Source organism: Megascapheus bottae, chromosome 6 (genome assembly GCF_031878675.1).
Source record: "Megascapheus bottae isolate mThoBot1 chromosome 6, mThoBot2.hap1, whole genome shotgun sequence".
Lineage (NCBI taxonomy): Eukaryota > Metazoa > Chordata > Mammalia > Rodentia > Geomyidae > Megascapheus > Megascapheus bottae.
Window position 1 is genome coordinate 62,327,899 of NC_143514.1, and position 56,802 is coordinate 62,384,700.

General features: G+C 43.6%; 1 protein-coding gene across 2 annotated transcripts; it reads right to left on the reverse strand.

Moving 5' to 3' along the window:
• Window positions 1-451: 451 nt before the first annotated feature.
• On the reverse strand, window positions 452-39,691 carry LOC150062108 (protein argonaute-1). 2 transcript variants are annotated; one of them, XM_090335240.1, is made up of 19 exons: window positions 39,534-39,691; window positions 31,614-31,797; window positions 28,446-28,566; window positions 27,857-28,038; window positions 27,346-27,482; window positions 26,990-27,124; window positions 26,767-26,854; window positions 25,471-25,618; window positions 22,598-22,717; window positions 22,121-22,243; window positions 21,860-21,993; window positions 17,787-17,971; window positions 13,963-14,122; window positions 13,691-13,781; window positions 12,359-12,553; window positions 8,762-8,896; window positions 7,981-8,082; window positions 5,458-5,657; window positions 452-5,238 (listed from the first exon to the last, which is right to left on the reverse strand). In XM_090335240.1, exons 1-19 carry the CDS (start codon window positions 39,556-39,558, stop codon window positions 5,130-5,132), a joined length of 2,574 nt encoding a protein of 857 aa, XP_090191366.1. In that variant the 5' UTR covers window positions 39,559-39,691; the 3' UTR covers window positions 452-5,129. The 2 variants fall into 2 exon arrangements, with proteins under 2 accessions (XP_090191366.1, XP_090191365.1); XM_090335239.1 differs by having other exon boundaries at window positions 22,112-22,243.
• Window positions 39,692-56,802: the final 17,111 nt, after the last annotated feature.

Genomic DNA, 56,802 nt, shown 5'->3' on the forward strand with positions numbered 1-56,802 from the left:
CTGGGCACTGCTCCTGAGCTTTTTTGCTTAAGGCTAGCACTCTACCACTTGAGCCGCAGCTCCATGTCCATTTTTTTGTAGTTAGCTAAAGAAAATAGCCTCATAGACTGTATTACCCTGGCTGGTTTTGGACTGGAATCTTCAAATCACAGCCTCCTGAGTAGCTAGGAATATAAGCATGAGCCATTGTCGCCCAGCTACCCTTTTTCCTCTACATCTTTGGTACAGCCTTATGCCAATCCCTTGCTACATTTTCCTTGCTACAAGTGGGTAATTAATAGCCCCTACCAAACTTGAAGCTTAGACACCATTTTCCTCATTTCTGAACTGTGTTCTACCTTCTCTCACATTACTGCTGGCACAGTGCTTTGCATGTTTATGGAATGAAGAATACACAGAGGCCCTGTGCAGTACGATTGCATGACAATCTATTATTCCACTCTAAAACCTATCAGAGAAATAATTAATCCCAATAGTTTATTTTGCCGGTAGGGAGAAAGAGAAAGAGAGGGAGAAAGAGAAAGAGAGAGAGAGAGAGACCGCACTTTTGAAATAGAAGCCACTGTTGTCTTTATAAAACAGAATTGTGCTGCTGCTGTTGCTTGCTTCAGAAGGAACTGTACATTACAGCTGCTGGAATAATTTCACAATGGACTGGACAAGTTACAGCTCAAAGCAGGACACAAATACAAATCTCAAAAGGAAACAAATGCAAACAAGTACACAGCTGTTGGGCTCCAGGGACACTTCCCCATCCATGCTGGACTTGAGAGGGATAAAAGGTTTAGAAACCAAAGCGAAACCCAGAGTAGTCACACATGCCCGCCACATGGCTAAGTGCAATATCAAACACCAGTCAGGTTGGACTGTGTGCACAGGAAAGTCATTTCATTTTACCTTATTGCTACTACACTAGGGGACTCAGTGCATTGGGACAAACTGTCTTTACTTGCACAATTCTTGGAGAGTTTCCTATTTTCTTTTTCAAAGAAAAAAAAATCTGCCTTCCCTATATTATTCTGTTTTAAGCCCATTCCTTTCACTCCTTTTCTTGGGCTTCCCAACAGCAGGTTCAAAGTCAGTAGGAGTAGAGTAAGGGGAGAGCACCAACCCAGCCTCTCTCCCAGCCCAGGGAGAAGGCAAGTCCTAGTGAGTGGGAGAAAAAAAAACCAGAGAATCCCTCTTTTCCAGTCCGCTTAAAAGGCCATGTAGGAAAGAATGCCCTGCCATATCCCTGTCATGATCAGACTTCAAGAAGGAAGGCATCTTAGCTACCATCCTAAGTTGGTGTAAGCCCAGTAAATAAATAAAAAAACTTTCCTCAACAATAGTTTCTAAAACTGCTTTTTGGCTTACGATGACTTTTCTGCCCCCAGAAAAGAAGAAATTCCCATTCTTCTCTGTAACACATGATGTCAAGTCTGAAATACAGTCCTATCAACCTTGCAGTTATCTCATGAGTCAACTAAGAAGTGTCCTCTTTGCTGCCCATCATGTGTACTGGCATTATTCATATAATTCTGGACAGAAAAAGCACTGCTGTGCTCAGCCAAACAAGAGGCCACAAAGGAGATATCTAGCAGGTAGAAACTAGCAGACTTTTAGGAAGGTTTTAAACTTATAGGCATCTTCTTCAGCCTTATTCTAAGTATAAGTTCCCAGCCAACAATAACTTCAAGGCTATTGTAGCCAGCAGTAGCACCTCAACCATTGGGTCATGCTGGACTAGGAAAAACAAAAAGCAGTGTTCTCCTTTCCCATGTGTTGCCCAACTCTACCCCCACCCCCTTTTTTGTTCTATTTCCATTTTCTAACCCCCAATTCAGAATGCTAAAAAAGTTTGACCCTGGGTCATCCTTTAGCAAAAGGAGGCCCTAGGGCAGAGAGAAAAGAAAGCAGAAAAAGCAATGAAACCTAGCTCCATGGAATGGATAGTTATGGAAACTCTCAGAAGCCAGGGAGGTCTGTGACTCTGCCTCAGTGTAAGCTTGAGGCAAGTTCAACTCAGTATTAACACTTCTGTGCATGGGGGAAACAGGTTCTTGGTCTTATGCAGTCAAAGTGCTTTAGTCTGACCTTGCCAGTTAACAGTGAGATCACTGCAGGTCATGCAGAGAATTTACCACATGGGCAGGCAGGCAGGCAGAAAGACCAGCCAGCAACCAAGCTAAGTGAACTGGGCAGACAGGCAGGTGGGGGAAGGGGGGAAAGAGTCAGCCAAGGAAAGAAGAAAGGGATGTTAAAAACAGTAAGAAAAAAGAGACCTATGAGGATAAGGCTGGGGTCCTCCCAGTACTTCCTCAGATCTAAGAAGCACTGCTGCAGGAAAGGAAAAAAAAAAAAATCCAAGCAAGCTTCTTGCTACCCAACACCATGTGCATGTACCACCTTTCAAATAAGAATAAATAACATGACAGATTTGTTAAGCCTCTTTTTTTTCCCTAAAAAATAAGAACAAAATATTTTCTCATCATTACCCAAGCTCATTCTCTTGCTTTTATTTCTTAAATGGCACATATAATGCCATTATAGGATTAGAAATGCCTTTCAAGCCCCAGCTCAAAGCCCACTGGAGAGAGTGAGGCAAAGAGAAGAAAGGAAAGAACACAAACTAGTTGCTGAGAATAGTGACTTTCATCTGTTCCCTATGGGCATTTGCAAATGCTGGTGAATGACTGGACCCTCCAGGAATAATGCCCTTGTTCTAGCCCCAAAATGTACCCAATGTAGTAGATTACATGCAAGCCCATTGTCCTAGGAGAGCTTTCTCCTCAAAGGGTGACGGAACATGAAGTAGACTGTATATGAAGGCGATGGACAGGGCAGATGGAGTGTTGGCATCACTCTCTTTAGGCACTTGTGTAAGGAATGTAGGCTCTCCAGTGAGCTGCCTCCTCCCAGGACCTTCTATTCTGTTTTTCACTGGGCTTGAACACCCCATACTATGGCCAGCAGAAAAATGTACAGGAGAGTTACTCAACAGTCCTGTTGCTTTCTTCATATGGAATATTTGTGTTACCTTTTTGTGAAGTTACTGAACAATGTAGCCAACTAGAACAGAACCTAGAATAGATTGTTTTGCATAGCAAATCTGGGTCTGTACAAAGGCTGCTGGGAAGAGAAAAAGGGTAGCTTTAACTCTACAGACCAGGATTCAGACCTTTCTTCCTACAGCTGACTGCCAAGCCTGGGTTAGATGTAAAGTCTCATGGCTTCCTCACCAAAGTAGGGTAAAAACAAGCCCAGGCTCCTCAGAAAGAAAAATTGGCACACTGAAGCTGAACCTTCTCATCCCAAGCAGTAGTACAGGGGAAAGAGGGAGGCTTCTCTCAATTGACAGCAGAGGCTAAGCAATAATTTCCCTCTTCTCCAGTCCTGCAAGCCAGTCAAACCCTTTATCGAAAGGGGGAAAGGGGGAAGCCCATGCCACCCACTTACATGCCCTAGTGGGGAACCAGGAAAAATTCATTTGTGTAAACAGAAGCAAAGGGAGCAGCAAAATTCCCCAGCCTGTCCACAGGACATGCTAGAATCTGGGATGAATCAAAGGGTCAAAGAACAGTCCAGTCCAGAGGAAGGGAAGATACACTTGCAGGAAAGAGTGCAGGACAGTGCAGAGGAGGAAGCTTATAGCATGGAAAAGGTATTATTTGCAGAGGAAGAACAGAGCCTGAGCCTCATTTTGGGGAAAATAACCACCCCTACGTAGCCAGGCCAGAGAACAAGTCAGATACATAGTTCCTTCTGATGGCTCAATGTTTCCAGGATGTAAACTCATCAGACATGGGAGGGATTTTCCAGATTTTGGCAATAGACTCAAGTTATGGTATAAAAATAACATTTCATTTTCTTTTTTTTTTCTTTCGCATTTTAGACCTAAAGATCTTCTGTTATAAGACACCCCAGTTAAGAAATATTGAAACATAAGAGATCTGACCATTAGGGGAAATAAAGCCAAGAATGAGAAATGCTATATGAAAGTAACTCCAGACCAGGCAGGGTGGAAGGGACGGGGATATGGAAAAGAGGGAAGTGTAAGTGAAAAGGCCAGGGGCCAGTCATCTCAGCAGCTCCGAGACTTGTCATGTCTGAAAGTGCAAATGTCAATGGAGTCTAACCATTTTGAGGTTGCGATCTTTTTAAAAGCTCAATGAGTATGGAAGTTAATTCCTTCAAATGGAAAATAGCTGGCATTCTGGCTGGAGATTTATGGGGTTGGGATATTTGTTCCCCACCTACCTCCTTCTCCCACCCCCACCACCCAGTCCCACAAAGAAAGGTACAAAAAGGTTGCAGATCTGCAGCATTACCATTACAGGGAAGGCACTGGTTACCCACCAGCAGGCGGAAGGAAGACAGGGTCGTGTCACTTCAGAGCTAAGTGCCATAGTGCCTTAAATGTTACTAGGGGGCTGGGATCTGTCAGGGAGGAAGTGTAAGTGGGGTAGGAAATGTGACAGAATAAGGGCAAAAGGCAGTGGGCAGTGGGCAGTGGGCAGTGGGGTGGGTAGCTGAGGGAGAAACAACCAAAACCATTAGCATTAAAAATCTTCCTACAAACTGGATTCTGAACCCATGAAAACATCTAGTATCCTAAAATATTGATCTGGGTCTGATTTCATTTTTCTTCTTAAACAAATCTAGACCTTTTTCTGATTAAGGCTCCTAAAAAAATCCTTCCCTCCTCCCACCCACTTTCTCAAGCCCCTCACTTTCCCATCTAAAGTACTGAACCCAGACCTACCAGCTTCTGTCCACAGGGGTTCAGAGCTGACCATAACAAGCTGTTAAGCATGAGTCTTTAGCACTGTGAGTCACATGAGACACCTGTGTGTATGGTGGGCATCACTGCTGCCCATCTTGGTCCAGTGGGGCCAGGCAGGGCCAGAGTGACAAAAATAGAGTGAGGGATGGAGGAGGATATGAGGTTGATATCAAGAGATTCCTCGCTGGTGGTCTCTTGCTGGCCCTGTTCCCTTCCCCTACACCCTTTCTGTAGAGAAAAACAAGGCCTCTTACACTCTTCCCTACCCCACCTCCCTTCTCCTTGCTTCCTCTTGATTTGGGCAGCACAGCTCCTGGGGCTTGGAAAGCTTTCTTCTATCCAGTGAGGTAACCGCGTTCTGCCTTCAAGCGAAGTACATGGTGCGCAGAGTATCCTGGTGGACCTGCACAGCTTTGGCCAGGGCCTGGGGATCCCGCCCATTGCTCTGTCCAGATATGTGGCTCCCCTCTCCACTGAAAAGAAAACAATGAAAAAAAGTCGTACCTGGTGAACTGAGTTAATAATTCCCTCACCCATCCCTGGGTGCTATTCTTATACCAACTTAAGAGAAAACTTCAACTCAGGTTTGGGCAGGTAAACCCAAGGATACCAAATTGTGCAGCACTCATGTCCTTCTACTTAAGGAAACTTAAGAGTGCAAAAATAGAACCTTGCCAGAGTCCAGGCCTTACCTATCATGCTCCTTGTCCACCAAGTGGTATCGTGCCCGGAAAGCCACCAGGCGGGCATAGTAGGCAGGTGCTGGGATAGAAACAGAACGTGTGCATCGAACGTAAGTGTGGCACAGCTGGTATGTCAGGATCTGGAGCTCATCTGCTGTGAAACGGTTATCATCCCAAAGGACATAGTAATGGGATGGTCGGCTGGTGCCCTGGAAAAAAAAGAAGTTGAGTGGCTCCAGGAGTATATGGGGGATGACAAGGAAAAGGATCACTACTGAGACATTACTGTAAACAGACACACAAAAATAATGTCATAAAATTCTCTTCTCATGGGCAATCTGCAAGCACACTTTGGGCCTATTAAGAGAGCAATCCTGCCAGGAACTGGTGGTTCCCACCTGTAATCCTAGCTACTCAGTAGGCTGAGATCTGAAGATCAAAAGTTCAAAGCCAACCAGGCCAGGAAAATCTTTGAGAGTCTTATCTCCAACAACAAACTATGCAGAAAAAGCTGTAAGTTAAGCTGTGGCTCTCAAGTGGCAGAGCACTAGCCTTGCACTCAACAAGGCTCAGGAACAGCTCCCTGGCTCTGACTTTAAGCCCTAGGACAAGTTCGTTCGTTCGTTCTTTCTTTCTTTCTTTTTTTTTTTTGTGGGTCATGGGGCTTGATCTCTCTACCTGGGCATTGTCCCTGAGCTCTTCAGCTCAAGGCTACCACCCTACCCTTGAGCTAAGCCCCACTTCTCATTTTCTAGAGGTTGTTGGAGAAAAGAGTCTCAGGTCGGGCCGGGAGTTTGGCCTAGTGGTTAAAGTGCTTGCCTAGCATGCACGAAGACCCGGGTTCGATTCCTTGGTACCACATACCTAGAAAAAAAAGCCAGAAGTGGTGCTGAGGCTCAAGTGGTAGAGCTCTAGCCTTGAGAAAGTCCAAGGACAGTGCTCAGGCCCTGAGCTCAAGCCCAGGAATGGTAAAAAAAAAAAAGTCTCAGGTCCTTTTGTGCCCAGGCTGGCTTTAAACCTTGATCCTCAGATCTCAGCCTCCTGAGTAGCTAGGATTACAGGTGTGAGCTACTGTGCCCAGCTAATAACCCTAAGATACCACCTTACCCCAACAAGAATGGCCAAGGTTTTGAACTCAGACAATGACAGTTGCTGGCAGAGTTGTGGAGAAAAAGGAACCCTACTACACTGCTGGTGGGATTGTAAACTAGTTCAGCCACTCTGGAAAGCAGTGTGAAGATTTCTTAAAGAACTGAAAATTGACCTTCCCTATAATCCTGCCATACCACTTCTGGGCATCTACCCTGAACATCATAACTCAAGATATGATAAGGACACCTGCTCAGCTATGTTCATCTCTGCACAATTCACAATAGCCACGAGATGGAAACAATCCAGATGCCCTACTGCAGATGAATGGATACAGAAAATAATGTGGTATATATATACAATGGAATTCTACATAGCCAACAGACAAAATAAAATAATGGCATTTGGGGGCCTGGGAGTTTGGCCTGGTGGTAGAGTGCTTGCCTAGCATGCACAAAGACTCGGGTTCGATTCCTCGGTACCACATACATAGCAAAAAGCCAGAAGTGTTGCTGTGGCTCACGTGGTAGAGCTCTAGCCTTGAGAAAATCCAAGGACAGTGCTCAGGCCCTGAGCCCAAGCCTAGGACTGGCAAAAAAAAAAAAAAAAAAAAATGGCATTTGCAGGAAAGTGGATGAATCTAGAATGAATTATGTTGAGTGAGACAAGTCAAGACCAAAGGAACAAAAGGTGCATGGTATCCTTAATATGTGGCTATTAGATCCAAACAGTACAAGAGCGAGGACTCAATATTTGCATACCCAATGCTATGGACATGGTATTGGAAACATAACTACATAGACATAAAAACCTATGACTCTATAGACATAATGTTTTCATAAATTAATATGTATCTATGATATACAAACCCTTAGCCTAATTTTGATTATGTTCTAAAAACTAAGTGCCAATGATTGTATATAGAGATTCCCTTCTTGAACATTTGTTTAACATGTCATTTGAAATATGATGTAAAAATGAGTGTTAATAAATTCTTTTAAAAAAAAAAAGGCCCCAGGTCTCAAGGGTGGTAGCCTTGAGCTGAAGAGCTCAGGGACAACACTCAGGCCCAGAGTTCAAGCCCCAGGACCAGTTAAAAAAAAGAGTGAGAGGGAAGAGAACACAATCCTGATGTGAATACCACTCAAGGATCACTGATATATTCTAGGTGCAATGGGAATAACCAACTAATTCTTTTTTTTTTTTTTTTTTTTTTGCTAGTCCTAGATCTTAAACTTAGGGCCTGGATACTGTCCTTGGGCTTTCTCAAGGCTAGACTTGGGACACAGCACCACTTCTGGCTTTTTCTATATATGTAGTACCAAGGAATCAAACCCAGGGCTTCCTGCATGCTAGGCAAGCACTCCACCACCAAGCTATGTTCCTGGCCCCAAACCAACTAATTCTTAACCCAACAGAAACCCCAGGACATAGCCCAGCTACCTGAATGCCTGCATGGCTGCACAGGTAGAAGTCAAACTCAAATGGGTGGGTGATGTTGGTATCCACAGTGGTCCCAGCTGGGATGTTACCACTCTTCCCAATCTGCAGAAACAAACATAAATGATATCTCCAGATTTCCTAGCTCCAACTAGGGCCTTGGCTGAATTATACTCCACGAAATTCCAAGAACAAAGATATAAACTCCCATGCTTATATCTTCAAGAACTAGATGGTTTTAGGTCTCGAAATAATAGGTTTCTAAAGTCAAACAGATCTACATTTAATTTATGATTGTCATTTACTAGCTGTGGATCTTGACAAATCACTTAACCTTTCTGAGATCGTTAAAATACCTATCACAAGGATCCTGTGAGGAAGGCACATGTGGAACAACGTCTGGTATAATGTCTGGCACACAGGAAAAGTTCAATATACTAAACTTCTCTTCTCTGGGAGCTAGTCTATATACAGCGTCTAGGCCAAGGAGCTAGGAGGAGGAGAATAAATGTAAGAGAAGAAGAGAAGTGGACACTAAGGGAAAGAAGTAGTAGGGAATGGACAACAAGAGCTAAAAGAAAAGAAGCCATAGAGTATGCCATAGAAAGACTAAATCCTAAGACCTTATCTTTTCTTGTTTGCTTTCTTTTTTTAAAAAAAGGTCCCATAGGCTCTTCCCCCAGCTTAGAGTGGGGAGGCACGAGTAACAGACTTTATCTTAAGGACTTCTCTGTAGAGATAAAGGAAACATGGCATGAGGGTACCTCAGTAATCTCTCACTCACTCGCTCATTCTTGTCAGCACAAAAAAGTCGGGTATGATGGCGTTTCTGCACCACAATGTAAGTGATCCCAGGCTGGTAGTCCTTTTCCAGTTTGATGCAGGCATCACGAATGGCCAGCAGCTCATAGTGGAGGATCTAGGCACAATGTGAAGAGGGAGACAAAGACACAGTTCTTCTTGAGGTCACACACTATACTAAACAAAAAAAGTTTAACAAATTCAATACACCTTTTGCATAACCTCCTTTCAAAGCTGATGCTCAACAATGATGATAGGGTCTTCCTGCCAAAAATGAACCTTGTACTCTGTTCACTTTGTATGTTCCTATACAATCTTGGCTTGAGGGCCTGGAGTGTGGCTTAGTGGTAGAGGGCTTGCCTCGCATGCATGAAGAAGCCCTGAGTTTAATTCCTCAGTACCAAGCCAGAAGTGGTGCTGTGGCTCAAGTGACAGAATGCTAGCCTTGAGCAAAAAGTGTCCAAGAACAGTTCCCAGGCCCTGAGTTCAAGCCACATGACTGTTTAAAAAATTTTTTTGTCTTAAAAGCTTGGCATCAAAGAAGAGCTTCCAGTTGGCTTTCATGCATAAAGATCAGGTACTAGTGGCTCATGTGGGTAAATCCTAACAACTTGGGAGGCTTAAACTAGAAGGATAGTTTAAGGGCAGCCTGAGCCAAAAAATTTGCAAGACTTCTTAATAGAGAGCTAGATGTAGTGAGGTCCACTTGTTACCCTAGCTACAATGGAAAGCCTATTAGGTAGACTGTGCCCAAGAACCAATCTAGGCAAGAAGCAAAACTTTAGAGCTGGACATAAGTGTTTCATACCTATAATCCTAAATATTCAGGAGGCTGAAATCTAAGGATCAATATTCAAAACCAGCCGCGACTCTTATCTCCAATTAATCACCAGAAAACTGGAAGTGATACTATGGCTCAAAGTGGTAGAGTACTAGCCTTGAGTGAAAAGCTTACGGACAGTGCCTAGGCCCTAAATTCAAGCCCCAATCTGATAAAAAAAAAAAAAGAGGGGAGGCTCAAGTGGCTCAGCGGTAAAAGTGCCAGAGTTCAAACAATCAAGAAAAGGGAAATTTTAAGTCAATTTAAAAATCAATAAGATAATAGGAAGCCAGGCACTGATGGCTCTCGCCGCCTATAATCCTAACTACTCAGGAGGCTGAGGTCTGAAGATTAAAGTTTAAAGCCAACCGGGCAGGAAAAGTCTGTGAGACTCTAACTTCCAATTGACCACAAAAAGCTGGACATGGAGCTGTGTTTTAAGTGGTAATGCTAGCCTTGAGCAAAAAAAAATCAAAGGAAGAGAGTGCAAGTCCAGATTTCAAGTACACATACATACAAAAAAGATAAGCTAAGGAAGCTACCATAGGCAAATAATCATAGGCAACAGTCAACTGTGGCCATGAATATCAGATATAGAAAGACAAAACTGCAGGGTAGGGACAGAGGATACTGCTCAGGGGTAGACCATGTGCTTAATATTCACAAAGCCTTCAATTCTCAGCAGCATTCTCTTGCCAAAAAGCACTGTATGGTAGAAAATGATGTATCTTATTTGAAGCCCGGCACTGGTGGCTCATGACTGTAATCCTAGCAGTTCAAAGCCAGCCCAGGCACTAAAGTCCTTGAGATTCTTATCTCCAAATTAGCCACCGGAAAACAGGAAGTAACACTGTGGCTCAGGTGGTTAAAGCGCTAGTCTTGAGTTGAAGAGCTCAAGAACAATACCCAAGCCCAGAATTCAAGCCCAACAACCGACCAAAAAAATTATTTGAAATCAAATGGAAAGTCTTTAAAAAAAAAAAAATTGGGGGGGGGGGGGCAGGCCATAGGGCTTGAACTCTGGCCTAGGCACTGCCCCTGAGCTCTTTGGCTCAAGGCTACCGCCCTACCCTTGAGCCACAGACCCACTCCCTATTTTCCAGTGATTAATTGGAGATAAGTTTCTGGCTTTGTATTGCCCTGGGCTGGCTTTGAACCTTGATCCTCAGATCTTAAGTCTCCTGAGTAGCTAGGATTACAACGTGAGCCACCAAGTGGTTTTTCTTTTTATTTGCCAGACCTAGGGATTGAATTCGGGGGCTAGGTACTGTTCCTGAGCCTTTTCCCTCAAGGCAGTATACTACCACTTGAGCCACAGCTCTTTTCTGACATTTTTGGTGCTTAATTGGAGATAAGAGTTTCACAGCCTTTCTTGCCTGGGCTAGCTTTGAACCATGATCCTTAGATTCTCAGGCTCCTGAGCAATTGGATTAGAGGCATGAGCCACTATGCCTGTAATTTTTTAAATTGTTATTATAAAGATGATGTACAGAGGGGTTACTATTATGTATGTCCGGTAGAGAGTAAATTTCTTTTTGAATAATGTCCTCCTTTCCCTTCCCTATGTTTTATTAAGCTCAAATTTTTAAATCCCTCTAGATCTTCTTTCATCTCCTCCTCCATTAATGTTATTAACAAGATCTGCCTTATAAAGCTATAGCAAAAATTATGACAGGAAATTAAGTAAGGGTACAAAAAGCCTGGTAAGGCTTAGTAACTGCTGAGTGTTTTGTTAAGCAGTAGAATTTGAAAGCAAGAATTTGTTAAGCCACTAGACATTTTTTGAAAAGAAGTGATAAGATACATCTATCTGGCATTTTAGGTAATATGGATAACTTAGAAAAAAACAGCATAATGATTACGAACATGGACTTGGGAATAAGACCATGGGTCTGAATCTCAGTTTCATCACTCATTAGCTTGAATGACAATGAAGAATCATTTAACATTTCCCAACCTCAGTTCATAACATAAAATGTACCCAATAAGCAGTATTTAATGGTAGTTAAGACTTATTCATACACTAGTCTAATCAGGATATGAAGGCTTAGCAACGAGAACAGATAGGAAGAACATCACAAAAGAAAGTCGAGGGCTGGGAATTTGGCCTAGTGGTAGAGTGCTTGCCTAGCATGCACGAAGACCAGGGGTCAATTCCTTAGTACTACATACATAGAAAAAAGCTGGAAGTGGTGCTGAGGCTCAAGTGGTAGCGTTCTAGCCTTGAAAAAGCCCAAGGACAGTGCTCAGGCCCTGAGTTCAGCCCAGGACTGGCAAATAAATAAATAAATAAAGAAAGAAAGAAAGAAAGAAAGAAAGAAAGAAAGAAAGAAAGAAAGAAAGAAAGAAAGTTGACAGCATTTGTTCTCAAACTGGAGGTCCTAGACTATCTGCATTATCTGGGAACTTGATAGACTTACCAATTCTAAGGCTTACATCCTAGGCTTGTTGAAATGGAAATTAATGTACACAAAGCCCTCTTGTTGAGGCTGAGTTGAGAATGACTTGTGTAAACAGTCTTTAACATAAACCAATTAATGTAAGTACACTCAGGGCTTTCAGTTAGAATATCTGTAGAAGATAGGTAAACACCTCACTCCTCAATTGTAATCCTTGACCCCAATCCTATCTCACTTAACAAAACTTCCTAAGTAGTGGCACCTTCCAGTACCAATAACTTAAAAAACAACAAAAAAGTAAGAACAACTAGTCTTCTACCCTCAATATGAACATTTCTTTTCTACCTACTATAGGACCTACCTGGGGGAGTTGGCCTTCAGGGACCCCATCTCGATAGAAGATGATGCGGGTAGGCTTGAAGCGTGTGGACTTGTAGAACTGAATGAGCAGCTCACGCACCATATAGGATAAGTCTTCAATAATTTCCTGTCGTGGTCGCTGCACCCGTACAGTAGCACAGTATCGGCTGGGGTGGGCATCCATGCTGCCTACCACCTGACAAACAAAGAGAAACAATCAGCCTTCAGTCAGACTGTGGGTTTGGAGAAAGACTTCCTAACAAGAAAACTAATTAAAGGAGTGGGGCTTATGATCCGTAGTTTCAATTTGTTCTACCATGGTAAGTTTTACTTAATCTGATAGGAATATTTGCTTTCATTGCCCTTTAAGTACATATACTACCTTGTGCAAGGCCTACCCCTATCTCTTGCAGACTAGTATTTAAAGATATAATACTACTAATTCAAACACTGGCCTGATGTGGTGGTGTTAATGGCACAAAATCTGATATTAATCTTGAGGTAGACGTTGGACAAAACCTATAATCTCAGTCTCCAGATAAAGCAAGAGTTTGAGGCCAGCCTGGTCTATCTCAAGGAGAGAGAGAGAGGAGGGAGGGAAGGAGGAAGGGAAGGAGGAAGGGAAGGAGGGAGGGAGGGAGGGAGGGAGGGAGAGAGCATACACGCACAGTGGAATTAAGAGGCATGGCTTGGATGAGCACTAGCCAAAAGCATCAGATAATGAGTTTGAATCCCAGTCTCTCAGACAAAAAAAAAAAAAACAATCAGTGAATAAAACTAAATAGTGACTTCACCTAGGTCAAGTTTAATCTCTCCCCATTCACATGCTAAGTTATCCAGGAACTATGACCACAGTGACAAGTGTTCTTATAGTTAATGCCAATGTCCTTTAATCTAAAAAACATTAGGGTAGAAATGGAAGTGAAAAAGAAGGGCTGGAATCTAAACAATTTGGAAGCTCTAAGGGATAGGAAGCTTAAGTCAGGAGAAAAAACTGGAGAATGTCTTAATCTATTAGATGTATCGAGGGTGAGTTGACAACTAAGTTGAAATCCCTTAAGGATTTCAGAGAAGATATATACATATATAAGTGTGAAAAGAAAAAAATATAACTGCAGAACAAAAATGATAGGAGACATGACCAAGTTTCTGGCCACAGATTCTACTCTCACTATTCTTTCCCTCTCCAAAAAAAAAAAAAAAAAAGATACCACACAGAGTTAGCTTTACAGGTAATAGGAACACGGAGCTGAAAATGTATTTTTGTGGAGCCAGAGCTAAGGGATGAAACTCATGTGCAGTCTTGAGGGTTGGGCTACAGAGAATTACTCACTGCTGTGATAGAAGGCTTCTTCCCATCTCCTGCTGGTGGGTGTGTAACATCTGCTCCCAGGAATATCACTGGCTGTTGAAAGACAGCAGAGCTGAGCAAGAAAGAGAAAACACAATGGTGAGGAACTAGATCTTCACTGCTTAGTATGATCTGATACCCACTTTGGTCTTCCCTTCTTATATGTCTATTTAATCTGTGTGGTCAGAATCCTGACTCTTCTTCATCAATCCCCAGCAAGGTACCATAACAAGAGTAAATAACAGGGTTCATACCGCTGGTGTGGGACTAGGATGTTGTTAATGCCACCAAGTTTGACATTAATCTTGAGGCAGAGATTGGACAAAGTCTGAGGTGAGGTCTTGACCACGTTCTTCACCTGCACACACTGTGTTGCCATTCCCAAGAGTGTATCTCCAACACGTTTCACCTCAGCTAAAGATAGGAAGAGAACTGATGAGTGCAGTCAACAAATTTACCAAATGCCAAGTAGATGCCAGGTAGTCTGTGAAGTGCCAGAGATGCTAATGGTGACCAGAAACCCATAACACCTCTACTATTAAAGTGCTTATCATCCAGTGACTAATTTTAAAAATCATGAAATTACAACACTGACAAATACCTCAACAAAAAATTCATGAAGCTTTGAGAACATTTAATAGGAGATAATAAATTAGGAAGATATTTTTGAGCAAGTAATGACTAAACTAAAATGTGGAGAAGGGTTTGAGAGGGCATTCTGAACAGTGGGAATAGCATGCAAAAATGAAAATGTACTCCTAGCCAGATGTGGTGGCATATGCCTTTACTATCAGTACCTGAGGAGGCTGAAGCAGGAGGTTGAAGAGTTCAAGGCCAACCTGGACTGTTTAGTGAGTTTGAGGACAACCTGAGCTATATACTGAGACCCTGGCTCTAAACAAACAAACAAATGCTATCTGCTAAATACAGTTGAGAAATTGGAAGGTTATCAACTTTAAAAAAAAAAAAAAGGACAGCAAGGGAAGAACAAAATTTATTTACTAGACTGATCTACAGAAGAGACAGGAAAAGTTTTTAGGTTAAGGATACAATGCAGTGGTAGATATTTATGTTTAGAATTCAATCTCCAACACCGAAAGAAAGCAACACCAAAAGAAAAAAAGTTGAGTTATTGAGATAGAAACAGGAGACTCAAGAGATATTTAAAGAACTCAGAGACTAGATGCACAAGGAAAAAGATCTTTCAAATAACTTTTAGCTTGTAGCTTTTCTAACAGGATAAATCATACTTTTTTCTTTTTGCAAGTTCTGGGACTTGATCTCAGGGCTGAGGCACTGTCCTTGAGCTTTCTCAAGGGTAGCATTCTACAACTTGAGCCACAAAGCCACTTATGACTTTTTCTGTGTACCTGGTACCAAGGAACTGAGGACTTCGTGCATGCTAGGCAAGCACTCTACCACTAAGCCACACTCCCAGCCAGATTGTACTATTTTTGTGTGTATGTGACATCTTGAGTTTGAAATTATGTTCTCATTTGGTTATCAAAAGAGCATCTAGGCAAATGGGTATAGAGGAAGGAAGGAAAGAAAGAAGAAAGAAAGGGGTGGAGGGAGGGAAGGAAAGAACAAAGAAAAAGAGGCAAAATCACAGAGCAGAGACATGTAATAACAATACATATTCAATACAGGCATTATAAAGAATATGTATATATCAGGGATGGGGACACAGATGAAGTCGTACAGCACTTGCCTAACAAACATGAGGCCATGAGTTCCAACCCCAGTACTGAAGGGAAAAGAAAAGCTAAAATGTTACATTTATATGATGGAAAATATATAATAAATAGTAACTACATACAGCATGGACAAGTCTCAGAAACTTAAGTGAAAGAAGCCAGATGCAACAAAAGTACATACAATACAGTATAATTCACTTTAAAGTTCAAAAACAAGCAAATCTAATTCATGGTGTTAGAAAACCAATAATAGATACCATGGGGGGGGGGTGGAAAAGTGGTAGCCTGGACGGTGTACTTGCTAGTTGCACTGTTGTAACACTATCTGAAAAATCATTGAACTAAACATTTAAGATATCTATTTAGGTATTGTAATTTAATAAGAAAAAAAAAAGAGTCAATACAGATAGGGTACACAATGACTCATACATGTAATTCCAGCTATGTAAGAGACAGAGAAAGGGAACACTGCAGTTCAAGCCCAGCCCAGGCAAAAACATCCAGAAGACTCTACCTCAGTGTGATTTGTCTAAGCCAGTTACAACCAATACTGAGATTCAGAACCAGTGTTCTTTCCATTTCTATTATGGGTGGCAAAAGAACACTACAAGACAAAGCTGGAAAGATTAAGGTAAGATTACAGCCCTGGGTATCAATAAAGGAGGATTTTTTTGTGTGGTTTATTTATTTATTTAGGTATAATTTCCACAAAGTCTTATCTAGTATTTTTTTTTTTGGAGAGGGGGTCATGGGGCCTAAACTCTGGGCCTGGGCGCTGGCCCTGAGCTCTTTAGCTCAAGGCTACCACCTTATCCCTGAGCCACAGCCCCACTTCCGTGATTAATTAGAGATGAGTCTCATGTTCTTTAGTGCCCCAGCTGGCTTCGAACCTCGAACCTCCCTCAATCCTCAGATCTCAGCCTCCTGAATAGCTAGGATTATAGGCGTGAGCCACCCCGGCTTTATCTAGTATTCTTATGCAAGAAAGACTTGAGAAGAAAAGTTAAAATTAGGACTGGGAGTTTGGCCTAGTGGTTAAAGTGCTTGCCTTGCATGCATGAAGACCCGGGTTCGATTCCTTGGTACCACATACATAGAAAAAAGCCGAAAATGGTGCTGAGGCTCAAGTGGTAGAGCTCTAGCCTTGAGAAAGTCCAAGGACAGTGCTCAGGCCCTGAGCTCAAGCCCAGGACTGGCAAAAAAAAAAAAAGTTAAAATTATGGAAGGCAGAAAGGCAAAAAGGGATCAATGAGAAGATTAAGAGTTGGATCATGATTCTACTACTGTAACATAATAGGTAATGGGTGAAATGAATGAAAATCAAAAGGATGAAAAGATAGAGAGAGGACAGAAAGCAGTCTTGGTAAACACAAAAAATAGGGAGGATTGGGGCCGGGAGTTTGGCCTAGTGGTTAAAGTGCTTGCCTAGCATGCATGAAGACCTGGGTTCGATTCCTTGGTACCACATATAGAAAAAAGCCGGAAGTGGTGCTGAGGCTCAAGTGGTAGAGCTCTAGCCTTGAGAAAGCCCAAGGACAGTGGCTCAGGCCCTGAGCTCAACCCCAGGACTGGCAAAAAAAAAATAATAATAATAATTAAAAAAAAAATAGGGAGGAATTGGAAAACAAATCCAGAAATCACAGGAAAAGGAGAAGTAATAAAGGTTAGTGGTGATCTTTGTAGAAGAAACTGAGGAAAATGGCAACAAGATGGAGGAAAGTAGCTAATGACTAATGAGGACATGAGCATAGGAAATAGAGAGCTTACTCACAAGACCTGAAGAAAAACAACAGGAACCTAAAGGAGATAGCAAATTTGTACAACTGTGCTATGATGTTTGAAGATTGAAAGGTTTGATGTCTCAAAGGGACTAGAAAAGAACACAAGCACAGAGGAGCTGAATGAAGGTAAGAAGAATAGCAGTTTCTTTAAAGGAGGAGAGATAAAAGAAAATGGAATGCTAAGCCAATGCCCATTCAGTCAAAAACAACAACAAAATAAACAGAGGAAACAACCAAAGAAATCTTTGAAAACATCCAAGTCATTACCAGGCAACATAAGAACAGCAGAATCACCACACATTCTGTTTGGGCTGAACCATGTCTTAGTAACACACTCCTGAGGACAGGTACCTGGCCACCTTACCCTGGCAGAAAGACCAGTACATAAATATCCATGAATGTTACTAGAAAAGTGTATGCGGAAGTAACTCAAACCATGTGTTGACTCAATGGTTCATATTGATGGTATTTCTCTGATAAACGCAGCACCATAGTAAGAGACATGTCTGGCCAAAGCCACAATTCCCTAGAGTCCTCCATGAAGGAGGGTACTAGCCTTAGAAGAGTGCTATTACTATTAGTGTTCCAAGAGAACTGTACCATACACTGGCGTCTTCCCTGGCAAGATAACGATAATGAGCTGCAGCCCTGAGTAGGTATTCTTGAGATGCCGGAACATGGGCTCCACGCTGTCTGCCCCCTGTGCATATTTGCAGAAACAAGGCTGACCCTGGATGGGCATCCCTGCATCCTTGGAGATCTTCCGAAGCTGGTCTGTGAAGTTCCTATAGCACAAAACACGGTCATAACAGGAAGCAGTAAGTCTCATTATTATACCTCTGATTTTTTTTTTTGTCAGTTGTGGGATTTGAACTCTGGGCCTGGATACTGTCCCTGAACTCTTCAACTCAAGGCTACCACCCTACCCCTTGAGCCACAGTGCCATTCTGGTTTTTTGGTGGTTAAATGAAGGTAAGAGCCTCAAGCACTTTTCATGCCAGGAGTGGCTCTGACCCACAATCCTCAGATCTCAGCCTCCTGAGTAGCTAGGATTACAGGGGGAGCCACTGGCGCCCGGCTAACTGAACGTTTTATGTTCTTAATCCTAGAACAGACACTGAGAGATTCTAACACAAATGAAATATAATTACAGCTAGAGTTTAAAAAATACATTTAAAATCAGATAGTACAACATACAGCTTATAAGTGCTTAACTGGAGAGAACTCTTAAGGAAGAGAGATCACAGGTCCTGCTTGGTTGGGATCTACATAGACCTGGAACCCATTAAGTATCCAAATGAATAAACAGTATCTAAATGCAAGGTCTTTGTGTTCAAAATAGTTTTTTCAAAGTGTTAGGAACACAGGGTCTACCCTAACTGATGCTTTGAAACCTACCAGCCAATTCATAAGTGTGTTGTGTTTTTGTTTTTTTACTCTGGGAAAGGTAAAAGAAGCTGGTACATAGCATATAGGCAGTAGAGTAAATGTAAGCTATATAATGCAATGACATTACAAGGGCTACTAATGGACAATAAACAAGTTAATCTGCAAAAATCTCAAATTTATTCAAAAGTGCATAGGGCCAGTAGTATGGCCTAGTGGTAGAGTGCTTGCCCAGCATGCACGAAGACCCAGGTTCAATTCTTGGGATCACATACATAGAAAAAGTCAGAAGTGGTACTGTGGCTCAAGTGGTAGAGCGCTAGCCTTGAGAAAGCCTAAGAACAGTGTTCATGACCTGAGTTCAAGCCCCAGGACTGGAAAAAGAAAAGAAAAGAAAAGTGCTGAGTGATAAAGCACTTGCCAACATGCATGAGACCCTGGGTTTGGTTCCCAGCACCAAAAACAAAAATAAAACCTAAATAATTAAAAACAGTAATATACAAATAGAAAAAATAATTTAAGAAGAAAAGTTAATGTCCAGTAAAATTATATGAGAAAGAAAAGCATGATACATATCTAAAATTTTAAATCAGCTGGCCACAGATGGTTCATGCCTGTAATTTTCAAAGACTGAGATTTGAATATCGAGATTCAAAGCCAGCCCCAGCAGAAAAGTCCATGAGACTTTTATCTCCAATTAAGTGGCAGAAAACCATTAGTGGCGCTGTGGCTGAAAGTGGTAGAGGGTTATTCTTGAGCATAAAAGCTCAGGGACAGTGCCTAGAGTTCAAACCCCATGACTGACTAAAAATATTTACAATCCTTCATATATGTGTAGTTTTAAAAATATATAAATTGGATAGGAAGACTATAACAACACTTGACAAATAACTGCATTAAAAGGAAGGAATGAGCCAGGTGCTGGTGATACCATCATATAATCCTAGTACTTGGAATCACAGTTTGAAGCCAGTCAGAGCAAGAAAGTCTGTGAGACTCTCATGTCCAAATAACCACCAAAAAGTCAGAAGTAGAGCTGTGGTTAGCTCAGCCTTAAGCAAAAGCAAAAAAGCTTAAGGACAGCACCCATGCTCTGAGTTCAAGCCCCAGTATAGGCACAAAAAAAAAAAAAATAACTGAGACTAGAGACTAGGATGGAGGATATAAATATCAAATTTGTTTACTTTTGAAAAAAAGTTTGACAAAATAAGTATTCTTTATACTGTTCTCTGCATTATTTAGCATCTTCTAAAAATAAACATTAAACCAGACTTTGTATTACAAGATTTCGTTAATATTCAAATATCCCCTATTTCCTCTCTACTACAAGACTATATACTCAGAATACTGTATCCAGTACTGGGAACCAAGAAGTGTTGAGAGATGTCTAGAGCAGGAAACCTCTTACAATTCTTTCCTAAAAGCAACAGAACCTCTTACGTACAAGCTTTGTTTTGTTTTATTCTATTTTCAGCCTCTGCTTACTATGCACATTCTTCCTGGACAATCTTCTTATCTACTGTCATGATTGAACACTCAGAAACCTTTATTTCTAGCCCCAAATCACTCAAACTGGGTATCATCACTAACCTATTGCTCAAGTCACATTTGTATCTCCTCTATCTAAGGGTCACTGAGAGAAGAGGATGATCAAAATATCAACCCCTTACAAGTCTGAGGTTTTAGTTTTATCAGTTTCCCAAAAAGAACTAGAAGAAGACATAAGGGTAAGAGAAGCACACCAGAGGGCTGGGGCATGGTTTAAATAAATGGTAGACCATCTGCTTAGCAAGTGCAGAGCCCCGAGTTCAAATCCTAATTCTGCAAAAAGAAAAAAAAAAAAAGAGAAACACATAGATCAGAAATACCATAGAGATAGCTATAGCACAAAGGCAGTCAGAAGTCCTTCAATTATTGCTAAGGGCTCACCTCCAATGCCAGACCAAGTTAAAGAGGAAGTAGACTAGCACTGGGGGAATGGCCTAGTGGTAGTGTGCTAGCCTAGCTTGCATGAAGCCCCAGGCTCGATTCCTCACTACCACATACACAGAAAAGCCATGGTGCTGTGGCTCAAGTGGCCAAGTGCTATCCTTGAGCAAAAGGTGTCTTCCCCAAGTTCAAGCTTCAGGACTGGCCAAAAAAAAGAAAAAGTAAATATCCTAGCCTATGTTAAAATTTAAAGAAAACAGGAGCTGGGCACTGATGGCTCATAATTGGAATACAGGCTACTCAAGAGGCTGATATCTGAGGATTGTGGTTAAAAAATGTCAGCCTACACAGGAAAGTTCATGAAACTGCTAGCTCCAATTAACCACCAAAATGCCAGAAAGTAAAGTGGTTCAAGTGGTAAAGTACTAGCTTTGAGTAAAAATGCTCAGGGATAGCACCCAGGTCCTGAGTTCAAGCTCCAGGACTGGAAAAGAGAGAGATAGAAACAGAGAGAGAGAGAACATAAGTAGGTACATAAGTACAATGTTGACATAAACCTTATAGTCATCACTAATAAATTTATTACAAACAAAAATAAATATATAAAATAAATAAATAACAGGCCAGGAGTTTGGTAGTGTTTGGTAGTGGTAGAGTGTTTGCCTAGCATGCATGAAGACCCAGGTTTGATTCTTGGGACCACATACATACAAAAAAAGCCAAAAATGGTGTTGTGGCTCAAAAGGTAGAGCTCTAGCCTTAATAAAGCCCAAGGACAGTCCTCAGGCCCTAGGTTCAAGCCCCAGGACTATCAATAAATAAACAAAACAATAAAATTTAGGCCTCCCTTCCCTAAAATCATCTCTGATATAGATATGGTTCCTTACTGACACCTCCTAATGGCTCTTAATAAAAACAGTACAGGAAGGGTGTGAACCAGAATGGACAAAGTAGGCTGAGTCAAGGGAGAAAGAAGCCGGGTGCAGTGGCTCACAACTGTAATCCTAGCTACTCAAGAGACTGAGATCTGAGGATCAAGGTTCAAAGCCAGCCCAGGCACAAAAGGACCTGAGACTTATCTCCAATTAGCCTCTAGAAAACATGAAGTGGGCTTGGCTCAAGGATAGGGCAGTAGGTTTGAGCTGAAGAGCTCAGGGACAATGCCCAGACCCAAGGGTAGAGGGGTAGTCTTGAGCTAAATGGCTCAGGGACAGCGCCTAGGCCAAGTTCAAACCCCATGACCCACAAACAAACAAAAAGACAGAGCATACTACAATTAATCCTGGCCTCTGGGTGGACAAGAGCAGCAACTCTGGGGTCTTTCCCTTACTTCCAACCCCACACCCAACCCTCCTTACTTGAGCACCTCTTCTCGACATTGTTTTTGAGGTGCGAAGCAGGCGATGGCCCAGACTTTGATCTCAATACCATTGTAGAACTGTTTCCCGCGCATGTCCCAGACACCTTGGTTGGGTGTGGCAATGGCCCGATTCTGGGGATAGGAAGAGGGGGCGCCCAGGTGAGCCTCAGTAGAGCCAAGTGGGTAGGGAGCCCCTGGCTATACAACCCAACCACCCCCATATGCCCCAGAGATGTTGTCTGGCCCTGACCCTGCTCACCCGGCCGCCGTACTGCAAGATGGGCGCCGGCAGCACTCGCCCTGTCACCTCCGTCATATCATCCTTCACTTTGATTCCAAACTCCTGGATGTAGGGATCAAGGTTGTAGCTGGCATTCTTCATCTGCAGAGCAAAATAAGATGATATCAGGAAAACAGTATCCTGGCCCTTCTACTCACCCTCTGAGTCTCAAGGAGTAGTAAGCTCTAAGGAAAGATGAAGCCACAAAGAAATAGCACTAAAAAGGGATGGGAAGATGGGGATAGGTAGGAGATAAAAAGAAATAGATGTCAATAATGAAGGAAGCCACAGGGGAGGAAGTAGAAGCAAAGTAAAGGGTCAAGAAGCAAGAACAATCCAATGGCGTTACAGGCAACAAATTCTGACCAGGGTTCTCCTTGAATACAGCATTAAAGCACTCTCAAGGCCCCTAGATGCTGGGTAAATAAATAATCATTTCCCTCCTGCCCCACTAACCAGGCGACTGATTTCCTCCTGTCTGTCTGGTGCCGACCTAGCTGTAGCCTTTATCATAGTTGAAGTTTGGTTGTCCGTCAGCTTCTTAATGCACCGTTGGCCAGCCACTATATTACAGACCTGAGAAAATGAGAAAGATAGGTAGCTCTGGCTTAAGGTAGTCTGGCTTAAGTATAGGCTATCAGCAAGAAATCTTGGCTGTAAACCAACATAAAAGAGAGTACAGAATAGCTATATATGCATACATTCTTGAGATTTACTTCATGTGTAAGTCGGAGAATATTTCTGTGTAAAACAAAAGGCAGTAATACTTTCCTATGGCTAAGAGTTTGTTATTCAAAGCCAAATTTGGGATCAGATAGTATATGTTAAATGAGAATAAAAACAATTGTATAGAGTTGTGTGGAGATTAAAAATGAAATTAAGACATGGCTCATACCTGTAATCCTAGAGGTTTCGGAAGCTGAGATCTAAGGATCAAGGTTCAGAGCCAGTCCAGATAAGAAAGTCCATTAGACTTGTATCTCAAATTAACCACCAAAATGCTAAAAAGTGGTTCAAGTGATAGAGTGCTAGCCTTGAGTGAAAACGGTTAGAGGCAACATGTAGACCATGAGTTCAAGCCCCACAACTGGCAAACACATGTGCACGCACACGCACGCACACATGTACAAATTCAAAACAACAACAAAACACAATTAAAAGAACTGAGCTGGGATAGGAGTTTGGCCTAGTGGTAGAGTGCTTGCCTAGCATGCACGAAGACTCGGGTTTGATTCCTTGGTACCATATACATAGAAAAAAAGCTGAAAGTGGTGCTGTGGCTCAAGTGGTTGAGCTCTAGCCTTGAGAAAAAAAAAAGTCCAAGGACAGGGCCCATGCCCCTGAGTTCAAGCCCCACAACTGGCAAAAAAAAAAGATTGAGCACAGTTTTAGGATACAATAAATAATAATTTATAGCATCAACTTTTACCCAAGGAACAAAGTCAGAGCTCTTCTAAATGCAGAAAAACCAAATACAAACAACTTAGATTCTTATGGTAACACTCTTTCAATAGTGGTGGCAGGACTGGCAAAAAAAAAAGAAGAGAATACAAAGTATAGGGCTGTTTGGCCTAGTGATAGAATGCTTGTCTAGCATGTACGAAGACCCGGGTTTGATTCCTTAGTACCACATACATAGAAAAAAAATCCAGAAGTGGTGCTTTGGGTGAAGTGGTAGAGCTCTAACCTTGAGAAAACCCAAGGACAGAACTCAGGTCCTGGGCCCAAGACCAGGACTGGCAAAAAAGAAAAAATATGAAGTATCTACCTATCCAATTTTATTTTCCTACATTTACTCCTCAGAACAGTTCTTGAAATTTGCCTTTCACATAAAACCACAATAATCTATGTATGTATTTTTATATCTCTAAAATTATTGCACAAATCAATTTAAACAAGAAAAGGCTTGACTATAATTAAAGGTCTTTATGTAAAATGAAAAAACTAGGTGTATACTGATATGCTAAGTTCTACCACTGCACCTGGCTTGTTTTATTTTGCTTGGGGCTAGTAAGGTTTAAACTCAGGGCCTTAAACTCTCACTTGGCTTTCTTCCCCACAGCTGACATTCTACCACTTGAGCGATGACTACAGTTGCGCATTTTGCTGGTTAGTTGGAGTTGGAGTATTATAGACTTTTCTTCCTAGGCTGACTTTGAATCTCCAGGTCTCAGCCTCCTGAATAGTAGGATTATATTCACGAGCCTCTCTATTGCCTGGCTTGTTTTACTATTCTTATAGCAAATTGTGTTATGTTCTTATCCATTTACTCTCTGGCTTCCCCTTCTAAAATATAAGTTCCATAATAGCAAGAATGTTGTCTGTCTTATAAATCTCTATATTCTCAAAATTTAAGTTTATAACATTTAGTAGAAGCTTAATCAAGAAATAATCATTACATAAATTATTTACCTTGAAACCATTGTTTAAACAAAACTATTGTTGGGAATAGGGCATTAAGTGGTAGAGTGCCCAACTAGCAAACATGTACCCCAGTACCACTAAAACAGAAACAAAACAACAATAAGCAGAAACCATTTTAATTTGCTAGCAAATCTCACCTTACAATATCTAGTAACTGATGTCAGTTGGTGTTGTTCCTGAAGACCTGTGAACCCCCTTCCCCATTGCAATTTTGGAGAATGAACCTATGGTCTCCTACTTACTAGACAAGTGCTCTACCACTTGAACTATGCCTCCAGTCCAAAACTTGTTTATACTTCAGAAAATATTGTTTTCATCTCACTTCCTGAGCCATTAGCAGCTACTCCTTTTGAAGGTCTTTTCTCAGTCTTATTTCTTCAGATTAGTTGCAAAATACTTGAAGCTCAAAGAAGGCTTGAACTTTGGTCTAAGCTATCTGACTTCTGCTATTGGAAAAAGGGGATAGTGGAGAGAGGGAGAAGGACAGGGAGAAGGAAGGAGGGAAGGAGGAGGGGGGAGAGAAGTGGGGGGAAAAAGGAGAGAGAGAGAAAGAGAGAGAGAGAGAGAGAAAGAGAGAGAGAGAGAGAGAGAGAGAGAGAGAGAGAGAGGCTGTGTGTATCTGATATTGCTGTCCTGATCAAACTAATTTACTTATTAACTAGTAAATGTAGTTTGCCCTTCTGTCTAAGAGCCCTGAACATGAGAGCAAGGCTGGGAATAAGAAACAAATTAAGCAAGAATGAGGCTTATGTTACACAGGGGAATTATTTACTACCTTCTCAGAATGTCAATTTTCCAAATTTTAAAATGAGGATGAAAGACTATGAATAAACAACTGACTTCGGATAATCAATGGCTTAGATATAATGCTTGTTACTAGTCCAACTAAAATTTGGCAGTCTCACCTCTAGTGGAAGATATGTATGCTTTTGTTCCTGGCCAACTTGGAGACAGGGCAGGTGGGGATACTTGAGCTGAAGATTATATTTCTGCTTGAAATATTGTGCCACTGTACACTCTACTGTCTGTCCACTTTCCAACTGCAAGGGAAACCTGTTTGGAGAAAAGGAAAGATGATGTCATAACTCAGCATTCAATCTTACCTCTCTCTAGATCCATTCCTCCTACTTGACCTCTTAAAAATTCTTGTCACTCATGGAAAAGCAGGCAATACAAGGCTACAAGGGAAAAGCTTAAAGATTTGAGAAGGAAGTTCCCCCAAAATCAAAAACATGTCTGAAGGTTGGGTGTGCTGACTGTAAGCCTAGCTACTCAGGAGGCTGAGATCTGAGGATCAAGGTTCAAAGCCAACCCAGGTACTAAAGAACATGGGACTCTTACCTCCAATTAATCACTAGAAAAGGGGAAGCAAGACTGTGGCTCAGGGGTGTGGCAGTGGCCTTGAGCTGAAGAGCTCAGGGGAGAGCATCCAGGCCCAGAGTTCAAGCTCCATAACACCCCCCAAAAAGTACAAAACCATGTCTAACTCATCTATCTATCTATCTATCTATCTATCTATCTATATCTATCTATCTATATATATATATATATATATATATTTTTTTTTTTTTTTGCCAGTCCTGGGCTTGAGCTCAGGGCCTGAGCACTGTCCTTGGACTTTCTCAAGGCTAGAGCTCTACCACTTGAGCCTCAGCACCACTTCTGGCTTTTTTCTATGTATGTGGTACCGAGGAATCGAACCTGGGTCTTCATGCATGCTAGGCAAGCACTTTAACCACTAGGCCAAACTCATCTATATTTTTAATGATGAACATAAAGCCTGACACAGAGTAGGTACTCAAGAGTCTAGTGTAGCCTGAAGTCAAGAAGGGGTTCAGAAAGGCTCCAAGGTTAACCAAGATTGACCTTTTTCCAAGGTTAAGTTCAGGAGCCTAGCATTCCTTTTTTTTAGAGGGGGGGATTTATTTTTACAGATCCATAACAGGATTCAATGGAACTCGCTTGCTCTACAGTAAAGCACCAAGGAGAAGATAAAAATTGGAAAAATAGGCAATGGACCTTGGAAGGTTGGAGAGAGATGCCACATTACTATAGCTTATCTTCAAAACCACTGGTCCAAAGCTCATTCCAGAGACAGTTGGGAGGGAAGAGAGAAGGGGGAATGGTTTTAAGGAGAATGCGTCTGAAATCTCAGATCTCTTCCACCAGGGGAGTATGTCTCAGTAACTCTGTCAACTTACGTCTGATGGCTAGCAGGGCGTCGGGTAACATTACACACACGGTATTTCCTCTTCATCTGTCCACAGTGCGTCACTTCCACTTTTAGGCCTGAGATACATACATTACTTGTCAAGGTTAAAATATAATGTTCGTATGCCCCAGCTTGGTCTCTCCCAAGGCAATTTCCTCTTATGGCAAGAAAAATCAGCACTGTTTCCCTTCCCCATGATGTTAGGGCCTCACCTTTGATCTCCTTAGTAAAGCGAACACGCTGGGAGTCTGTGAGGGGCTTAGGTTGCTCATCTATGTTCCGGATGTCCAGTACTTCACACATAAATTCAATCACTGGTTGTGCCTTATAGAAGGCAGTGGCTGAGACTGTGGGGACAGGGTAAGGATAGGTTAGCTAAGGTTCTGTCTTTGAATAAATGAGGCATTGTAATTTATACCCTTTCTTATAGGGTGCTGGGATGAGGATAGGGGATGCTAGGGCTATAGGAATTAGACTAGGAGTTTGGTTGCAGAGCTGGGAGGGATGAGGCTGGGAATGTGGTCACTGGACTTGGGGTACCCCTGGCTCCATAGCTCTCCCCACTCACCATCAATGTTGAGCATCATCTTCCACATGGCTGGGCGCACAGACTGGTGAAAGCCGAACCAGACCTCGCGCCCACCCCCCAGCGGGTGGTAGTAGCCCTCAGGCGGTGAGAAGAAGGAGCGGCCCACAGGGGTGTACCTGGCAGGGACAGGCAGAGAACTGGTCCCTCGGGCACAGGCCCCCACCCTGTGAGGCATCCTGGGCACGGAGGAGCCCTGGCCTGGAAGGCAGGACACCAGGGCTTTAATGCCAGCTCTGATCTTTTATTAGTTGTATGACTGACCTTGTTCAAGTCTCTACCTTTTCTCTGTCCTGCGGGGACAGATGGGATGAGGTCCAAAGATATCTAAGGACAGGGCCAGGGGTTTAAACCATCTAAATGTCTACGCATACTTGCCTGGCACATGGTAGGACTACAAAGACCTTAACATGTACTCATTCCCTTCTCCTCCCTCCCCACTCCCAGCAGTTCTGTCAGTGCTAGTAGCCCAGATACTAACTACACCCAATACCTCATGGATGCCAGGTGCCTCATGGCCACATCCAGGGCTTGTACAGACTCCAGGGGAACAGGGATCTGTCCACTGACCAGGGCTTCATGCAGCATGCGCCAGCTTACAATGGCTAGCCACTTGATGGAGACCTTAAAAATTCGATCCTTCCCTTCCCCAGGAATTGTCACCTCAAAGTCGACCTTCAAGAGGGTGAGAAAAAGGAGTGAAGGACTTGCATGGCTTTTCCATAGACCTGACCCAGCTGCTGCCTGCTCCATGGACTTGCCAAAATTCTGCTCCTTAAGTCAGTAGGACTCAGAATAAAAACCACAGAATGAATCCAGCCCCTTCGTTTCCAACATCTTGGTTCAGCTTCTTTCCCTCTCAAGGAAGTCCTTTAGATCTGTTTTACATTTAATCTTAATCTGATTAGGGTACAGGCATAGACTAAATAAGCATTAGCCCCATCTACTCCTTTCTCTAAAACTCACTTTCATAGCACAAAATATCAAAAAGCACCCTGAACCTCCAAACCCCAGATGGGCTTCCATTGGGTTTTTTCAAATTCAGATCTCTGATACAGATCTACCCTTACTTCCCATCTTACCCGTTCGTTGCCAATAGGCAATGCTGTGACAGTGTAAATGTTTTTCTTTCCATCATACACAGGCTTGCGATCACCAAAGATCTGAGGCTTGAAATGCTGGACCATGTATTCCACCACTTCCCTGTGGGGGACAGAAGTGGTTTGTAGAAGCCAAGAGACTACCACTTCAAGTTTTTGGAAGTAAATCAAAGTCTAGGCAATGACCCATCTACTATACTCATTTCTAACCTTTTTTCACTCTGAGGTAGTTCTTCTCAAACATCAACATTCCTATGAATCATAGGGAGATCTTATTAAAATGCAGCTTCTGATTCAATAAGTGAAAAGTGCAGACTAGCCTGACACTGCATTTCTAACATTCCAGGTGATGCTGCTGGTCTATAATCACCAAGGCTCTAAGGGACCAGAAGAGTCGGCATACATGCCTTCTAAGGAGAGTCTGAGATAAAAAGGGCTTGATTCTAATAACTATCCAGAATTTAGGCTATTCCAATTTCTAATCCCCAGTCTGATAAATTTAAAAAAAAAAAAAGGAAGAGGATAAGATGAACTGGAATAATAATAAACTATAAAGAGCCATTTAATCTCTCCAGCTCTCTGAAGCTCTTAGTCCCACTTCCTGGTTTTCTCTCAATTATCATCCCTTCCTCAGTTTTACTTCTTACCCTCTACCACTCAGATCCCAGTGTCCATCATTCCTCCAAAAATCTCAGCCCAACAACCATCTGATCTCTCTGCTTCCTCAAAGCCCATTCAAAGTGGTATATTAGGAACAACTGTAAGTAAATGGTTTGAATTCCAATATGTCTCTGTGCTGCCAAGCAATCTTTCTCAACTCCTTCGTTACTTAGGTTCTTCACAGGCTCTGTCAAACCTTCTCTACCATTCATTTCCATCTTTTTTTTTTTTTCAGTCCTGGGTCTTAAACTCAGGGCCTGCCACTGTCCTTGGGCTTTCACAAAGTTAGTGCTCTAGGTCAGGAGTTTGGCCTAGTGGTACAGAGCACTTGCCTAGCATCCATGAAGACCCGGGTTCTATTCCTTGGTACCACATACATAGAAAAAAAAGCTTGAAGTGGTGCTGTGGCTCAAGTGGTAGAACTCTGGTCTTGAGAAAGTCCGAGGACAGTGCTCAGGCCCTTAGCTTAAGCCCAGGACTGGCAAAAAAAATAAAGCTAGTGCTCTATTGAGCACTCTACTTGAGCCAGAGTGCCATTTCCAGCATTTTCTGTGTATATGGGTATCAGAATCAAACCCAGGGCTTCATGCATGCTAGGCAAGCACTCTACCACTAGGCTAAACTCCCGGCTCCTAAATATATTATTTTTAAACAAATGAAAATATATTGAACTTCATTCATTAGAGGAAAAAAAATTTAATTAGAATAACATAGGGGCTAGGAGTTTGGCCTAGTGGTAGAGTGCTCGCCTAGCATGCACAAAGACCTGGGATTGATTCCTCAGTACCACATAAATAGAAAAAGCCAGAAGTGGTGCTATGGCTCAAGTGGTAGAGGGCTAGCCTGGAGGAAAGCCCAAGGACAGTGCTCAGGCTCTGAGCTCAAGCCCAGGACTGGAAAAAAAAAAAAAAAGTAATTATCTACCTGTCAAAATGCCAAAAGGAAGAAAGAAAGAGAAAGAAAGAAAGAAAGAAAGAAAGAAAGAAAGAAAGAAAGAAAGAAAGAAAAAAAGGAAGGAAGGAAGAAAGAGAGAAAGACAGACAACTGATATATACTATATATACTAAGTTGGTCCTGATAGGAGTTAACAAATCCCCTGAAACCTCATTAATGGGAATAAAAATCAATATAACTTACCTTTAAAAAATAATATATTATCTGCAATACATATCCAACAATTGCACTTCTAAAATTCTATCTCCTAAATATACTATTTGAGTGCAAACATGTATCCATATAATATTCAATATAGCTTCAATTTTGTAGCAGAAATTTAGAATTACCCTTAATGTAAATGAAATATAGCCATTCAATGGAATACTTATGGAATTACATAAAAAACTGAGGCAGATTACATGTACTGATGTTTAATATTTTCCAAAATAATGATTTAATGGGAAAAATACACAATGCAGAGCAAGATATATTAGAGTCCTATCTTTTGTGCCGGTACCAGCAGCTCATGCTATGATCTTTGCAACTCAGGAAGCAGAGATCTGAGGATTGAGGTTCAAAGCCAGACCAGGTAGTAAAGTCCAATAGACTCCAATTGGTTTAAAGTCCAAGAGACTCCAATTGATTCTGTGGCTCAAGTGGTAGAGCACTAGCCTTGAGCAGAAAGCTACGGGATAGTGCCCAGGCACTGAGTTCAAGCCCCAAGACTGAGGAAAAAAAAAAAAAAATCTGGGAGCTATGGCTCACACCTATAATCCTAGCTACTCAGGAGGCTGAGATCTGAGGATCGTGGTTCAGTGCCAGCCTGGGCATTAAAGTCCGTGAGACGCAAGACTCTGATCTCCAATTAACCTCTGGAAAACCCAGAAGTGGCTCTGTGGCTCAAGGTGTAGTAGGGTGGTAGCCTTGAGCTGAATAGCTCAGGGACAGAGCCCAGGCCCAGAGTTCAAGCCCCATAACCAACAAAGAAAAAAAAGAAAAGGAGAAGAAGAAATATTGCTTCTTCTGACTGAGGATAATTAACCCCCCCTCCTGTCTCAGGAAGGATATTCTACACTCATTCCTAGAACTTTCAAAACCTGTCCTCTATTAGCTCTCTCACTTCAGTATACAAAGTATCTATGCCTCATTCTTAAAAAGTTCTTTATTTATCCATTTCAACAAGGATTTAAATTTGCTAGGCACTATTCTTGGCTATTCTTTGCTAGGCTTCTTTAGCCAACATATTTCCTCTCACCATTTTACTGTCAAATTGTGTGAAAAAAAGTTCTGCTTTCATTATCTATGCCACTTATACCTTTACTTATTGTAACTGGAGTAACTAACCCAACTACTCTATTGATATTGTTCTGGCAAAAGTCACCAGTTCTCTATTAATGACCAAATCCAACATCAGCCTCACCTGACATCTCTTCCTCAAAAGTTTTTTTAAATTTGGTCATATATATCATCCTCTGCTGGGTTTTTCTTTTAATTTTATGCCCCTTTTCTAATTTCCGCTGTAAATAAAGATTGCTGAACTTGGTAGCAACTTACCGGTTGACTCTTCGGGGACACTTGTCTGGCTTGATGTCCACCTCATAGTGGTAAACGTCAATCTTAGGAATGTCCACCTCAAAGTAATTGGCCAGAAGCTTGATTGGTTTCCCCACAGTACCAATGCCAGGGCGACGGGGTGCCTGGAACACCTGCTGCAAGGGGGGCAGGTAGGCGCCCCCAGCTATCAAGACAAAGAAGACCAATGAGGTCAGAGTTTTACGAACTCCTAATAATTACCCAGATCAGAGAAAGCACAAGGACCTTAGAAAAGGAACAAGGGAAGTAGAGGGGAAGCCTCTTTCTTGCTTCTTAAGTCAGTTGAAGGTTTCCACTAACTCAGAAGTTCCTAGCTCGGGGGCTGGGAGTTTGGTAGAATGCTTGCCTAACATGCACAAAGACCCAGGCTTGATTCCGCAGTACCACATACATAGAAAAAGCCAGAAGAGGTGCTACAGCTCAAGTGATAGAGCACTAACCTTGAGCCCAAAGACAGTGCTCAGGCCCTGAGTTCAAGCCCCAGGACAGGCAAAAAAAAAAAAAAAGTTCCTAGGCTCATTTTATTTTTCTGGTATTGTTAAATCCCTTTCTAGTCAGGAAAATGTCTAAAACTAATCATGTAAATATAGTGCTAAATTCCTACTATATGCAAAGTGAAATGGTTAAACCTTTTTTCCCTTATACTAACTAGATTAAGATACCTAAGCCAGGCATAGTGGTGACTCATGCTTGTAATCCTAGCTACTCAGGAGACTGAGATTTGAGAATCAAAGTTCCAAGCCCTGAAGTCCCAGAAACTCTTATCTACAATTAACTACTAGAAAGCCAGAAGTGGAGCTGTCATTCATGGAGTAGAAACATAGCCTTGAGCTAAAGAGCTCAGAGATAACACCCAGGCCCAGAGTTCAACTCTAAGACCAACCAAAAAAAAAAATTATCTATCTTTACCAGACTAATATTCTCCTACCCTGCTAGCCAGAAGCTCACTTATCACCATCCTGAACAGAAAATAGAATCATCTTGATCTGCAATATAGGAAGAAGACCAAAAGAAGACCAGGCCTGGGAATGCAGAGGTAATGTTTGAGACAGGATTAAGGCAACTAAATGGCTGGATGGGGTTGGGGGGGAAGGCAAGAGAGGGGGCTGAAAGCAACACTAAGGAGACTATGGAATGGAGATAGGCTGAGATAAGGGTTGAGGAAAAGACCAGCACTGGAAATCACAATAGAAAAATGCTTGAACTGGCCAGGAAGGCTAGAGTTCAGGGACAGGGAAATTTAAGTTAGTAAAATTTAAGTTAGTAAAATGAAGTATGGTTACACAAAACTGAAAGGGCAGTGAAGAAAGCTTTTAAAAACAACAACAACAAAAAAGGCAAGCGCAGTGGCTCAGCCTATATCTTAGCTATTCAGGAGGCTGAGATCTGAGGATCAAGGTTCAAAGCCAGCCAGGGCACAAAAGGACCTGAAATTATCTCTAATTAACCTCTAGAAAAGGGGAAGTGGGGCTTGGCTCAAGGGTAGGGGGTAGCCTTGAGCTGAAGAGCTCAGGGAGTACCCAGGCCGAGTCCAAGCCCCATGACCCCCCCCCCACCAAAAAAAGGGCAGGGAGTTTGGCCTAGTGGTAGAGTGCTTGCCTAGCATACACGAGACCTGGGTTTGATTCCTTGGTACCACATACATAGAAAAAAAAAAAAAAAAGCTGGAAGTGGTCCTGTGGCTCAAGTGGTAGAGCTCTAGCCTTGAAAAAACTCAAGGACAGTGCTCAGACCCTGAGTCCAAAGCCCAGGACTGGCAAAAAAAAAAAAAAAACAACCTAGAGGATGAAAATGTGACAATGGTACAGTACATACATGAAGCCAGGGTTTGAGTCCTCAGTACCACATAAACAGAAAAAGCAGGAAGTGATGCTGTGGCTCAAGTGGTAGAGTGCTAGTCTTGAGGGGAAAGAAAAAAAGGCTCAGGCACAGTGCCCATACACACCCTGAGTTAAAACCCCAGGACAAAACAATAAAAACTAGAGGGCTTAGGAAGCAGAGACAGAGATAGCAATCAGAATACAGAACCAGATATTGGTCTGAGAAATAAAATATAAGATTCTTTCCATGTCCCGCAAATCCTTCCACAGACTCCTAGACAGCAGGAGTCAATTTCAAGACAGAAAGCCCTAGGGAAAGGGAGGAGAGGGGTAACCTATTTGCTATCCCCAGTCTTATATTCTAGCTGGGGGTAGGGAGTGGGGGAAGGAAAATAGAGAAGCCTTTGTCCTCAGTTACTATTATTGTTCTTGCCATTAGAGGACCAGCCCAGGTGGGAGGAGAGAAGAATAAAGCAGCCCAGAACTTCCCATTACCACAGCTCAGCTTTTACCTCAGACAGACTGGGGGTGGGGGGAGGTGGGAGGAAGGTAAGCCTATCTTCATCTGTGGGTTCAGAAAGAGGTCAGAAGCATTTGTGGGAGGGGGCACACTTCCTCGAATTTAGGGGCTCAGTCTCCCTCTAAACACCTGTCAAGTCAGGTCCCTCTGTAGAAAGGGAAATTATAGCCCAATCTGGAGGGGAAAAAAGCCTTCAGAACTCAGCTATGGGCCAGAAGCAAAACTAACCATTCAAACTTAGCTACCTACATAGAAAGACCAGGATAGAAACTGCAACACAAGCCCACAGACAAGACATATATTCATGTCACATATTCAAACACAACCTAGACATTCAAAGTTTACCTCAGTTTACATCTGAGTTTTGGGGGCGGGGAGAGGGGGTCATGGGGCTTGAGCTAGGCCTGGGTGCTGTCCCTGAGCTCTTCAGTTCAGGGCTACTACCACTCTACCCTTAAGCCAAGCCCCATTTCCTGTTTTCTAGAGGTTAAGTAGAGATAAGAGTCTCAAATCCTTTTGTGCCTGGGCTGGCTTTGAACCTTGATCATCAGATCTCAGCCACCTGAGTAGCTAGTATTACAGGCATGAGCCACCACGCCTGGTCTGCACTCTTCAAAAAGCAGAAACCTTACCTGCTGAACCTTCAGTGCCTAACAAACAAGTAGACAGACATAAGAAACATATCCAGAGACATACCACAAGAACACACAAGCACACAAATGAACATCTGCAAACATCCAAAACAATCTTGTGCTGGACAATCACGAAGACAGGTGAGTTCAGATAAAATGATACTTTTCTTTCCCCTAAGCACTCAGCTTCTATCTACCTTATCTCCCAGAAAGAATAATCTTTTGGAAGAAAGATGTGCCCCAGGAGCTAGGAGCTGGTTAGAAATGATGGGAGTTTGGGCTGGGAGTCTGGCCTAGTGGTAGTAGAGTGCTTGCCTAGCATGTACAACGACCCAGGTTCGATTCCTCATGCCACATACATAGAAAAAAAAAAAAAGCCAGAAGTGGGACTGTGGCTCAAGCCTTGAGAAAACCTGAGGACAGTGCTCAGGCCCTGAGCACAAGCTCAGGACTGGCAAAAAGAAAAATAAATAAATAAATAAATGATGGGGTGGGGCCGGGAGTTTGGCCTAGTGGTTAAAGTGCTTGCCTAGCATGCATGGAGACCCGGGTTCGATTCCTCGGAACCACATACATAGAAAAAAGCCGGAAGTGGTGCTGAGACTCAAGTGGTAGAGCTCTAGCCTTGAGAAAGTCCAAGGACAGTGCTCAGGCCCTGAGCTCAAGCCCAGGACTGGCAAAAAAAAAAAAAAAAAATGATGGGGTGTAAGACAAACACTAATCCCAAAGCAGCCTCCTCTCTAGGAGCTCTTGGGAAAAGCAAAAGCTTAACATACCACCAGGGAAGGAAAAAGGAAGCAAAAAAAAAAAAAAAAAAAAGAATCTCTCACGGGATATCCCACCCTGCCCCCTGCAAAGCCCTCCCAGCTGTACAAAGCCCCCTCTCCCCCTTACCACACCCTGCCCCCAGCTTTTAGTCGGAGAATGGGAGACACTTCCCGTCAGACCCAGACAGGGACAGACGGCCACTTTGTGATGCAGATGAGGGCCCCAGCCCAGAGGACAAAGCTCCAGCCTAAGGGGAAAGGGGCGTGGCCCTTGTAGACAAAAGCAAGGAGGGAGGGGCCTTGAAAATGACACTCCCCCTCCCCCATCCCCAACAAGCTCTGAGAGAAAGTAAGCTGGAAGCCCAGGCTCAGTATTACTTCCAGCAGCAAAGAAGCCCAACTAACCTAAGGAGCCAGGCTTGCCTAATCAAGAGGCTAGATAGGTGAGAAAGCAAAGACCCAGAGGCCAATCTCTCCAAAAAAGGATTTGTCCAATTGTTAAATACACACAATTATTAAATACACAGGAGATTAACCAAATATTCACACTTAAGTGTGATTTCATTTAATTAATTAACAGTGGCCTCCCTCAACCCTAGAGCAATGTTGATTCTAAAGAAAATCAGGCACAACCTTTACCTCCAAAGAACTCCCAGTCTGATACATGTGCTTGGAACATACTTGCCCACAGGAGGCAGCTAAGACCTTAGTTATGGCATTGTTTCCTCTAGCTGTCTCAGGACAACATTTCAATTTCTTTCAAGACAAGTAGTCAAAGCCTACAGCAGTTATAAGGTCCCTTCAACAACTTTCAGGATGAATTTTTTTTCTAGTCCTGGGGTTTGAACTGGGGCCAAGGCACTGTGCCTGAGCTTCTTATGCTCAAGGTTAGCATTCAACTGCTTGAGTCACAGCACCACTTCCTGCCTTTTCTGTTTATGTAGTACTGAGGAATCAAACCCAGGGCTTCATATATGCCACGCAAGCACTCTGCCACTAAGCCACCTTCCCAACTCAAGGCTGTAATCGCTCGCTACCTTTGATGAGGTAAAGCCTGATCCTACAAGGCTTCTCCCAAGACTTGGGCTGATGCCGGACACTCCTCCTCCTCTTCCTTTCTTCCTCTTCTGACTCCCCTTCCTCCTCCTCCTCCTCCTCCTCCTCTCTTTCTTCTTCCTCCTCCTCCTCCTCCTCCTCTCTTTCTTCTTCTTCCTCCTCCTCCTCCTCCTCCTCCTCTTCTTCTTCTTCTTCTTCTCCTTCTCCTTCCTTCTTCTTCTTGCTTGAATTCTGGGCCTGAGCACTATCCCTGAGCTCTTCAGCTCAAATCTACCACCCTTGAGCCACAGGGCTACTTCCTGTTTTCTAGTGGTTAATTGGAGGTTAACAGTCTCACAGACTTTTTTGTGTCCCGGCTGGCTTTGAACCATGATCCTCATATCTCTGCCTCCTGAGTAGCTAAGAAGCTTATTTTTTTTAATAAAAAACAAAGTCATTCTTTTTCATTATTATAGAGCATATTAGAATATTTGTTAGAATAAAATCATTAGCAACCTGGGATGGATACAATCTGTCTGGACCTCAATGACCTACCCACCCTGTTCTAGTCCATAGGTTGTTGGTAATAAGTATCCGTTCTAAAAAACTAAGAGTCTGTAGGTTGGAGAATGAGAAATAGTAGTTTTCATTGACGTCAGCTGCTTCCTTGCACTCTACCTTAGTACCTACAAAGCTTCTGGAAGATTTTTTTTTTTTGTCTAGTAAAAAGTAGTCACTAAGTACTTGCACTCATACATATGACTGAATGAAAGACTTGAGAGTAGGAGAAACTTGATTAGTCTGAAATACAAAGATTTTCCCATTAGAAAAGTAATGCTATGGGGCCAGGAGTTTGGCCTAGTGATAAAGTGCTTGCCTAGCATGCACAAAGACCTGGGTTCGATTTCTTGGTACCACATACATAGAAAAAAAGCCAGAAGTGGTGTTGTGGCTCAAGTGGTAGAGCTCTAGCCTTGAGAAAGTACAAGGACAGTGCTCAGGCCCTGAGTACAAGCCCAGGACTGGCAAAAAAAAAAAAAAAAAGTAATGCTATGTCCAAATCAAAATTTTACTACTCCTCTCCCCAGCCCAGGTGAAAGGAGGTAGTAAGAAATGACCTAAATGATTCCTGAGTCCAGAATACTCTTTCTACCACAGGGTGGAAGATCTAGGTTACAGAGGGTACCCACCTACAGCCCATCTAGAGGACTTCATACTTCTTGGGGGCAACCTAGCCTCAGTTTCTCTCCTGGTTTTATCTCCTTTTCACTCCTGAGTAAAAAGAAGTTGTGACTACTGCCTGGGACTTGTCAGAACCAAATGGTTTTTTTGTTTTTTTCAGGGCATGGAGCTTAAACTCAGCCTGGGCACTGTCCTTGAGCTCTACACCTCAAGGCTACCACGCTACCCTTGAGCCAAGCCCCACTTCCCGTTTTCTAGATGTTAATTGGAATAAGAGTCTCAGGTCCTTTTGTGCCTGGGCTGACTTTGAACCTTGATCCTCAGATCTCAGCCTCTTGAGTAGCTAGGATTACAGGTGTGAACCTCCTTGCTGGCAAAACCAATGTTTTTATGCCACATGTATATATATATATATATTATATATATATTATATATATATTATATATATACACACACACATATGGCATAGAACAAAACTATATATATATATATATATATATATATATATATATAGTTTTGTTTTGCCAGTCCTGGCCTTGGGCTCAGGGCCTGAGCACTGTCCTAGAGCTCTACCACTTGAGCCACAGAACCACTTCTGGCTTTTTTCTATGTATGTGATACAGAGGAATTGAATCTGCGTCTTCACGCATGGTAAGCAAGCACTCTTACCACCAGGCCAAAATCCCAGCCCACAGAATCAATGGTTTAAAAAAAAAATCTCTCCCCAAGCAACCTGTATTAAAACAGACAGCCTGGCAAGCTTGGATACAATGAACAACCCCCTGACAGTTACTGGAGAGCAAAGATGAAAAAGGAATGATCCTCTGAGAGACAGGTACCGTGAAAAAATTAAGATATGAAGAGATTACATGGTAAGATCAAAAGACAACTCAATGGACAGGATCATTATTTTTGGATTAAAAGCTCCTACCTCTTACTCAGTATTGGGCTAGAAACTTGAAAACCAGTTAAACTTGGCCTTATCCTTGGCACTTTTTCTAAGGCCTGTCTTCAGAGAGGACCAGCTCTCCCCAAACATGACTTCAATTCTCGTCTTTCCTCGAGTAGCTGAAAAGGCATGTTGGCAGTATCCCTCAACCTGTATTTGGCAGATTGTGACTGAGGGGCTTAAGGGCCAAATGTCAGAGCCTCCAAGATGGGAGAAGGGGGCAATTCCCATAGGCACTGTCAGTGGAACCTTAAAGGAGAATGCACTCGTGTAAGTGCTCTAGTTTTTCCAGGCCCAAAGAGGGTGAGACAAGGGGGGGGGGTATCAGCCACGCCCCCACCAGATCAGGCTGCCCCTTCCAGCTGGCACCTCTGCGCATGCTCTAATGTCACAGGCTCAGGTTCCCCAACCTCACCAAGAGGGAAATCCTCAGTGCTGGATCCCCACCCACCGTCCTCTGACCCTCGCCCTCCGGTCCGTGCGGGCTGGGGCGGAGCTCACAGCCCAGCTCTGGCGCCTTCTCCCAGGAGACATTAGCTTAGCCCAGCCCAGCCGAGCCCCCGCCCCCAGCATGCTGCAGCTACAGGCCCAACGCAGTGCCCCCCTCCGCCTACCCTCCATCCGGACACCTGGAGTCCGCCCCTGCCACCTGCCGGGCCTCGCTAGGCCTCCTCGACGCTCCAGGAGCCCTTCCGCGCTCTCAGGCCCAGCTCACTTCCCACTCCCAGCCCGGCACCCAGCCTCCTCGGGCAAACAGCTCCCACCTCAGGGTTCATCTTCACACGGTTCCCCCACCACCATTCCCCCCCACACACACACCGCGGACCCCCGGACCCGGAACGGCACACAGCTTCCTTCAAAATGCCTCCCCCGGCCCCAATCCCAGGAGAGACCCTCTGTCACTCGGAAGCTCTTCCCGCGGGGAGCCCCCGGGTTTCTGCAGCGCGCCCGGCTCCGCCCTCCGCGGGGCCCTTACCTGCTCCCGAGGGTCCCGCTTCCATCCCATATACCCGTGCGGGGTTCAGGCGGCCTGGAGACGGTGCGGTCCAGCCTGCGGGGCCTAGCTCCCCCGCACTCTCGCAGCTCGGGCTCCCGGGCCGGGCTCGGCTACACCCCCAAGCCCGGCCGCTCGCGCCGCCGCCCCCGCAGCCTCCGTTGCCGCCGCCGCCGCCACCACCGCCACCACCGCCGCCGCCGCGGAGCCTGCAGCAGCTCCCCCTGCGAGCGCCCGGCCAGCTGCCAGTGCGCAGGCGCGACCGCCAGGCCCAGGGGGCGGACGGGAACGAGTCAAGCCGGGCGCTCCGACGGCAACAAAGGCCAATGGAGAGGGGCGGGGGCACGGGGACCCGAGGCAGCGGCCCCTGGTGGTCACCCGGCGCCCTGCAGCCTGGCAGGAGGGCTCCGGTAGGTGGTGGAACGGCGGGCGCAGTGACGTTCAGAAGGGTGCAGGACTGGGTGACACCCCCAGCATCAGCCTAGGGGCTCGGTGTTTTTTCCCCTCCCCACCCCTTACCCTCCTCCTCCAAACAGATCCCGCAAACACACACACACACACACACACACACACACACGGCCCCCGCCCTCCGCAGTGTCACACGCCCAGGACAGGAAGCCCACCTCGCTCCTCCCCCCCACAGCCAGCCCAGCACCCCAGGCCCCGGCCTCCCACCTCTCCTCCCAGTCACCCTCATCCTTCCAGCCTCAGAGGCGAAGACACTGCCTCTGAACTCACTGACGCCACCGTCTTCAGGCCACACAGCGGTGGAAAGCCCTGCCTGCCCTGGGAGATGTCAGCCTCTGTTTCCGTGTCCGCAGGACCTAGGGAAGCACCTGCTTCCACCTCTCCGTGCACAGCGTCTGCCGATGTGTGCGCTCGCCACCAACCTTGGATGACACGGTGGGTGAAGATGCAAAGGATACTTGTCAATTATTCCCCCTGCCCAGAATCTCTTGATCTTTTTTTCCTTTGGAACACTTCTACCTGGTTTCTGCCTTTTCTTGGGGTCTCCCAATGCCTCAGTCCTTTCCAGCTTCCTTAAACAGCCCTTCTTGCATTTGCCCCATGAAACAAGGGATCCCTGTGGTTCCAAACTTAGTTTTCTTCTTAGTCCACTCTCCACTCTGACCTTGAAGTTTAACCCACTCTTATGGGCCCACTGTCCGTCCAAATCTCGATTCTTAGATTGGTATCTCCAAGTGTATGTATGCTGGACAGCTCCATCTGGACATTGCACTAGCACTTAGAATTTAACGAGTACAAACCAAACTCTTCATCTTTTCACCTAACAACATTTTGTACTTGCACTGTGCTTTCTGTCTCCGTGACTGTCTCTCCTTCACTGTGTCTTTCTCTGTCCTGCCTTCCTTTCTTCCTTTTCCTCTTCTTATTTTGGTATTACTGGAGTCTGGCAGTACAGGGCCCTTCCTGCCACAGTACGGGGCCCTTCCTGCCACCCGCCCCCCTTTTTGGCAGTCCTGGGGCTTGAACTCAGGGCCTGGGCACTGTCCTTGCACTTACTTAAGGCTAGCCCTCTACCACTTGAGCCACAGCACCACTTCTGGTTTTTTCTGGGTATGTGGTACTGAGGAATCAAGCCCAGGGCTTCATGCATGCTAGGCAAGCACTCTGCCCCTTTCTTGCTATAAAGGTACTCAGGACTTGAGTCATGTCTCCTCATACCTTTTTCAGTTTAGTTGAAAATAACTAAATAGGGTTTTGCACTTTTCAACCAGGACTTTTCTACCTAGAACTCCAAACCTACCTAGACCTCCACATTCCTGGGTTTAGAGGGGTGAACCATTATAGTGGGCCTCACTATTCACTGTGTCATGACATGCATACATCCCTTCTGAGCTGCTCTCACATGACTTCCCTGTCATTCTAATAGTCCCTTGTACTGGTTCAGACTCTGAATTAGTTCCTTGTCCTGGTTCACACTCTGAATTATCACATTTATGCCCTTCCTAATTTATTTCATCAGTTTCTGGAATCATCCCTATTTTTTTTTTTTTTTGGCCAGTCCTGGGTTAGAGCTCAGGGCTTGAGCAATGTCCTTGGGCTTTCTCAAGGCTAGCAATTTACCACTTGAGCCACGGCACCACTCTGGCTTTTTTTTTTTTTCTATGTATGTGGTACTAAGGAATCAAACCCAGGTCTTCGTGCATGCTAGGCAAGTACTCTACCACTAGGCCAAACTCTCAGTCTATCCCTTTTTTGTGGGTTGTAGGGCTTGAGTTCTGTCCCTGAGCTGTTTATTCAAGGCTAACACTCTACCACTTTCAGCTACAGCGCCACTTCCAGTTTTCTGGTGATTAATTGGAGATAAGAGTCTCATGGATTTCCTGCCTGGGCTGACTTTGAACCTCAATCCTCAGAGCTCAGCCACCTGAGAGGCTAGGATTACAGGCATAAGATACAAGAACCTGGCCATTCCCTCCTTTGTGCTATGAGTGATAGTAAGAGACGTAGCTCAAACATCACTTTTCCATATTGACATTTACATGTATTCTTATTTGTATTTTCTACAAATGTGATGAAAAATCCTGGGAAATTAAGAGCTATATTCAGTCCATATTAGATTAACTTCTGATGCTTTATCTTGGCATATCCAGCTGCTCTTCACTCAACTATCAGAATAACTGGAGGGTTTGTTAAAACATTGACTGCTAAGCTCTGCCCCACAGAGTTTCTGATTCATAAGTCTTTTTTTTTTTTTTTTTTTGCCAGTCCTGGGATTGAGCTCAGGGCCTGAGCACTGTCCTTGTATTTTTTCAAGGCCAGAGCTCTACCACTTGAGCCTCAGTGCCACTTCCGGCTTTTTTCTATGTATGTGGTGCCGGGGAGTTGAACCCTGGTCTTCATGCATGCTAGGCAAGCACTTTAACCACTAGGCCAAACTCCTGGCCCCATGATTCATAAGTCTTATAATGGACCAAAAGATGTGCATTTCTAATAATTTTCCAGATGAGGCTGATGCTGCTGATCATGACATCACACTGACAACTAGTATTGAACAGTAAAGAAAAATTCTAGAAAGCCAGGCATCAGTGGCTCACGCCTGTAATCCTAGCTACTCAGGAGGCTGACTGAGGATCAGAGTTCAAGCCAGTCCAGGCAGAAAAGTCCCCATGAGATTCTTATCTCCAGTTAACCACTCAAAAAACAGAACTGGGGGCCAGGAGTTTGGCCTAGCGGTAGAGTGCTTGCCTAGCATGCATGAAGACCCAGGTTTGATTCCTCAGTCCCACATACATAGAAAAAAGCCAGAAGTGGTGCTGTGGCTCAAGTGGTAGAGTCTGACTTTGAGAGAGTCCGAGGACCAGTGCTCATGCCCTGAGCTGAAGCCCAGGACTGGCAAAATAAAAAAAGAAAAAAAAAAGAACTAAAAAACAACTGGACTTGTGGCTGAAGTGGTGGAGTGCCAAAGAGCTTAGTGGCAGTGACCAGGCTCTGAGTTCAAGCCCCATGAGTGACAAAGGAAAGAAGGAAGAAGAGAAAGGAAGGAAGGAAGGAGAGAAAGAAAGAAAGAAAGAAAGAAAGAAAGAAAGAAAGAAAGAAAGCGAAAGGACGGAAGAAAGAAAGGAAGCAAGCAAGCAAGCAAGAGAGCAGGCCAAGAGCATGGCTTAATGGTAGAGTGAGTGCCTAACATGCATGAAGCCATGGGTTCAATTCCTTGGTACCACATACACACACAAAAAAGCTGGAAGTGGTGCTATGGCTCAAGTGGTAAAGTGCAAGTTTATTTTTTTTTTTGGTCCATGGTAAGGCTGGAACTTGGCCTGGGCACTGTCCCTGAGCTCTTAAGCTCAAGACTACCTCCCTACCCCTGAGCCTGGGCTTTGTCCCTGAGCTCTTCAGATCAAGGGACAGGCACAATGCCACTTCTGGTTTTCTAGTGGTATATTGGAGATAAGAATCTCTCATTCTTTGGTGCCCAGGCTGGCTTTGAATTGCGATCCTCAGATCTCAGCCTCCTGAATAGCTAGGATTATAGGCATGAGCCACTTCACCCAGCTTTACAGTGCTAACCTTGAGAACTTTAGAGTGCTAGCCTTAAGAAAGCCCAAGGACAGTGTTCTGGCCCTGAGTTCAAGCCCCAGGACTGGCAAAAAACAAACAAAAAACAAAAAAGGAAGGAAAGAAGAAAGGAAGAAAGGAAGGACTCTTGAGTCAGGTCTTAGATTCAACTCTAGCCTTCCCCTTGGACAAATTATTTAACTTCTCAACTTCTCTGTATCTCAGTTTCCTTTTCTGTAAAAAATATGCCAATAATAGTCATTACCATGAAGATTCAAGGAGTTATTACAGGCCAGCTATGGTGATTCCAACTACTCAGAAGATGAAAATTTGAGAGTATTATTGTTTGGAGTCAGCAACAACAACAAAAGTTCAAGAGACCTATCTCAACCAGTACAACCTGAGCATGATAGCATGCTTGTTACCTAGTTCCATAGGAGGTACAAATAGAAGGATCACTATCCAGGCTGGCCAGGACATAATGATGAAACCCTATTTGAAAAATAAATAAAAAGTGGTGGAAGTGTGGATTAAGTGGCACAGTGTCTGCTAGCAAATATCAGGCTCTGAATTCAAACCCAGTCCCACAAAAAAAGTTATTACATAAAACAATTTTAGAAGTGTCTGAAATAATGCAATATAGAATTAGCTATTATCATAATCACTATCTGCTTTTCACATTATTTTCTAAATTCCTAAGTTCCTTAAACACAGAAAGCATATCAGATACATTTCTGTGTCCTTGTGCCTAGCACGCATGCATAGAAACCCTTAAGCGTGGATTTTCTTGAATCAAACCGAAGGCTTTATGAAATTCTTAGAAGCTAGAGACCCATGGCTGATGTCTATAATCCCAGCTATTCAGGAGGATCAGAGATTTGGAGCCAACCCAGGCACACAAATCCTGGATATCTCAAATTAACCAGCAAAAAGTCAGACATGGGGTGTATAGCTCAAGTAGTAGAGGACCAGCTGTGAGCTAGTCAAGGCAGGGTCCAGGAGTTTGGCCTACTGGTAGACTGCTTGCCTAGCCTGTACAAAGATCTGGGTTCCATTCCTTGGTACAACATGCATAGAAAAGGCCAAGCTGGGGGCCGGGAGTTTGGCCTAGTGGTTAAAGTGCTTGCCTAGCATGCATGAAGACCCGGGTTCGATTCCTTGGTACCACATATAGAAAAAAGCCGGAAGTGGTGCTGAGGCTCAAGTGGTAGAGCTCTAGCCTTGAGAAAGTCCAAGGACAGTGGCTCAGGCCCTAAGCTCAAGCCCAGGACTGGCAAAAAAGAAAAGGCCAAGCTGAGCCAGGCTCACACCTGTAATCCTAGCTACTCAGGAGGCTGAGATCTGAGGATCAAGGTTCAAATCCAGCCTGGGCACAAAAGGACCTGAGACTCTTATCTCCAATTAACCTCTAGAAAAAGAGAAGTGGGGCTTGACTCAAGAGTAGGGTGGTAGCCTTGAGCTAAAGAGTTCAGGGACAGAGCCCAGGCTGAGTTCAAGCCCCATGAACCACAAAAAGAAAGAAAGGAAGGAAAGGGGGCCGGGAGTTTGGCCTAGTGGTTAAAGTGCTTGCCTAGTATGCATGAAGACCCGGGTTTGATTCCTCGGTACCACATACATAGAAAAAAAAAAAAGCCGGAAGTGGTGCTGAGGCTCAAGTGGTAGAGCTCTAGCCTTGAGAAAGTCCAAGGACAGTGCTCAGGCCCTAAGCTCAAGCCCAGGACTGGCAAAAAAAAAAAAAGGAAGGAAGGAAGGAAGAAAGAAAGAGAGAGAACAGGCCTAAAGTGGTGCTGTGGCTCAAGTGGTAGGGCTCTAGCCTTGAGAACGATCAAGGACAGTGCTCAGGCCCTAAGTTCAAGCCCCAGGACTGGCAAAAAAACAACAACAAAAAAACCCCTCAAGGTCCTAAATTCAAGTCCAAGTACCAGAGGGTGGGTTGGGAGAGGGGGATTCCATATAAGTTTGAGTCCCTTTGTCTAAATACTTGATCTCATATTTAACTTTAAGGAAAGGAACTGGTCATTATTCTGACCCATCTCTTTAGAGCCTAGTAGAGTCAAACCTGATTCCAATTTTCAAAATCCTTCTATAGTATATCCCTGTCATCAGCAATTGTAATCCCAGTTAAGCAACAAGGTAAAGTATAAAAGAAATCCAGATGGCATTTTATTTTCTAGTAACTCTTCATGTACATACCTAGAAATTCTATTGACTCCCTGTTTCTAACTCAATCCTTACATATCAATCTAAGCTAACTCACACCTATATACATTTACACCTCAAATTTCTCAGAACTGAAACAGTAAGAATGGCTTTAAAAAAGTTTGTATCAGGGGGCCGGGAGTTTGGTCTAGTGGTTAAAGTGCTTGCCTAGCATGCATGAAGACCCGGGTTCGATTCCTCGGTACCCCAGATACATAGAAAAAAGCCAGAAGTGGTGCTGAGGCTCAAGTGGTAGAGCTCTAGCCTTGAGAAAGTCCAAGGACAGTGCTCAGGCCCTGAGCTCAAGCCCAGGACTGGCAAAAAAAAAAAAAAAAGTTTGTATCACCACCTATACTTCCTTATTTAATATTAAAAAACCAGGGCCAGGAGTTTGGCCTACTGGTATAGTGCTTGCCTAGCATGCACGAAGACCCGGGTTCAATTCCTCGGTACCCCATATACATAGCAAAAAGCCAGAAGTGGTGCTGAGGCTCAGTGGTAGAGTGCTAGCTTTGAGAAAGTCCAAGGACAGTGCTCAAGCCCAGGACTGGCCAAAAAACAAAATCAAACCAAAAAAAAAAACAATGTGAGAGCCAGTTCAGGGCTACGAGCTTCTATAGTTCCCGCTCCCAGAATCCAGGAGACTGAGGCGGGAGGATCACAGAGCGGAGAAGTTTGAGAGCAGCCTGGACAACATAGCAAGATCTCACCTCAAAACAAAAATACAACACCAGGCCCAGAGTTCAAGCCCCACGATCAAGCAAAAAAAAATTACTATTTTAAATTATGACTATTTTGAAATTTTCTGTGTATTTTAAACTTACAATGCATCTCAATTCACACTAGTGACATTTCAAGTGCTCAATAAATCAGATAGGGGCCAGGAGTTTGGCCTAGTGGTGCTTGCCTAGCATGCATGAAGACCTGGTTTTGATTCCTTGGTACTACATACATAGAAAAAGCCAGAAGTGGTGTTGTGGCTCCAGTGGCAGAGTGCTAGCCTTGAGGAAAAAGCCTAAAGACAGTGCTCAGGCCTGAATTCAAGCCCCAGGACTGGCAAAAAAAAAATCGGATAAGAATAACAGTACTACGTAGTGCAGATGACAATTTCTATGCAGCTTGTGTCTAATGATAGAAGCATGTGAGTGATTTAGAAACAAAAAGGAGGTATGTCTAATCTCATCTGGAGTAATCAGAATAGGTTTTCTAGAAGCTTAGAAAGATGAAGAGGAATTAGCCAAGCAAAGGAGAGATGGGAAAAAGGCAATAGCAGAAGGATAAAGGTTAGAAACAGAGCATAGGACTGGAACTATCAGTTCTTTTTTCCCCCTTGCATAAACATGGAATCAAAAAGCAGTGACAGAGAAAGTTAGAGAACACTGACCCATCTGTCCATTCTCTCCCTAGCCCAAGCAGGGGAAGGGCAGCAAAAGCAATCAGAGGAGCTGTCCCTGGTTCTGACAACAAAAGCATTTCCATTTGGATTCATCATTCCATTCTGCTCAGTTCCACCTAGAATGGAACTGAACGGTCCCAGAAAAAGTCTAAATTTCAGCACTCATGGAAGCCCAAAACCTTGAGCCTTGCAGAATAGAAGTTTTGGACCAGCTTCCCCTGACCAGTCTGGAGAAACTTAGAAACATTCATATGTAAGTAATGTAACTAGAATATTGAAGCTTCGGGTTAGGGGTCAGCTATGGGTAGGTAAGTCATCTTCCCTAAGATAGAAGCAGATACACATCTATTATACTAAATGAATGGCAAAAATGGTAGTCAACAAGGGATACCTGGACCTCTTTTTTTGTTGTTGTACTCTGGGACTGGGCACTGTCCCTGAGTTCTTCAGCTCAAGGCTACCCTTTGAGTAGGGCCCACTTCCACTTTTCTAGTGGTTAATTGGAGATAAGAGTCTCTTAGCCTTTATGCCTGGGAAGACTTTGAACCGTGATCCTCAGATCTCAGCCTCCTGAACAGCTAGAACTCCAGCTGTGAACCACCACACCTGCTTATCTTGACCTCTTTTAAAAAATGTGAACTAGTAACTCAAACCCAATCTATTTGGATGTTACCAGGCTGCTGCTTAGTAGGAAAGATGGTACAGAATTAATTCCTATTAATTCCCTTTATCTCAATTAATCTGTCAAAGTAGCTTGACTGAAAAAATTTACAATAAAAGCCACGTGTTGTTGATTGAGATCTGAGGATCATGGTTCAAAGCCAGCTCAGGCAGGAAAGTCCATGAGACGCTTATCTCCAATTAACCACCAGAGTACCAGAAGTGGCACTGTGGCTCAAAAAGTGGTAGAGTGCTAGCCTTGAGCTGCAGAACTCAGAGCCAGAGCCCAGACACAAGAGTTCAAGGTCCATGACAAATTAGGAATTTAAAATAAATTGTTAAAATTAATGTTTTATGTTTTGATGAATGTTAAAATAAATTCCCCAAAAGATATTGAGGGGGGCCAGGAGCATGGTCTAATGGTAGAGTGCTTGCCTAGCATGCATGAAACCCTGGGTTTGTGGTGCTGTGGCTTAAGGGGTAGAGTGTTAGCATTGAGAAAGCTTAAGGACAGTGCCCAGGCCCTAAGCTCAAGCCTCAGGACTGGCGAGAAGAGAGGGAGAGATTGAGAAATCACAAAGGAGAAAAAAATTCAAACACCTCTTCATATGTATATGAAGTAATACACATACCAAAATGAACTCGAGATACGTAAACAAAGAACCTATTTCTTCAATAGTATTTTATTTTCTTTTTTGTGTGTGTGTGGTTCATGGGGCTTGAATTCTGAGCCTGGGCACTATCCCTGAGCTCTTTAGCTCAAGGCTACACCCCTACGAACCACAGACCCACTTCCAGTTTTCTGGTGATTAATTGGAGAATAGTCTCATGGACTTTAGCCCCGGATGGCTTCTATCTGATGTTTCTGTATTCCTTACCTTAAAATGATATATTCACGTGCACATCTGTGGGAAGGCGGAGGAGGGCATAGAGTCAGAGGAAAAGGATGAAAAAGTGCAGTAGTGTTGGGAGCCAGAGTGGAATCAAACTGTACCTTGATTTGCATCAGACAATGGCTTTATTGTCTTATTGTTTTCTGGCCTTATTCTGTTTAAATGACCTGAGATTTTACCATATGAATGTAACACCTGGAAGTTTCCTGGTTTCAAGGAGGGATAGAAGCCTGGAGTTGACAATAAACGAGGCCGCAGTTTTTACCTGGGCTGCAGACCTCCCGGACCCGATGTGTTTGTCTCTCTTCTATTTTTTCCAGTCCCTGCCCCCTATTTCAGGAACCCCAATTTGCTGCCGGTAGGCCCCAGCAAGTGGCGCCCGAACAGAGACCCTGAAAATCTGGGACGAAGGTGGAGGACCCCGCTGTGGTGAGTGACGCATCGTAGGACTATTAGGAGAGGATTTTAAGAGAGTGAGAGAGCGGGAGGCTGTATTGTCCAGAGTAAAAATTATGGGTCAAGTTAATGGCCGCAGGCTATATGTACCGGTCCTAAGAGGCATACTTGAAGCCCATGGATCATGGGTGGGACAAGGGCTGCTTGAGAGCTTCCTACAGTTTGTTGAGGAGGCATGCCCGTGGTTTCCAGAGGAGGAATCCCTAAATTTAGAAACCTGGCCGAGGATAGGGAAAGGAATTCAAGATTATTATAGTGTTTATGGCCCTGAAAAGACCCCAGCAGAGGCTATTACTTTATGGAATTTAGTAAATGAATGCTTAGATCTTCAAAATGAGAATGTTGAACTTAATCTTGAATTAAAGAACCCTTCTGAGAAACCTGAGGCTGAGCCGTATGCTGCAGCCCGAGAGAATCTAAGTGAGATTTTGAGAAGGGAACAGCCAGAAGATAATGAGTATAAGAGTTCAGGTTTGGATAACAGGAAGGAAAGATCTGATGAGGACCGGCTGGCTACGGTGGAGAAGAAGTTAGAAGAAATCCTCCATCTACTATCTAAGTCGGGGATAGTGCAGAGATCCCCCACAGAAGTAGGAAATAGAGATGAACCCCCGGCCACAATCTCGGTGGTATCTAATCCTTACCCCCTATTGCCACTGCCTCCGACTGCAGCCTTGCAGCCCCAACCCCCTTCTCAACTTTTATGCATGTCTAAAGGTCCTAGCAACAAGCGCCTCCTAACAGGCACTACAACCAGGCACAATGCATCCCAACTAAACTTGGCTCAGGCTGCTAAAAGGAGGGAAGATATTTCAGGGCCTCGATGCTTCCTCATTTTAGTTAATCATGATGAACAAGTATACCATCGACCTATTCCTTTTAAACTATTACGGGACTTAAAGAGTGCCTGTTCCCAATATGGACCAACTGCCCCTTTTACTCAAGTAGCATTGGAGTCCATGTGTACTGACATTTTATGCCCAAATGACTGGAAGCAGCTTGCCAGAGCATGCCTTAGTGGGGGAGATTACTTATTATGGACAACAGCATTTACTAAACAGTGTCAAGCTATAATTGAAGCAAAAAGGGCTGAGAATCTGCCTTATACTTTTGATCAATTGGTAGGAGAGGGAACCTATAGAAATACCAAAGATCAATTGGGCTATTCAATGGAAGCCTATATACAAATAAATGCAGCAGCAAAAGAGGCTTGGAAAAAATTACCAAATTCTAACCGTACTAAAAATCTTGTTGAAATTAAACAGGGACCTGATGAACCTTATCAAGAATTTTTGTCTCGATTGATGGAGACTGCAGACCTCCTAGTACAAGATGAGAACGCAAGGAAGGCTATAGTTAGACATAAGACATATGGCCTATGAAAATGCCAACGCCGCCTGTCGGGCGGCTATCAGACCCCATAGGAATAAGGGAGGAATTACAGACTATGTTACACTGTGTGCTGATATAGGACCCTCCTATGTACAAGGCCTCATTTTAGCCTCCGCTCCTCAAGGAAAGACTGTTACTAAATTTATAAAATATAGAGGCCAGCGGCATTCTCGGGCTGCTAGACCCCCAGGGCGTTGCTTCTCTTGTGGACAAATAGGACATTGGATGGCGCAATGCCCACACCAGGCCAAGTTAGAGAAAGAAACATCACCTGGCACATGCCCACGCTGTGGTAAAGGGAAGCACTGGGCTAAAGATTGCAAGTCAGCAACAAATCGCAATGGCCACCCGTTTTCGGGAAACTGGAGAAGGGGCCAGCCCCTGACCCCACAAAACTATGGGGCAGTCCCTCCCTCTTCTCAGCCACAAGTACATCTTCTAACAACCCCCCAAAATCAGTCTCCGGCCTCTTCCATGCCACCCCAAGCAGCACAGGGAGGGCCAGAGCCACTCCAACCCCAGTCTGGCTCAGAGACAAGGATTAGGGTATTGTGGAGCAAGCTAATGGATTACTAAAACATCAAATTGTTAAAATACAGAAGGGGGAATTGTATTCTGCTACCCCTGTGAATATACTTAATCATGCTTTATTTGTTTTAAATTTTTTGAATTTGGACTTAAATAATTTATCTGCTGCTCAGCGATTCTGGGAAAAAAGAGAGCAGCGTGCTTTTGCCTTAGTAAAGTGGAAGGATCCCCTAATTGGTGCTTGGCACGGACCCGATCCTGTTCTAACCTGGGGTCGAAGGCATGTATGTGTTTTTTCACAAGGAGAAAATGACGCCCGCTGGCTGCCTGAACGCTGCGTTCGGATCGTGGAGAGTGACAGTGGCCATCCAAGCAGCGACTCACTGGGCCTACACCCCCAACCCTCCAGTGGTGCATCCTGCGACGTGGGAAGGACCTGAGTTATTTGTGCATGTCAATTGGGACTGCTACTGATCCACTTGTTCCACACATTCATATGAGCTGTGTTTCTCCTCCTTTTACTATTATGCAGGGACCTTTTAACATATTCATTGACTCTACACAAATTTAATATGTGACAATTGTTCTTTTACAAATTGTATACTATTGAGATAAAGGATTGTTCTTTTTATTTTGTCTTTACCATCCCTCTTCTTAATAACCTTTTTTGTAAAAGATGCCCAGGTGAAAAGCAAAGGCCTCCAGAGGTAAGTAGAAGTCGGCTGACCTCCTGTATGTCTGTGTTTTGTTTTATTTTTTTATTTTATTTTATTTTATTTTTTTAAAAAAGGTGCACTGTGGGCCTAAAAGAGAGGCCTGGGTGGTCAAGGGACGCCTTGACCCCCCCTCCCCTTCTGAGTTTCTTGTCGATAACAAGGCATACCTGAGAGTCCCACCAGGAAGACATATCTAAGTCTAAAAATAGCTGTTTGGTGAAAACATTCATCTGAGCTCATGTTTTTTGTGTTAAGTGTATCTGATTGAGTCCAATTTTCTTGTTATATGTCAATGTCTGATTATTTAAAAGTCTCCGCTTCTCTGTCTTGCTCGTGTTACATATTTTTCCTTGTCCAGTTTTGTCTTTAAAATTGGTACCAGTTCTAACTATGGATCCTTATGGTTTTTCTGTGCGTACTCAAGCACACATCCTTGTTATTTATTTGAACATTTCTGGGCCTAGTATGGCCGCTCCCCCGTGTCTGCAGTTGTAACAAACCCTGGAAAAATAAATTACAGCTAAGTTGCTTTGCAAAAAGTTTTGTTTTGAACCTGGTTCTCACCTGCAAGAGTAAAATTGGCAAAACTCTCTTTGACACTAACTTCCGGAAAATGAACGGCCGATATTAATTTGCGCGCTTTGAGATCTTTGAGTATGAATGTGTGTGAATGAGTAAGTGAACATGTTCAAGGTTAAATTACCAGCATGCTGTATAAAACAATGGATAAATTTATACTTAAACACAAAGGCAATTGGGTAAATCTAAGCTTAAAACTTCAAGAAAAGTATTAGGTTTGAATGTTTTACAATGTCTCAAAGGATTATTACATTGTGTTAAAGAGAAATTGGTAAAAAGTATTTTTCTAAAGATCCTGAAATCTGCATTAAAAAAAAAAAATCTGGTTTTGTAATACTTAGAACTGTTTACATTGTAAACATTGTATCCTGTTTAACCCAGAGGTATTAGGGAATTTGGGATTTATTACCTTTAAAGTTTGGAGACATGTATTAGAGATTTAAATGTAAAATTGCTCATTAATGTCAGAAACTTTGCCTATCTGTCTTTTCTTGCAGACTGACACTGGAAATCTGATGATAAAATGTTGAAAAAAAAGCGGGGGGGGGGGGGAGGAAACTAAGTCCAGACTTAGACTTTTGGTGTACTGATGTTTGTAATTCTTGCATTAGGGAAAAACTGTTATTTGAGTTTAAACTGTTGATGGAGTTCTAGGCAGTAATAGTCTAAACTGCAGAATAAAACAAAAAGCCTCTTCTAAAGGCAAAGGGAGTGCCTTGGGCCCTAGAGGGCCTGGAGGCAAAGGGAATTCCTTTAGCCTTAAAGGTTTTTCAAATGCAAATAAAGACCAAAGTGTTAAGAGTTTAAGTTAAAAAGTGTAAAAGTTTTAAAGAAAATTAGAAATGATTTCTGAACAAAATTTAAAAGTAAAGTTGTCCTAAAGCTTTGTTTCAAAAAAAGAAACAAGGAAAATTAGGACTACCAAAATGGTTGCTTAATTGCTATTTCAGCTTACTCTTGTAAGTTACTTTATAGCAATCTCCAGAAGGCCCATGGAGAAGGACAGCAGATCCTCATTCAGATGTAAGTTTGGCCCTCACCAAGTTCCAGGTAAGATCATGCTTAGAGACTATTTCTGAATTGACCACCTTGTTGCTTCTAATTGGAGTAAAGTGGCCTTTTGTAGGACTCATTGATCTGAAAGCCACAGTTTTGAGCCTGCCCGGGCAAAGCAAAGTCCCTGTGAGACTGTGGTGTCTAATCTGCCAGCAGGATGCTGGGACAGAGTTGCTTTGGAGCTCGAAGTGGCAGAGTGCTAGCTCTGAGCTGAAAAGCTGGGGGGAAGCACTCAAGCACCAAGCTCGGGACTCACAGTGGCAGGGTGCTAGCCTTGAGCTGGAGAGCTGAGAGACAGCGCCCAGACCCTGAGTTCAAATCCAGCAACCAACAAAGTGAAATGCCAATGGGATGTTTATCCCTGTGTGGAGAGACACTACTGGGACAGGAAAGCCTCTGCTTGGATGGCAGAGATGGTGTCAGATCTTAGAGTCACTTGTGCTTGGCCATTCAAATTAATCAGAGCCGGGAGGTCATAGAATAGTTTGTAAGCATGCCTTACTAATGCCCGTGCCTTTCATAACTGGGCAGGAACTTGTCAATCTTCTGTGATAGTGGGTAGTTTAAAGTCCTAATTGAGCGAATTTTTTATTTGACACCAGCCACAAATTCAGGAAAGTTTGTGGATCTGGGGCTTGTGTCTCTATTAATCTGTTTAGATCTGACAACTGAAGCATTGTTAAGGTTGCAGAGATTTAGTTCCCCAGACAATCAAGAAAAAGCTTTTGCAAATGGGTGCTAAGTAAGTTACACTATGGTAGCCAAAGATGGTTTGTGCAGTTGTTAAATGTTAAATATGAGCTCTAGTTTGGAGCAAATTATTGTTCCTGTTATCTAATCCTTGCAACCCCTTGATAAAACAGGCTAGGCTTCTTAAGGTCCCTGGTCAAGCACAGAGACAACGCCCCTGAGTCAGCTTGAAGAAGTCACAGAAGCTGAATCTCCGCCCATCACAATCCCCTTTAGATGAAGGGACCAGAGTCATTTTTGGAAATTAGAGGTATAAATTAGAGGTATAGGAAAGAGTAAAAATTGCACTTGTGTTTCTTTTAAAATAAAAATGGGGGATATGTTGGGAGTGGAATCAAACTGTACCTTGATTTGCATCAGACAATGGCTTTATTGTCTTATTGTTTTCTGGCCTTATTCTGTTTAAATGACCTGAGATTTTTACCATATGAATGTAACACCTGGAAGTTCCTTGGTTTCAAGGAGGGAGAGGAGCCTGGAGTTGACAATAAAGGAGGCGGCAGATTTTACCTGGGCTGCAGATCTCCGGGACCGATGTGTTTGTCTCTCTTCTATTTTTTCCAGTCCCTGCCCCCTATTTCAGGAACCCCAATTTGCTGCCAGTAGGCCCCGGCACAGTAGTAGAGCAGACTGGTTGGTATGAAGGGAATGGGAGAGAGAGAAGGAACAGATGATACTATGAGAAAGGAGTACTGATTGCCTGATATATGTAACTAACCCTGCTGCATATCACCTCTAAAACAATAAATTAGAAAAAAAGATCAAGAACAAATATCTTTAGTGCAAATAATCACCAATGATATGCATCTAATATATTAAGATTTAAAGGCTTATAGCTGGGGCACGGAGGCTCATGCCTGTAATCCTAGCTACTCAGGAGGCTGAGAGCTGAGGATCAAGGTTCAAAGCCAGCCCAGGCACTAAAGGACCTGAGACTCATCTCCCATTAACCTCTAGAAAATGCGAAGTGGGGAAATGCTCAGGGACAGTGCCCAGTTGGAGTTCAAGCCCCAGGACCCGCCCCCCCCCCAAAAAAAAGAAAGTCTTATATAATTCCAGCTACTCAGAAGGCTGACAGCAGATGGTCCTGGTATGAAGCAAGCCCCAGCAGAAAATCCCAAGAGACCCTGTCATGAATTAACCACCAAAAAATGGGAATGGGGACATGGACCAATGGGTAGGGCACCAGCAGAACAAGCAAGAAGAGCAAGCTCAAGGCTCTCAGTTCAAACCCACTATTTTGAGGGAGAGAAGGAAAGAGGAAAGAGAAGGAAAAAGAGACAGATTTAAGCACACCATATAGCTCCATGGAAAAAGCAGGTCCACAGGGTGTTCTCCACCTTTTGCACCCATTTTCTGTACACAAAATGTTTAAAATGCACAGCTGATTCTCTCTCTTGTCTGAATTCAGCCCTTCATCGGTTTTGGGTGGTGTCAGGACGCAAAGTGGCGGAAGTCCATGAGGGCCTAAAACGGGCTGAGAGACTCACTCCCCAGACAGGATCTCCTCTCACAATGGCAACCTCACAGCTTGGCTATTTGGTGCCAGTCTGGATCTGATTGGCTAGCATACAAGAAAGACAACATGCTCAACCAAGTTCTGCCCACCCTTACTTTGTGGTCCTCAGCTCTATAGAAAGCCAGTGTTGCATAATAAAGGTCTTGCCTAACAAGCACCAGGACTTGAATTCAAATTCCAGGGAATAGGGGAAGGACCATGTTCCTACCTGTAATAACATGGCAGGCTTAGCTGCCAAATTGGTTTTGTTTTTGTAAAAATGTTTAACTTGGGGCCGGGAGTTTGGCCTAGTGGTAGAGTGCTTGCCTAGCATGCATGAAGATCCAGGTTCGATTCCTTGGTACCACATACATAGAAAAAAGCCAGAAGTGGAGCTGAGGCTCAAGTGGTAGAGCTCTAGCCTTGAGAAAGTCCAAGGACAGTGCTCAGGCCCTGAGCTTAAGCCCAGGACTGGCAAAAAAAAAAAAAAAAAAAATGTTTAACTTGCTCTACCACCTGCATGTGGTCTCATCCTTGTGGTTATTGACTATGGGCATATGGGCATTGTAAGGTGACTACCACCTGCATGTGGTGTTTCCCTTTAAGAGCTCAGCTCTCCATCAGTCCAAAGGTGGACAGTAGCTGTTGCGCTGCTACTAAATTGACTCCTAGCTCAGTTCACTGAGTGCTGGTGGACTATTGCTGAGGGGTTAGGGTCCCCCAAAATGGCTGGGATATTACACTCCCTACTCCCTTACCCCAAATTTTGTAGAAGTATACATTTTGGCGGAGCCACCACTAGTTCTGCTTTATATTCCCCTCTACAGCCAATTTTTCTTTTCTCCCCTCCTCAAAGGATAGTGCTCTAACTGGAGCCACAGCTCCACACTCAGCTTTTTGGTGGTTAACTGGAGATGAAGAGTCTCACAGACTTTCCTGCCCAACCGGCTTTGACCACTTTCCTTAGATCTTAGCCACCTGAGCAGTTAGGATTTCAGGCATACCCACAGGCACCTGGTGGTACACTAACGTATATTTTTTTCTTTCAAAATGTTATGGGGCCACGAGTTTGGCCTAGTGGTAGAGTGCTTGCCTAGCATGCATG

What these genes read in the sequence shown, in the direction of transcription:
- LOC150062108 (XM_090335239.1), bottom strand. Translation starts at nt 39,558, where the DNA reads ATGGAAGCGGGACCCTCGGGAGCAG. An exon ending in GATGATGCTCAACATTGATG is followed by an intron (nt 27,125 to 27,345) that starts GTGAGTGGGGAG and finishes CTGTCCCCACAG; the next exon opens with TCTCAGCCACTGCCTTCTAT. An exon ending in CTTTACTAAGGAGATCAAAG is followed by an intron (nt 26,855 to 26,989) that starts GTGAGGCCCTAA and finishes TATGTATCTCAG; the next exon opens with GCCTAAAAGTGGAAGTGACG.